Source organism: Cryptomeria japonica, chromosome 9 (genome assembly GCF_030272615.1).
Source record: "Cryptomeria japonica chromosome 9, Sugi_1.0, whole genome shotgun sequence".
Taxonomy (NCBI): domain Eukaryota; kingdom Viridiplantae; phylum Streptophyta; class Pinopsida; order Cupressales; family Cupressaceae; genus Cryptomeria; species Cryptomeria japonica.
In genome coordinates this window covers 305,462,962-305,535,050 of record NC_081413.1, presented here as the reverse complement: position 1 = coordinate 305,535,050, position 72,089 = coordinate 305,462,962, and the positions used below count along the sequence as shown (strand labels likewise).

Below are 72,089 nucleotides of genomic sequence, written 5' to 3'. Positions count from 1 at the left end.
TTTCGCAAGTTCTTAGTAAGGAATATGATCTCATAGAACAACTTAAAGCTACCCCTGCTAAGATATCCCTTTGGGATTTGATTCAAACTTCTTCCGCTCATCATGGAATGTTACAAGATGCCTTGAAAGATTTGAATGTTCCTCCACCGAACACATCTAGTAATATAGCATCTTTGGTTAACTCTGTGATGAATCCTAAAGCTCAAATTGTGTTTACCCAAGATGAGTTGCCTACTAGTGAAATCCAACATCAATATGATCCCTTGATGATTGTGGTTATCATGAAAGACACTGCTATAAGGCGAACACTAGTAGATAATGGCGCTGGTCTTAATGTGTGTAGCATTAATCTTTTGCATAAGATGAATGTGGATACATCCTTAATTGAACCGGACTCTCGTCCTATTCGAGGCTTTGATAATGTGGCTAAAACTTCATTAGGTACTATCACCTTACCCATCACAGTGGGGCCTGTTACTTTGCCTACACCTATCCATGTTATGTCGAGAAATCTAACGTACAACTTGCTACTAGGGAGACCTTGGATTCACAGTATGCAAGTTGTCCCCTCTACATTGCATAGACAAGTTAAATTTATTTATAACAATAAGACATATACCTTGATAGGTGATACTAATTATCAAGCTTGTTTGCAAACATCTACTTCCAAGGGGGGTTCTTCTAAGCCGTCCTCATCTAGTGATGACTCTTTAAATAAGATACCTATCGGTGAATCCTCGCTCTCCGATGATCAAAATTCTTCGGATGAGTCTGGAGCTCTTGAAGAAGATTCTTCTCGACTTGAAACTACACATAAGAAGGATTTTGATCCTGGGAAGATCCTCGAAGAAGACGATTGGGGATCTCTTGATTTTAATCCCACCTTTGTAGGTGAATATAAGGTTCCTTCTAGAGAGCTTAAAGTTGAAAAGAAGGAAGAAGCTAAAAATCAATCAATCTTACCCGAGCCTATGAGTAATAACTTTGTGGCCGCTTCTCAAACTTCTTCTCCTCACACCTCTAATTCTGAAGAGTTTGATTCTTTGTCTTATGAAAAACCGCCTTCTCTTCCTGAAATGGCTGATCGTTATGGTCGTGGTTTTCGCATTTTTGCTAAGCATGGGTATCATGGAAATGGTTGCGGTGTTCATGAACAAGGGATAAAAGTTCCTCTAGAGACTAATTTTCACAGTTATGCCTTTGGACTTGGCTATAATCCCTGTAAGCGCACTAAAGCTTCTAGAAGACCCTGTATTAGTGTTAATACTATTTCTACCTCTCTATCAATGCAACACCCCAAGTACATTGATGGGGATCCTTCGTGTGCTTGTGCTTTTGACGTTTTCCCTACCGATGATGCTTTAGCTGAATTTTTAGGAGCATATGACACTCTTCCTCGTTATCATCACAATAGGGGACTCCCTTACTGTTTGAACACTGAAGCCTACTTTGGAAAAGAGACGGATAACGATGAGATTGTGAAAGAATTCCCTCAGCTAAAGGATACTCCTCAACAAAGTAATCTTCTCATAAGTGACACCACTAATGTTAAGATGGATCCTTGCAATGAAGAGAAAGTTATTAAAATTGGAAAATGTTTGGATGTAGAGGAACAAAAACAATATGAAGATTTATTGCATGAATTCCCCGAGATCTTTGCTTGGACATACTCTGACATGCCTGGTATAGATCCTAAGATTGTTACTCATAACATTGTCTTAGTTCCTGATGCTAAGCCCGTGAAACAAAAGATTCAAAAAATGAATCCTAAGGTAGCTTTGCTTGTTAAGGCTGAGATTGAAAAGTTATTGGAGGTTGGATTTATCCGCCCTATTGATTATTCCCCATGGATTTCAAATATTGTCGTTGTGGCTAAACCAGATAACAAAATAAGAATGTGTACCGACTTTCGGGATCTAAATAAGGCTTCTTTAAAAGATGATTTTCCTCTTCCAAACATTGACATGATAGTTGATTCTACGGCAGGACATACCTTGTTATCCTTCATGGATGGTTTTTCAGGATACAATCAAATTTTTATTAACCCTCAAGATCAATTCAAAACCGCTTTCACTACTCCTTGGGGTACGCTTTGTTGGATAATGATGCCTTTTGGACTTAAAAATGCCGGTGCAACTTATCAACGAGCGATGACCCTTATCTTTCATGATTATATGCATAAGATTTTAGAGGATTATGTTGATGACATTTTAGCCAAATCCTTTCTTCACATGGATCATATTAAAATCCTTCGTCAAATCTTTGAAAGGATTCATAAATATCACATGCGCTTGAATCCCCTAAAATGTGTTTTTGGTGTGGATAGTGGAAAACTATTAGGATTCATAGTTTCGCATCGTGGGATTGAGGTGGACACTAAGAAAATAGATGCTATTGTCAACATGCCACCTCCTAGAAATGTGTCTCAACTTAAAAGCTTACAAGGAAAGATTCAAGCTATTCGTAGGTTTGTATCTCAACTTGCGGATCGTACTTTTCCTTTCACTCAACTTCTCAAAAAGAATATCACTTTTCAATGGAATGAGGTTTGTCAGCAAGCATTTGAGGATTTAAAAATGTATTTAACTAATCCTCCTATCCTTCGACCGGCTGAACCTTCTAAACCTTTCCTTATTTATACGGCTGCATCCTCTCATGCTCTTGCAGCATTATTGGCACAACATGATAAAGATGGTAAAGAATGTCCGGTTTATTACATAAGTCGTACCTTACTCGATTATGAGACCCGATATTCTGCGATAGAAAGACAATGCTTGGCCTTGGTGTTTGCGACTCAGAAATTGAGACATTATCTCTTAAACTCAGAAGTCCACATCATGGTAAAGTTTGATCCGTTGAAGCATCTTTTCTCTAAAACTGATTTATCAGGACGCCTAGCTAAGTGGGTTATGATGTTAACTGAATTTGACCCTAAATTTGTTTCACAAAGAGCAATTAAAGGGCAAGCGTTGACCGATCACCTAGCTGAGGCCCCTTCACCTTTCTCCTTCCCTAACCCTGAGTCTTTTCCTGACGACTTCATTCTTTCTATAGAGAAAGATAAAACTTGGGAGTTATACTTTGATGGCTCTAAGTGTCGTACGGGATCGGGGGCAGGTGTTGTTCTGATTTCTCCTACAAAAAAACCCATTCCCTTATCCTATCGTCTAAATTTCCTGAGTACCAATAACATTGCTGAGTATGAGGCTCTTATAGCGGGAATAAAAGCAGCCTTAGCTCTGAACATAAAACACATACATATCTATGGAGATTCGCAATTGATTATAAGACAAGTAACAGGAATATATCAAGCAAAACAAGACAAATTATCACAATATAAAGACCTTGTCATCTCTTTATTACAAAAATTTGATTCTTATACCATGGAACCTGTTCCTCGAAAAGATAATCGACATGCGGATGCAATGGCATGTGTGGCTTCTCTTGTATCTTTAGAGGACCCTGTGGTTGATCTTAAATTTGTTATTCACAACCTTATTTCTCCAGCTATTGTAGACAATCTTAGTCTGGTAACATGTTGTGACTTTATGGACTCAGATGAATGGTACTCGCATATCGTAAGATATTTGACCGATGGTACCTTTCCTGATTCTGCTAATAGAAACACTAGGGCTAGAATCCGCAAGTTGTCTGCTAGATATATCATTCTTTCTAATGTCCTTTACCGAAGGGGTTATGATGGTCTTCTCCTTCGCTGTCTTAACAAATCAGAAATCCCCGTTGCTCTTGAAGAGGCGCATTCAGGTGCCTGTGGGGGGCATTTTGGAGGCAAATCCTTGGTTCATAGATTGCTTCGTATGGGATACTATTGGCAAACTATGCAGAAGGATTCTTTTTCATTTGTTAAGAAATGTCATCAATGTCAACAACATAATAATCTGATTCATGCTCCTGCCCAAGAACTTCGTTCTCAAGTAGCTTCTTGGCCTTTTTCTGCATGGGGTTTGGATCTTATTGGTAAAATCTCTCCTCCTTCATCTCAAGGACACACCTTCATTATAACCACAACAGATTACTTTACGAAGTGGGTAGAAGCTATTCCCCTTCGCTCTACCACTGCTGAAGTGATTTGTCAATTTCTTCTAGAAAACATCATTTCTCGATTCAGGATACCTTCTACTATAATCTCAGATAATGGGACATCATTTAAGAACAAGGACGTGAAGAAATTCCTCGAGAAGTATCATATCAAACATCGATTTTCTACACCATACTATCCTCAGTCAAATGGTCAAGCCGAATCATCCAATAAGATAATTGAACAAATTCTTCGCAAAACCGTGAATAAGCATGGTAAGGATTGGAGTAACCAGCTAATCTATGCTCTTTGGGCCTACCGAACGAGTGTGCGAATTGCTACAGGAACTTCTCCTTATAATCTTGTTTATGGTGCTGATGCTATTATGCCTTTAGAGCTAGAGATTCCATCACTTAGAGTTTCTCTCAAAGGTATAGTAGATGGTGACTCTTATAGGGAACAACGACTTCAACAGCTTGAGATGCTTGATGAACAGCGTATAAACGCTCTTGAGCATATTCAAGCGTATCACAAAACTCTACAACGAAGCTATAATGATAAGGTTATTCAACGTTCCTTCTCAGTAGGTGACTTAGTCCTTTATGAGAATCAGCGCAATGTGAATGCCTTACCTGCAGAAAAAGGAAAATTTAGTCCTAATTGGCTTGGACCATACATCGTTATTGAAGATTATGGATCAGGTGCTTACAAAATAGCGGATGTAGACGGTACACCTCTTAAAGAACCTATAAATGCTATGCACTTGCGTAGATATTATGCTTAATTCTTCATTCCTTATTTATCTTCTTTTCAGTTCTTCAACATTGGGTAATATGTTAGTATCTCCTAATTAGAGCAAAATAGAATTAAATGTTATGATGTTTAATCTATATTGCTTCGTTCTTGACAAGCGTGTTTCCTTACTTCATGGTTTGTCTTGAATTCATTTATGTAAGTTGTAAAAGATTTACATTTCCATTATGCTAGCATATTATACAGTGTCTTTATGTGTTAAGTAGAATCGTATCATGTTGTGTTTAAGTTCAAAATTAAATCACGTTAGTTATATGATTCTTAGACTTAATACATATTTCTTCCCTATCATCAATGTAGTACTTGATTAAATATTTAATTAAGTCACACATGTATCAATTTAATCATGGTGCATTGAAAAATCAATCATATGGAAATTAAATTCTGAACATACATGTACATTTACCAAATGTATTAGATTTAATCAAAGTAAAATATACATTGTTTTAAGCATTAAAGATAACACATTTGAGACAAAAGAGAAGCATGTATATATACATACATATATATATATATATATATATATATATATATATATATATATATATATATATATATATATATATATATATATATATATATATATATATATATATATATGTGGATTGTATACAAATATAGGTCACTATACATCCAAAATGTGACCTCTCCTACATCATAAAATCATCTCCTATCCTTAGGACTAGTGGCTGGAGAGTGTCGACTGGACGCTCCCTCCTGATCTGGCCGTGAAGGTGGACCCATGGGTGTGTAGCAAGATACAGACCGTGAGTGACTCTGAGAGGAACTCCTACGATCCCTATCCATAAGGATCGCGTGATAGGTGGTAGCCTCGGCCTGAGCTGCTGCTAGATCTCGCCACGCCCGCTGAAGGTCCTCTGATAGGACTCTCTCTCTCTCCCTCCATATGTCTACCTGAACTCGGAATGGGGAAAACAAGTCCTCATGCCGACCCGCATTCCCCTGAGGCCTATAGGCAATCTGTGAGGAACTGGGGATCTGTGCTATCGTGGAAATGTCTGTCACTGCGTGCTGAATTAGGGAACGCCACTCCTGCACATTAGCTGTGGCAGTAGAATAGATTTTTGTATTAGTACCATTCTATATCATCAAAACATTAATAATCAATTTAAACCTACTATACCTGGGTCTCCCTCGCGCCAGTAGGGATCATGATACGGTAGCATCTGTGATTGGGATCTACTAGGCTCCCCTCGCTCGACTAATCTGTGCACGATGGGTGTAGGCTGGACAATACTAGGAATAGGTCTCCGTATCGCCTCATGTTCCCCCTGTGGGTGAATAAGAGGAGGATCCAGAGCTATGGTATCATCCCCTGAATGGTGAGGAGCTGCATCTGACTCCTCCTCATCATCAGTTCTCTCCTCCTCGTCCTCATCTCTATCTGTGTCCTCCTCCTCCTCGGCATTGGGTTGATCGCCTGTAGGTGGATCAGGATCTCCTGCCTCCTCATGACCCTCTCCCTCCTCTGGCTCCTCTCACCTAGATCCCTGATCCTCATCTCGGTCTCCATGTCTCCATGGGCCTGGATGGCCTGTCGGGTGATCCGGTGGAAAGATAGGACCTGGATATGATCTCATAAACCATGAGACATACCTGCGCTGTGCTCCAGGCTCTGCAGAATAATCAGTGACTACATCCTGATCAGATCCCTCTATATCTGTAGTCTCGATGTCATCTATCGTCGGTCTCGCTACCGCTCTAGGTCTGGGAAGGACCCATGAGTGTCGAGTATAGATGGGCACATCGGCTGGAACACACTGCTCTAGCCCGAACTGCCTCCGTACTCGGTCAAAGTAGAAAGGGACTATGATGTGTGATTATCATCCCTGCAGTAGGCGGTTCCTCTGTAAGCATGCTAACTGTCTCTCCATCCCATCCCATCTGTGCATCCGCAGGTAAGGTCTCCACACTGTCACCTCGGCTGTCGGTCTATCAAAAATCACTCTCCAATATAACAGATCTCCAAATCTCCACTCGCTGGTAAGTGGATAAGCAAACACCCTAGGTCGTTCGCTAGCCGTACTCAGCGGAAAGCCAACAGGCCTGGTGCATGTGAAGTGCTCTAAAATCCATACCTGCAGAAGTGCGCATGTCATCAAACTGCAACCCTGTCCAAATACATACTCCTCAAGGTCGTGATAGAGATGTGCAAGCATACTCCGACCCCAAGCATACACTCTCCTGTGTCTCTCCATCGCTCTGATGCACCATGTGAGACCCCCATGCATGTGCGTACCTCGCCCATTAGGGCAAACGGCTAGTGCTATGATGGCGATCTTAAGGCGTCTCAGAAGGGGTACCTCCCCTGTAGGATGTAAGAGCCAGCTGACCATGATGCGACCTCTCGTCTCGCTCGGCATGACTCTCCCTATGCAATATACCTGCTCCCTCTGATGATCCTCCGCTGACCGATCGGTCGCGTATGTAACAGTCGCTCCTCTGATAGGAAGACAAAGTATACGGTACACATCCTCGAGTGTAACCGTCAGCTCCCCTACTGGAAGATGAAATGTGCATGTGTCAGGATCCCATCGCTCCATCAATGCCATCAGCATTGCAGGATGGAACTGAATGGCTGGCATGAGGATCACATACCATAATCCTACTATCGACAATGTGTCTCTCTCTGCCTGAGTAAGCCGCGGAATCTGATCTCGCAAACTGCGAAGAATATGTCCCGTTGTATGCTCTCTCATGTACGGAAGGCCCTGCAACACAAAAACATAACCGTAATCAGTACTCGATCATCAAAATCGTTCATGCAAACTGTCGAACACCGTATGCCAAGCCCTGATTGGGACCATGGCGCCCTGTCAGGGACCATGGTGCCCTGAGGGGACCATGGTGCCCTGTCAGGGACCATGGCGCCCTGGGGGGACCATGGCGCCCTGGGTGGGGCCCGGGTCAACCTTCAAGGCCCGCAAACGATCATAGAAAAGTCAAAATGCGAAAAATCAAAAGTCAAATGTTCAGTCAACTCACCTCGTCCAGTGGCTCGTCGTCAATCACGGCCTGGCGCAGGATCTCAACCCTCGTGGGACGCTCCGGTCGTCGTGAAGGCATGATGATGGCTATGTGGGCTCCGCTGCAATGAATAGTATTCAGAATCAACAAAGTGACAAATACAAATGTTTCTTTCAAGGTATATACGTTCATTCCTTTACCTTTACTTTCAAAACCCTAATTTTCCTCTGTCACTCATTTCATCATAACTTGAGTTTGGGAGATGAGATTTTCGAACCGTTTGTTGCGTAAGAATCATATTTTCATTCCCCTACTCTTGGGATGTTCCAAAAAGTGCTCTGATGAAGCCTTTTCAGTGAACATCCCTCATCAATACTCTCTTACACAATTTGTCGTAAGTAAACATGCTACCCTGTTTCACCTCCCTAATAAGCAAGTCGAAACAGGGGGGGCATACAGCTACTCACAAATTTCATCACTTTCCTTAGTAAGCATTAGGCGATTTGTGTGATCTAACGTGTGTTTTGTAGGGTGCGGTTCCTAACTGTGTACTGCAGATACCGCTGGGGGCTTCGTCCGACAACTTATGGATATATCCTTTTTCAAATGATGTTTACTTTTCTGTACTTTAGCTTGCATATGCACGTAGTACTCATATGACCGCTAAAGTGGGGGCTAAATGTAACGTCATAAATTGTACGCACTTGCTAAATCGGTACAATTTAACACCTAGTTTAGCACCCGCCTTGGTGCAGTTGCATTTTGCATTTCATTTCCCCTTTAGCACTTAATTAATCAAATTAATTAGGTCTAAAGGTTCTATTTCATCATCTTCCACATCACAAAGTCGGGCCCTTTCATTAAAGCGTGCCCCTTTCATTTTATTCCTCCAAGACATCACTTAATCAAAAACCCTAATTAAGCCCTATTTTGAGCTTGGGGGCTTGATTTCGGAGGTCAAAACATCTCGAAATCACCTGTAACTTCGGGATTCTCTCTAAAATCATCATATCTGACGGCCCTGAAAATTTGGTAAAAAGTTGTCGGGACCGTGGCGCCCGGAGTGCACACGGTCCCGGACATTTTTCCCGAAATTTTAGGAGCGCGATCCAATCATAAAATAAAGCTTAACCCCAAGAAATTGGCGGGATATTCGATCTCTAGGTCGGCCAAAAGACGAAATTGCGACCTAGGGTTTCATACATAAGAGCTCTCTTTCTTCATTTGAAAGGATCGGATTTTTGTTTCCAAGAACCTCATAGGTAGCAAAAGAGTAGATCTTTGAAGACTTCAACATCTTACAACATCCCTCTATCAAGCATTTATCAATTCCATTCATCCATTTAGGGCTTGGGAGACATTGAAGAACAATAGGAGATTACCGACTGAAGATTGGCTTGTACCTCTCCCTTGAGGGTTGGGTATGATTTCATGTTGTTTTCATGTCTTTGCATAAAGCTTCAATATCTCATTTATTCATGCTTTAGATCACTTTGCATCTTGATTTAGAGCATTTACATTATCATTTACAAGCAATTAGGGTTTACTTTCTAGGTTGCTCTAGTTTGCTTTCTTGCATTTTAGGACCTTGCACACACACTAGGTCTGCACACACAATACATTTTACAAAACAACTTGGCTATTCGTGGAGGTGGAAATCACCGAAGTGGGGGTTTGACTAAGGCAAAACCCTATATAGCCGCCCATACACCCTTTTTCAGATATAAGTGCAGGTTTCGGGACTCGGACGACGCCGCAGGATACAGATCCGGAGAGAACAGGTCGAGACAGCACTTTGCATCAAATTGCAGAGCAAAAGACTGGGACAGGGGCGCTGGGCGCCCTGGTCCTCCGGACAGACAGCACTTTCGACAGTTTCCGACAGTGTTCCAGAGTGCAAAACAGTAGTTTCCGGTGCAGTTTCAGGTGCAGAATCAGGACAGTGGCGCCCGCGCCCCCGTCCCGAACATTTTCAGTCCGATTTTGACTCCGGGTACGCATTTGCATTCTTGTTTTATCCTTGTGTTTACAGCTTTCCATTGTCTAAGTTCAATTCTGCAATCTTGTTGTTAGTTCATACTTACATTTTAGAGTTAGGAATTGGACTTGCATAATCTTACCTTTCAATTACAACAAAGGAATAGAAACCCTAATAGGTAGCCCGTGGCTCTCTCTTTCACAAAAAGAAGTAGCCAATTGTGCGATACCTCTAGGCTCTTTCGTATTCCGTAGTGTGTGACAAGAGGTAGGATTAGGGCATGATAACCTAGTCTTGCTTTTTCCCCCACACACTAACCTTTATCAAATTGTCAAAATTCACATGACAACCTATTGTGTCATAACCAGTTGTCTTCAATCTTTGCCACCAAACAACTATTCACATTAGTATTCAGATGAAATAGATTACCTCATCTATTTTCCAGTAGCAATCAATTCTCCATTATTTCTAAGAATCTTGCACACTCCACTTTTAAATTCTAGAAGATATCCTTTATCATTTAATTGACCAACACTCAAAAGGTTATGTTTTAATCCATCAACCCAAAAGACATCATCTGCATTAATTTTTCCATTCAATGAAATATTTCCTTTACCTTTAACCATGCAGGGTTAGTTGTTACCAAACCTAACCACACCTCTATCAAATTATTCAAGAGATAAGAACTTGTTTCTATCACTGGTCATGTGGTGTGAGCAACGACTATCTATTATCCATTCATCACTGCTATCTATGTGAGACACCCATGCCTTTGCATCAGTAGGATCTTCCTTCACAGCAACAAACACTATCTCCTCATTGTCATCTTCTTCTGATTCTTCATCAGTTACGCCTTCATCGACTGCAACATAGCAATGTTTATGTCATTTTCTTTTAAATTTCATGAACTTTTTTTTTCTATCACCGTTAAGACAATTTGTAGCATTGTGTCCAATCTTATTGCAGGAAAAACACTTCAAAGGTAATTTACCTTTATACTTAATGGTGCCTCTAGGAAATCTTTTAGCCAATAGTGCCTCAAGTTCCATCGGATGATCTTCATTATCATCCTCACCTCTACTACTGCAATGACTAGACCTGCAGTCATGATTATGACAAATATCATTTCCTTTCCTAACAGATGTATCGGTTACAAAAGCTTTAAAATCATATTCAGACGGATTTGAAACACTATTATCAAAGTTGTTTAACTCAAATGCAGTCAACTTTCCAATAAGAGAATCAACAGTGACTTTATCTTTAGAAATAGATCTCAGTTCTTGAATTGCAGAAACTCTAATAGCATATTGTGGTAGAGAGTTCTAAGCATTTTACTAACAACAATATCATCATCAATCTTACCTTTGGCACTCTTAATACCACCTACAACTTATTTAATACTTTGACCATATTGTGCAATGTTCTCACCATCAACCATTTTCATGTCATCAAATTTACCTCTTTAACTTTCTTTTTTTGCTCTTTGTACATGTTCATCTCCACCATAAATCAATTAGAATTTCTCCCATACCTCAAATGCAATTTCTAATCCATGAACATCTATATGCTCAAAATCAGATAAAGTACTCACAATTGCTTCCAAGGTTTGATTGGTTTCTTGTTGTTCTTTAAGTTCATCCGGTGTCAAGGGGCTGGTAGTAGGAGCAACATACCTGTTTATCACATGATTCCAATGCTGAGCACCCAATCTTTTAATGTATATCTTCATCCAGTCTTTCAATATCCAGTAGTTGTCCCTTGTAAACTTGGGACCCTCCTTCTTCATCATCTTTCTTCAGGATCTTTCCCTCAAGCTGTTAAGCTTTCTACACACAAAAGACCAATTCTCTGATACCAATTGTTAATCTTAGAGGATCCCATTAATACTGAGAGAGGGGGTGAATCAATATTAACAATAATTTCAAACTTAAAACTTGAACTTACAAAACTTCGCCAAATCAATCATAAACCAGTAATAATTTAACATTACTGATAATCACTGATAACCAACTTTTAAACCGGTTTATCAGAACTGCTCATTAAGTGTTCGTCAGCATACATAAACTGAAAGTAAAACATAACAGCACATAAAAACATTCACCATATGAACACCATGTTTTTCACGTGGAAACCCAAATAGGGAAAAACCATGGTGGGAATTGGTACCCACAAAAATTGTGCACTCTTTCGGAATACGCCCTTTTAGGAGCCTAGCCCAGTTAGAAGCTTACAAAGATGCCCTGTTAGGAGCTTTGACCTGTTAGAATCAACCTCGCAAGAGGATCAAACACTCAGATGTTGAGCTACCCGGTTAAGGGATTTACAATGTAAGGCCTGTTAGGACCTACCCGGTTAAGGGATTTTGTTGTTGTAATTGTTAGAGAACAACAGTGAATGATCTGGGTATAGCACTTAACTACTTGCTTGATCAAATCCAATTCTTGCTCCAAATCTGCTACACTCTTGCAGATTTCATACTCCAGTTCGGCTTCACACTCTTCTCAAAACCACCAACACAACAAACATCAACTGTACCAACATAAATAACCTTTACAACTTAGTCGGTTACAAAACCCTAAGACTTACAACATAGATCATCACAGATCTTTACAACTCATTACAGATTATCATTGATCATCATATGGATTATTACAATCAATTACAATGGTTGAATGATCATCGCATTTTGATCTGATACAAGGTCAAACCCTTAGAACACTCTGCTAAGCACTTTGCATATTCCCAAGAAATTCACTCTCCAAATGCGCCAAAATAGCATTCAAACACTTCACGCAGTTTCCGCCACGTCATCACCAATATTTGAACATAATGTGATCCACCACCAAACTCAAAATCATTACCGGTTAAGAGAATTTTTAGCCGGTCCTTAAACCCTAGCAAAAATATAACAGAAATCATAAACATGATTTCCGATAACCACAACATGATGTGGTTCCGGTCATATACATATTACAATGATACAAACTCACATTCCAAACCGCAACACTTCAATCATCACCAATCGTCGGATCTAATCAAAACATTTTCTCGTTTACTGGTTAAGGTCCTAATTCACAGTTAACTGTCCTCAATACCAGTAAGGCATTTCCGGTAGACCAAAAAGACTTAGATGACAAAATACAACATAGTAAACATCAGTTGTCATGAATGGCAACACAAATAACTGATCAAAGTCATCCAATCATACAATCTCAATCTCTTCATCACAAACAGTCCTTTACCAGTTCAGTCATCATTCTTCACCTGCATTCATCTGCATCAGTTTTGCCAATCATGCCAACATCATGTTGGGTCACATAGATTTCAATAACACAAAGCAAATAAATTAAATCAACAGAGGTTCACAACACACACCACAATGGTAGAAAAACAATGGCAGACGACGTGTATGTTAGTGGCAAGGGCAGCAAGAGAAAGTTGCGTCCACAAAAGACATGGCTACGAAGTAGGTTGTTTCATTTTTGTCTCAAACTTTAGGGTTTACTAAGTAGGTTGTTAACATGAGAGTTACTTGTGTGTAGGGACAAGAGATTGTGTTGCATAACATGAGAGTTACTTGCGTGTAGGGACGAGAGATTGTGTTGCATAGGTGGGCAGGAGGCCTGCATATTTTCACATTTATGTGTGTGTGTGTGTGAGAGAGAGAGATATATAAAGAGAGAATGACAGACACACAACTATTCTGGAACGCATAATTGGCTAGGATGTAGCTATTCTAGCTCCAAAATGGTAATTCCGTATCAACAACATGCATGGAAAACATGGGAATACATTCATGGTTGTAGCTATACAGGCTTCAACCAATTATGCAACATAATTGGTTATGCCATATTTAATTAGGTGTGTATAAATGTATGTTATGTGTGTGTGTGAGAGATATATAAAGAGAGAATGAAAGACACACAACTATTCTAGAACGCATAATTGGCTAGGATGTAGCTATTCTAGCTCCAAAACGGTAATTCCGTATCAACAACATGCATGGAAAACATGGGAATACATTCATGGTTGTAGCTATATAGGCTTCAACCAATTATGCAACATAATTGGTTATGCCATATTTAATTAGGTATGTATAAATGTATGTTATGTGTGTGTGTATGTGTGCATGATATATAGAGAAAGAGAATCACACACACACACACACACACATGCATAATTCGCTGACTACAAAAATGGAACACTAAAAAACGTGACACATTGCAACAACTAAATAGTTAAAGAAAGCAAGCAACCTGTTGTATTTTCTAACAAAACACATATTGGGCACTAACACAACCTTTCAACAAATAAAACAACAAAATTGTGTTTCGTTGGCCCAAGAAAACAGTGGACGCTTTCATACCATTTCAATATTTACATACAAAAAATGAAGAAAATTAGCATTTCATCTTTCACAGCTCTGCTCACTATGGAAAACTGACACATATAATATTAGGTAAATATGCATACCTTTATACTCTTCTTCACCCAGCCAGCACATGGACAACGAACCTTGATTTCCTGACACGGCCACTTGAATGTTGCAAATGAATAATAAAATTCACACTCAAAACAGTGAATGTTAGACAACAAAAAAATATCGTGTTATGTGTTAGGGTTTGAACTTACAACTGTCACCAAACCCTCCACACAAATCTTAGTCCTCTTAACACCTCATACCCACCTCTGCGCTACAATCCCTCCTCCCTGCACATAAAAAACACACATGTTAGCAATTGATAGCATGTTAGCAAGTGATAATAGCTCGCATTATGCCTGTCGCTTTGACCTCACCTTCATAGCCACAAACCCAGACGCTAACACTATGTCCAATTTTCACTCCTCCCACACACCGAGAGATACAATGGACACACACAAAACTGCAAACATAGATCACAAAAGTCTTGACGAGATTTTGAAAAAAAATATACATAACAAGATTTAAAAACAAAAAAATACATACATCCATAGTCCTACAATGTATATACCTCGACTGGATGTCCAGCCTCCTGCTCTGTGATTCAATCAAGGACATTCAACCAGAACAATCGAGATTTTCTCAAATTATTTCGCCTCTTGTCGAATTATTTCGGCTCTCCCTCGCCCATGCAACTCCCATACAACAGAATCCAAAAAGTTTTCAAATTGTCGGGTTATTGATTCTTTTTATTTGTTTTGCTCGAAAATTTCAAAAAAAAAATTAGGCTTTTTTAAACACGTGTAGCCATGTACATAACCGTGTCAGCGGCGGGCAAAATGTTAGCCGCATGGAAACTTTTCCGTCAAACGCAAAATGTTAGCCGCGTGCAAGCTTTTTCGTCACTGACATAACGGCCAAGGAACATGCCTCCACGTCAGCGGATGACAAGATGCCTCCATGTCCTCAGTGGGTCCCAGAACGTCAGTCTCATGGCATCCTGTCCTCGCATGCGATATCATGGAGAGGCATACCATTTTGGAGCCAAAATAGCTACAGCCTTAACCCACTTAACCCACATTGATTGTACATTCACATCTTTTGATGATGTGCTATATATACCCATTTGTAGCTCTGTTATGAGCAGTGCAATCTAATCTAGAATCATTGTATACTTGCATCTTTTAATAGAATAAAATTATTCTCTTATTTCGGATCACTTTGTTCTTTCATTGAAGCTCCTTGACCTTTATTGGCTATCTCCGAGACCCAATCTTACACATCGATGTAAGCATATGATTGTTGTAATCAAAACAGAATGAGAAAGCATTTACATTAATGGCCCTGTCTAGTAAAGTAAAATTTAATGGTTGGACATGAAAATGTCCTAATCCAGTCTCCATTTTAAATCGCCACAATATCCAAATAATATTCCGTACCATTCAATATGCACTCAACCGTAATGAATGTACTAACTATTTTACCATAAATACATTGCTTGGGATCACCAATAATGAGAAAGCATTTACATTAATGGCCCTGTCTAGTTAAGTAAAATTTAATGGTTGGACATGAAATCCAGTCTCCATTTTAAATCACCACAATATCCAAATAATATTCCCTACCATTCAATATGCACTCAACCTTAATGAATGTACTAACTATTTTACCATAAATACATTGCTTGGCATCACCAATAATCACCTCAAGAACACATTCCGCTTTTAAGATGGTACAACCAATTATTATTCCTCGTGAAATCCTCCAGCTCTACAATCTTTGAAATAAATTTCATTGCAGTATGGCAATCACCACACAGTGCACACATGCAGATTTTTAACAACTCAAATAGGTGAACCTGGTGAGGTGTCAATAACCCCAAAAGCAACAGCAAGTTTTTCACTATAATGAGACAGAAGGTTTTCTTTTGCTGTTCTTCCACATCATGAGACAAAATCTGTCAGGTACATAGCCTGCACTTTCCATAAACAACGTCAATTCCTCCAAATTTGCATAAATATCTTTTGTATGCGGGTGGTATCTTTCTTTCACAAAGAATGTGTATATCCTGTTTTTAACACTAATCCAACTGCAATCTGGAACCTTAACCGTCCCCCTTTTTCTCATCACGTTCCTTAGCTTTTCAACATCATTCCACCTGCCATTTGCAGCACACATATTGGAAAGGAGTATATATGTTGAAGAATGCTGTGGATCCATCTCAAGAATACAGTTTTTGACTTTTCTCCTTGCTGTATAGTCCCATGGATTCTGCAGGCGCTAAACATAGACTGCCAAACTGAAGTTCGAGGGTGGGAAAGCATATCTGCAATAAATTTGAGAGCTGCATTCAGTTGGCCAGAACAACCAAGGATATCAACCATGCAGTAAGGATGCTCCGTCTGGGGCATGATGCCATAAAATTGGGTCCTGGAATCAAAATAAATGCAGTCTTCATCCACTAGGGCTATATTGCTGCACATAGAGAGAATACAAATAGAGGCAACCTTGTTTGGTTGCATTCCTTCCTCTTGCATTTGCTCAGAGAGTTCCAGAGCCTCCTTGCTGTGGCCATGTTGAGCATATGCTCCAAAGTTCCAAACATTGCAGTCCAAGAGATTTCATTTCATTCGGGCATTCTATCAAAAGACTTAATAAGAATCTGCCACTCCCACATGTGGCGTGCATGTCAACAAGGGAAGTTCCCACAGGGCCACAACTATATGTCTCAAGTCCAGCTTTGATAATACGTACATGAATCCACCCGCCACTTTCCAGAAATGTTAAGGCAGTGCATGCTTTTAGCACAATGGTTAATGTGAAATAGTCCAGCATTTCAAAAAATAGGTTCAAGCCATCTGCCCCATGTCTATTATGGGCATACCCTATAATAATAGCATCTATGTTACTGAATTCTGGGTAAGCAATTTGTCAAAGAGAAGCTATGCACTTGCCATGCTCCTGCAATTTGCATTCATGTCCACAAGAGCACTACCAACAAAGACATGCAACTCAGACTATGTTTTGACGATTTCAGAGTGGATCACCTCCCCATTTTGTAGAGTTCCCATGGCAGAACATGCACTTAAAAGGCTACCATCTGAACTGATCTGGCTTCAAGCCAACCTTTTTAATTTGACAAAAAACCTCAGCACTTCCAAGAGTTCCACCCATCCAATTTGGTTGCATCCTGCAATGATAGCATTCCTTGAAACAGTATTCTGATTGGTCGTGGGAGATGGACAAGAAAAGTAAAACAGATGTTTGTGCATGTGCTTGAATGAGTCCTACTGAAATTCATTCTTGTTGAAGTGGGATAGAAAGGCCACGTTTTAAAGGAAGGCTGTCAATCAATTGTTGAAGGATACAGCATAGAACTTTTGTTGTTTCTTGAGCTAATTGATTGATAAGCATGATTAAAGTCCTTACAAGTGATCATTAAATATCATGTTTACCGAAGAAGGTAGATATGCATTGTTTGCAGTCGTAGAATTCTCCACCGTATTAACTAGCTATAGCCACTCCACTATAAAGCCAAAGCATGTTTGTTGGAGAGATATATTAGCTGTCTGAACCAAAGAAAAGTTGATCTTGTGAAGGATTGTACAGCAAAACAGAATTCCACCTATTGAAAAATATGACTGCAGTAACACTCCCGAGATGCTTTCTTAAAGTTCTACTTATCGTCCCATTGATGTAAGCATATGATTATTCTAATCAAAGCAGAATGAGAAAGCCATAGTGACCCTGTCTAGGGAAGTAAAATTTAATGATTGGACATGAAAGTTTCCTTATCCAGTCCTCATATTTAAAATTGCTAGAATGTCCAAATAAAATCCTCTCTCACGATGCATCTTTTCAAAATCTCTCGACTAGCAGCATAATTCAGACAGCTCAAAATCTTATTAAATGCACTGCTTGGCATCACCAATAATCACCACAAGAACACATTCCACTCTTAAAATGATGGAAGCGATTGTTATCTCTCATGAAAATCTCTCGGTCCATAAGCTTTGAAATAAACTTCATCACAGTATGGCAATCGCCACACACACGAAGATTTTTCACAACTCGAATAGGTGAACCTGGTGTGGTGTTGATAAGCCCAAAAGCAACTGCAAGTTTTTCACTGTGATAGGACAGAAAGGTTTGCTTTTGCTCCTCTTCCACATCATGCAACACAAAATTTGTGTCGGGTACATAACCTGCACTTTTCAGAAACAAAGTCAATTCCTCCAACTTTGCATAAATCTCTTTTGTATGTGGATGAGATGTATCTTTCACAAAGAATGTATATATCCTGTTTTTTACCTCAATCCAACTGCAACCTGGAACCTTCACCACCCCTCTATTTCTCATCATGTTCCTTACCTTTTCAACATCATTCCACCTGCCATTTGCAGCATACATGTTGGAAAGGAGGACATATGTTGAAGAATGTTCTGGATTCATCTCAAGAATACGTTTTGCAATTTGTTCTCCTAGCTGCAAATTCCCATGGATTCTGCAGGCACCAAGCATGGATTGCCAAACTGAAGTACCAGGGGTAAAAGGCATATCTGCAATAAAGTTGAGAGCTGCATCAAGTTGGCCAGAACGACCAAGCATAGCAACCATGCAGGCATAATGCTCCATCTCAGGCATGATGCCATAAAGTTGGGCCATGGAATCAAAATGAATGCGACCTTCATCCACTAGCCCCATGTTGCTGCATGCAGAGAGAATACAAATAAACGTGACCTTGCTTGGTTGTATGCCTTCCTCTTGCATTTGCTCGAAGAGTTCAAGGGCCTCCTTGCTGTGGCCATGTTGAGCATACCCTCCAATCATTGCAGTCCATGAGATTGCATTTCGTTCAGGCATTCTATCAAAGACTTCATAAGAATCTGCCAAACTCCCACATGTGGCGTACATGTCAACAAGGGCAGTTCCCACAACTACACATGCCTCAAGTCCAGCTTTGATGATAAATGCATGAATCTGCTTGCCACCTTCTAGAGTTGTTAGGGTAGTGCATGCTTTGAGCACACTGGTGAACGTGAAATGGTCTTGTTCAACCTTGATTTGTAGCATTTCAGAAAATAGTTTCAAGGCATCTACGCCATGTCCATTATGGGCATGCCCTATAATCATAGCATTCCATGTTACCAAATTCCGCGTAGGCAATTTGTCAAACAGACGCTGTGCGCTTGCCATGCTCTTACATTTTGCATACATGTCTACAAGAGCACTGCCAACAAAGACATGCAACTCAGACCCAGTTTTGACGATTTCACAGTGAATTACCTCCCCAATTTTTAGAGCTCCCATGGCAGCACAAGCACTTAAAAGGCTAGCAAAGCTGAAGTGGTCTAGTTTCACGCCAGCCTTTTTCATTTGACAAAAAAATCTCAGCGCCTCCCACCCCTGTCCAATTTGGTTATATCCTGCAATGATAGCATTCCATGAAACTATATTCCTATTTGACAGAGTACCAAATACTTGGCACGCATCCTCCATGTTCTGCGATTTCGCATATGCATCCACAAGGGCACTGCCCACAAAGACATCAGACAAAAATCCATTCTTGATAACATCAGCATGAAATATTTTACTGTGATTTGGAAGGGCAAGAGTGGCACAACATCTGAGAATGCTAGCAAAGGTAAACCTGTCAGGTTTCAAACCAGCTCGTCGCATAGTAGAAAGCAATTCAAGGGCTTCCTCGCTATGTCCATTCTGATCATACATGGTGATCATTGTATTCCATGTGACTGCATTCCGCTCCATCATTCCCTCAAAGACTATTTTGGCGTCACCAACACTACCGCACTTGGCATACAAATCAATAAGTGCGCTTCCAACAAACACATCCAACTTAGTTCCACTTTGAGCAATATAATTGTGAATCTCTACTCCTTGATCCAGGTTCCCAACAGTAGCGCATGCCTTGAGAACACTTCCCAAAGTATACTGATTGGGTTTCACACCGAGCTCTTGCATATGCCCATAGAAATATAAAGCGTCCTCATAATGCCTATTTTTAACACAAGCAGCAATAATACAATTCCAGGACACTAAATCCCTTTCAGACAAATTTTCAAACACTTGGCAGGCATCATCCAAATCCCCACATTTTGCATACATATTCAGGAGATTGTTCCAAATATAAGTACCCAAATTGGATTCTGATTTAATTAAATGGGCATGAACCTGTTTGAATCACAGGGTACTACGTCACAACACGCAATGTCGTTGAACATTGGGATTGGCATTGGCATAAAACTATACTAAACAAACCAAGAATATGGATTATATAGCGAGCATGTACCTGTTTACCCAATAGCAAATTTCTGCTTTGAGAGCAAGCTTGAAGGAGACGAGCCCACTCTTCATGCGGATTAAGAGTGAGCGTGCGGATGAAATCCTTGTTTTGTATGGTTGAAATCGTTGGAATCGTATACCTGTTGACGCTGATATTGGTAATGGTGGAGACAGAGGAAGAGGAAAGAGAAACAGCCATCGCTAGTACAGCCTCTGCTTCCAAAACTTATCCAACTTTGCTACGCTTCTAAATTGATCTAAACCCAAGATAATTAAGGCGTAGATTGGCTAGGCTGTTCTCCGCCTTTATTGAAGTACCTTTTTCCTCATCGACCTCTTGTTTTGAAATAATAAATAATGCATATCTATATTATTACTAAAATAATATGGTATTGATATTTTAAATATATTGGTTATGTTTCAGTTTTAATGTCTTTATGTGGAAGGCATTCTATATGAATTATCTATTTTGTTTCAATTTTTATGTCATCTACTTTTTGAAATCAATATCAAGGCATTCTCTATATGAAATGAACCGCCTACTTTTTGAAAATAATATTAAAGCAGTATCACCTATTTTTTTAAATCAATGGTTCAAATTTACAACAAAATGTAAGATTATAAAACTAATCTCAAACATAAGTTTAAATTTATATTAGTTTTAAAAAAGAAATATTTTATGATAAAAAATTAAAAACATATATTTTAATATTATAAATTTAGAAAAAGAATATTCATAAAAGAAAAAATCAATCTTTTATTGTTTTCTTTTCATAAGAATGTCTTTCAATATTATGTCTTATATTATCATGTTTTTTAAGTTTCTAGGAAGAAGAAAAAAATTAGCTTTATTCAAATTTTTCTTCTCTTTTATAAATTACAAATAATAATTAAAAATAATTTAATTAATGCAGATAGGCATTCTACGAGTGTAATGCAATGAGGTAATGTTAACTTTTACTTTTTACCTTAAATTTGACAACCATTAACATGTACAAATATTAATATTGATTATACCCATTTTCAAATTAACACCATATAAAATAAAATATACTCATATCAAAATTATAAGTTTTAGATAGATATATAAATAAAAAATAAAAAATAAGATATTTTAAAAAAATTATACCATTTCATAATTACAATATGTAGCAAATATTCTTTTTAAAATTATGAGTAGAGAATAATTAATTAGTTAAAAAAATTATTTTATAAATTTTTATTTTTAATGATTTTTTTGAATAATGATAAAAAGTTGAAAATTTAAAAATTTATATTAGGAAAAAAATAATTGTTTTTATTTGTAGTTGTTGTCACCAAGATTGCACCCTAAAGCTAAGTATGAAACTCAGCAATCTTGTGAAACATTGGAAGATTTCCAGGCCTATGGGTTTTGACTAAGAAAAGGGGAAGAAAACTTGTTGAAAATGAAAATCTACTGCTAATGGGAGGTGATGCACCAAAATAGATTTTACTACTTGTTATCCTAATAGAGTTATCAACTTCAAAAGAGACTTAAGATCTGATTCACAACCTAACTAAGACCATGAAACTCATGAATGTTTCTTGTGAAGGTTTGAAAACTTTCCAATGTTGTTTGAAGAAAAATGTATTTTACAACATTCAACTGATTGAAAATCAAATGACACAGCACAAAACCTAAATTTACTATGGAATTTTCCTTGTTTTTCGAAGCATCAATGAGACAAAAATAAAGGATTTGCAATAAACCACAATATTTTGATCCAAATCATCCATATGACAATGAACAAGACAAGAAAAATGCTGGAAGGAATCAATAATCTTTATTGAAATTTTGAAATAATAATTGTTGCTACAATATTTGAATCTGAAAGTATCATGAGCTACAATGCTTATGCAAAAAAAATAAAAATAAAAATAAAGAAAAAAGAACTAACTCATAAAAAAGAAGAGAAGATCTTATAGAAAAGAAGCCCTAAATTGAAGTTGGCTCCAACTGATGATCCTAACTTAGTCTTGTTTCTTGAAATCTCCACCAACTTTGCATGATCAGCGACTTGGGGTCGGATTTGATCTAAAATCATGCAAAAGAGGTGTCAAAATTGTCCCTAATTGATTGATAACTACTTGAAAAGAAGTCTTGACTGATGCACTACCCATGCGGGGTTTCTAACTGAGGTATAACTACGTCATCTGCTCCAAATTCCTCCTTTTTAGGCCCTCAACTGATAGCTCCACCTTTCTACTTCCTTAAATTGATTGTGAACTAGTGGTTTTGCTTTTAAAACTCCTTCTAATCTCTTGAACTAATCATGGATTACTTGAGCAACCTTATTCACTGTAATTTCTATCTTTGACTAGACAAGTGTTCTTTAAGAACTTATTGTGCTCACTGTCGTGTAGCATCACTGCTCATTCTGGAGGTTGATTTCTACCATAGGCAACTCACATACCTGGAAATCTTCCAATGTTTCACAATATTGTTGAGTTTCATACTTAGCTTCAGGTTGCAATCTTGGTGACAACGGTAGTAAAGATAATTTAAAGTAAAATAAAATAATTTTATGGTAAATACAATAGTTCCAATTGATATCTCTCAACATTTCTTTAGATAGATGTATTGAAGATATCTATACTAGTTTAAAATTATTTGACTTATTAAAATTTTAATTATTGTATAATAATTATATTTTGAATTAAAATATTTCTTTTATTACTATTTTCATTTGATAAGAATAGAAGATATTGTATCTTGTTTTTTAATGTGTTATTCTTCTACTTCTTCTTTTAAGGATTAATTTGTATTATGTTAAAAATTTATTTTAATTATTTATGTTTTTTACAAGATTACAGATAACAATTAAAAGATATTAGAGTCAATTTAATTTATATTTTTTCTCTTATTAAAATTTTATTTATTGTAGAATAATTATATTTTAATTTAGATAAAAAAAAATCAACTTAAAACTTGAATTAAACATTTAGATCAAGAGAGCAAGAGAGAGAACAACTAACTTTTGTTTACTTATTTCATGCCAATAATTTAAGGATAACGTGTGTCCTTAAGGAGTTATACTTAGCATGTCATTTGATTATTATCTCCATCTCTATCTCTCTCCCCTATCTATATCTCCTTACCTCTCCCTATATCTCTCTTTTCCCCCCAATATCTCTTTATTTTCCCCTTTTATCCTTCCCCCTATATCTGTCTCTCCCTCCTGCTCCCTCTTTTTATATCTCTCTACTTCTATATCCTCTCTCTTCCTCTCTTCGCTCTCTATCTATTTATATGTTTTTCTCCCTCTTTATATCTATCTCCATATCTTTCACTCACACACACATTCCCTATTTCTCCCTCCTTATCTCTATATCTCTCTCACTCACATAGACACACTGCCTATTTCTCCCTCCCTATTCCTATCTTTATCACTATCTCTCTATCTCTAGATCTTATACACTCATCTCTCCTACTTTTTGTCTCTATATCCCTCTCTATCTCTCCATTTATAAATTCCTATATCTTTATCTTTCTATCTCTCCATCCCCCCTCTCTCATTGTCACCCTTTTTCTATCTATATTTTTTCCTCTCCCCTATCTTTCTTCTATCTCCCCTTCTCTCATCCCCTTTATATTTTAGAATTTACATCTACTCTCTCTCCTTTATATCCCCATCTATATCTCTTTATATCCCTATATATCCCCCTCTCTCTCTCTCCCCGTTACTCCCTCTTTTTATATTTCTCTACTTCTACTCTCTAATGCATACACACACACTTCTTGTTTCTCTCGCGCTATCTCGATCAGCTTTATCTCTCTTCCTCTCTCTAAATTCTAAACCTTTATCTCTATTACTTGTCTTTGTCACATTCTTTCTCTCTCACTCTTGCCCCCTCTATCTCTATCTCCATATATCTCTCTCCCCCTTTGTATCTATATATAATTATTTCCACCTCTCTCTCTCTCTCTCTCTCTCTCTCTCTCTCTCTCTCTCTCTCTCTCTCTCTCTCTCTCTCTCTCTCTTCATGTATATTTTTATATCTCTCTATTTTTCTTCCAATATATGTATATCTCCCTATTTCTCTCACCCTCTCTCCATCTACATTTGGCTATCTCTAGTTCTCTCTATTTGTCCATCTCTTTATCTCTCTCCCTCTATATCTTCTTATATCTATATCTCTCTAACACTATCTCACTATCTATTTATATATCTCTATGTCTCCCTCTACCTCTCTCTATTTCTCTATCTATTTTTTCCCTCATCCCCTATTGCTCTATCTTCATCTCTACATATATCTTCCTCTCTCCCCCTATATCTCTAGGCATGCCTCCCTCTATCCATCCATCTTTCTCCCCCTCTCTCTCTCTTTCTCTTTTTAGACCTCTATATCTATATGTCTTTTCCTCTCTCTATGTGTATCTCTCTTTCATATCCCCTTGTCTCTATCTAGTTATCTCTATCTCTCTCTATCACTATATCTCTTCCTACCTCTATATCACTTCCTATCTCTACTTGTATCTTTCTATCTCTCCCTCTATTTATTTTTCTTTTACATCTCTATCTATTACTCTCACCTCTCTCTTTATCTCTCCATATCTCTCTCCTCTCCATCTTCCTCTCCCCATTCTCCATCTCTATCTACATCTCTATCTCTTTGCCCATCTCTCTCTCGCTCAAACATAACATGAACCTATTGGTAATGAAACATGATTGTCTTCTCAATTTAGAGGTTTTGTTTTGGTTACGATTAGATCCTTGTAAGTGGATGCACAGTTAATTTGAAGCTATCACTTCTCCATTGAGGCCTTTGTTGCACAAACAACATCATGGCCTACCAATTGACCTCACGTACTACTCAAATTTATGCAAAAAATAGACCAAAGTTTTCCCTAATTGACCTTTCACACCTCTTTGGCACACTCATTGCACATCAAGGTTGAATTGCTAGTTTTATATGATTATGATATGAGATTTTATGATGTTATGTTAAAATGTTTCATAGTGTAATAATACATAATTAAAAAAAGAAAATTAAGAATAGAATTGTACTTCCAAGATTCTATGTTTAATCAAAAGAAAATAATAATGTTCACACCTTTAAGTAACAAGAGTTAGACTAGGGAGAGGAGAAGGGGATCAATATTAAAGGTGTTTTTCTCTAGCCATTTGAATGTTCCTAAGCATTAGGGATGGACTCCTAGCCTATGATGAACTCCTCTCTTTTCTTGTTCTAGATCATCGGGAGTTATATGCATAGATGAAATAACAACTTCCCACTATCATGCCAACCAAGGAGGTCATGATTATGCTAAGAAGCTAAGGACTACCTATGTGTGGAGTACCAGCCATGATATTGACATTAAGGGGATCAATGGGGACCCATAAGTTTTATTTCTTGAATGAGCATTGTGACTACAACCATGATAATGCCCATGTGGAGAAGCATTCATGCTAGTAGGAGGTGACACACTAGCAATAGTGCAAGGGGCATTGCCCTAATGTTCTATGTAAGTGTCTACAAGTGGGAAACCTCTAGAGAGACTTTATTGCTCTTCACCTAGATATGTAACACAACAATAGACCATAGCATGACTTTAGCATACAAAGAGAAATGAGCATCCACTACAAAATATGAAAATAGAATAGTATTTTTGTCTTTCCATATGTTGAGATTTTACACTCTTAAAGCATGCTAAATTTGAGGAAATCTTGTAGGCATCTTAGGTTGCCTTGAAGAATCATATTGTAGGAAAAGAATTCTAATCATAAAGGCGTGACAAAATCATATATTCAATTCCGAGCCACTTAGGCCTAGGGAAAAACTAAAAGGGTGCCTTAGAGTTTCTAAATATCCACAAAAATGACAAAGGAGTTTCTAAATATTGGCAATTTCCAATTGGTTATGTCTATATTAGATTTAGTAGTGGGAGTCATTGGTCGCTCCACCCATTGCTTCTATATTATCTCATCCCATCTGGAGAAAATTGTATCTCTCTTAAATCGGACTTTGGAATTGGTCACCTCAATAATATCTTTTCGGATTTTCTGAATTAGATTGTCAACCTAGCATTCCTTCTCTTTAAAAATCTTTCTGTTGCGTTCTTTCCAAATATTCCATACTAATTGTGCAGGGGCAATGGTCCAAATTAATGACCATAATATTTTTTATGCAAATTCAGCCAGCTCAATAAAAATTCCTTAAACAAGATTGTCTTGGACCAGCCTATGAGAATGTATCGATCAACCAGTCCCTACATAATGATGTGTATTGGCAGTTTAAAAACAAATGGTCTTTCGTTTCTAATTCTTTTTTACATAGTACACATTGAGATGGTCCCATTATACCAATGATGTTCAATTTGTCATATGTCAAGCATGTATTATGAATTGCCACCCATAAAAAGGCTTCGGCTTTAGGCATGACCGAATTATCCCATCGCAATTTATTTGGCCATTCAGGACTATTTTCTATTCTTTCTTGAATTTGGTATCCAATTTTAACAGTGTATTCTCTCGTTTTAGCACCACACCAAATGATTTCATCCTCTTTTTTGCATAATGTTAGCTTTCTTGAGTCCAAATCCGTTTTTAGGATCTCCCATTTGTCCTTCAAAAATCCAAACTTTGTTAAATCAATCCATGAAAATTTGCAGTCCCACTCATTATCTACCTTATGTAGTTGATTACCTTTGATCCAATACTTTGAATCATATTATCAATCGCCTTAGCCGCATCAATCTTGTCCATCAACAACTCATATCCATTCCAAGATCAGTCCGAAATTCTACTTTTTTTCCATTATTGATTTTCCATGAAAGGTGATTAACAATTAACTACCTTGATTCACATAAGAATTTCCATACCACAGATCTTTAGGTGTATCGGCTATTGTTAGAATTCTTTCCAGATTGTCGTTGTCCAAATAATTTTTCTAAAATATTCTACACCATAGTCGTTTAGGTTGTCTGTACATTTTTCACGTGAGCTTAGCACCCAATGCCAAATTTTGTCTTTTGATTCTTCTTAAGCCTGCTCCATCCACCTCTCTATTCCTACATACATTCTCCCAACCAATTAAGGACACTATTTTGTCCTCTTTCAATCCCTCCTATAAGAATCGCTTTAATATACTTTCCAAACTAGTTTCGGCCTTATGAGTAATTGGTAGGCATGGCATAACATACATTGGTATTGTCGAAAGAACTGATCAAATCATAGTGATTCTCCCCGCCAATGTGAGCCATTTATTTTTCCACGAAGTGGCATCAGATCGGCATTTCTCCACCACCTCATTCCAGTGCTTTGATCTGCAAGTTCCATCCAATAGGGGGGCACCAAGGTAGTCTGTGGAGAATGTAGCAATTTCAAAGCCCGGTACTCTTGTGATTTTCCTTTGCATGCCTTGTTTAGTGTTGAAAAAGAAGATCTTGGATTTATCTTTGCTCATTATTTGACCTCAATTGTTTCTCATAACCGCATAGGATATTCTTAATGTTTTTTGCCTCCTTAATACTTGCTTCACCAAATAAAGTTGTATCATCTACGAATTGTGCATGAGTAACAATTTATGCATCTTTTGTAATCTTTATTCCTTTCCATAATTATGTCTCCCCACATGCCCTAATTGACCTTGCCCAACGCCCACCATGATTACAAATAGTGAAGGCGACAGGGGATCACCTTGCCGAATTCCATTCGTGGCATTAAAAAATCAAAAAAGTGCTCCATTGACGTTCACAAAGAATCTGACTAATATGCAATAGTTGACTAAATCTATCCATTGCTAGCAAAAACTGAATTTCTCCATAACAACCAATAGAAATTTACATGTCACCTCATCATATGCTTTGGTTACATCCAATGTTATCATCATGCCTTTTATTTTGTCAATCTTCATGGTATGCACAATTTGATTGGTGAGAATAATACAATCAGTAATGTCACACCCTGGAACAAATCCATATTGTTCTTCTGAGATTATCTTTTCCAGAATCTTTTTAAGTTTGTTTGCTAATACTTTGGAGATGATTTTGTATATTGTGTTGCATAGAGAAATTGGTCTATAGTCATTGAATAAAGTACAAATCTACTTCTTAGGAATTAGGGCAATCACCATGTTATTAAGATCTTTGACAAAACGCTTGTGCTTCTTGAAGTCCTCAACAATTTCCCGAATTTCCTTTCCCAGAAAGTGCCAACATTTCTAGTAAAATTTAGCAGGGAACCCATTAGCCACCGGGGCCTTATCTGGATGCATCTGAAATAGTGCACACTTGACTTCTTCCATTGATATTGGTGCGCATAGCATATTATTGTCCTCCTCCGATAAGAGTTTGGGAATAGCACTTAAGTCGAAGCTAGGATCATTTTGGACAAATGATTGCCCAACATGTTTCTGAAGAAATCTGCAGCCTCATTGCCAATGCTGCTAAGACGTAGTCTCCCCATTATGTTTAACTATCTTTTCAATCTTGTTAATCAATTTTTGTGCATTGGTTGAGGCATGAAACAATTTTGTATTGGCATCACCCGCCTTGAGCCACGTCTCTCTGGATTTATCTTTCCAAAACACTTCTTCACACCTTAGTACTTATGTGAGCTCTTCTTTCAATTGTTTTTCCTTGTCATAATCCTCTTTAAACATGTCATCTCTTATAATCTTCTCATTCAAGATTTCCAACTCTTGTTCTATTCGAGATTTCTTTGCAAAAATATTTTTAAATGTGTTTTTGTTCCAAATCTTGAGGTTAGCTTTTACATGCTGCATCTTTTTTTGGAATGTGTAGCTATGTGATCCCCCAACCCTACATTCCTTCTACCATACTTCAATCTGGTTAACCAACTGCTCATCCTGCCACCACATGCTTTCAAATTTGAAACATGTCTTGAAGCCTTCTGTTTTGCCATTGATATGTAATTCAATTGGGAAATGATCCGACACAAAATTAGGTGTGATTTTTGCATTGATTGAGAAATTGTAATTCATCCAATCTAGTGAAACGAGAAATCTATCCAGTCGTTCTACAATGTTTAGAAAGTCTCTTTTGTGGTTGGTCCATGTGTATATATACCATTTTTAGTATGGCAATCTACCAATCCTGTATGTTCCACATATTCCCTGAAATCAATCGTACTTTGGTTAATGTTGAGATTTCCACCATGCTTTTCTGTTGTCAATAATATTGTGTTGAAGTCCCCCCCAGTATAGTTAACCTTATTTGTGCAATGCTTCTTTATGACATCGGATATCTCCTTCCATATTGTCCTCTTCTCATTCGTTTTTGTTGGTCCATACACAGATTCCAATGAAATTTGAATCCAATGATAAATTATACACACTGACTACCATCCAGTTTGTTTGGGATTCAATATGTTTAACAGAAAGTTCAAGTTGCCTCCATAAGATTCCCAATCCGCCAGATCCCCCATTCGAATCTGCAAAAATTGCATTCCATCCTTTGCAATAACTCAAAAATCGCTCGCTTTCCTCATTATTTAATTTGGTTTCTTGGAGAAAAACCATATCGTCAATGGGTTTATATAGCTAGTGCCTAACCGGTCCTCTCTTATCAGGGCCCCCTAGGTCCCTGACATTCCAGGATGTGATCTTCATTGTTTCCCAAGAGAGGGACAAGAATTTTCTGATGCTAACAAAGTTCTTTTCTATCACTTCTTGTTCTCTGAGTTCTTTTAATGATTTTCTTCCTTTATGTTTCCTTGTTTTGCTCCTTCCTAGGGCATTTGTTGTAGTCTGTGATATGAATCTTTCCTCAATTATGTTTAGTTCATCCTCTGATTGCTCCTTTTTAGAATCATCCAATTCTAGATTAAATTCAGTTATATCCTCTTCCTAGGGCACCTCCATAATCTTTTCTTGTTTTGTCTCCATCGGATATGTGATTGCCAAAGGGGGATCCCTTCTTTTTGTTATTTGTGTATTCTTAACAGGGACCTCAGTGTGAAGAGTTTCAGTATTGACTTTATTCGCCATTTTCTTCACCCGCCAAATCTTCTTGATTTTTGGTTGAGTTGCTCTAGATTGCATCATACAATTATCTTCTCTATGTTTCCTTGATTTGCATTTAAGGCAAAAATGCTTGTCTTCCTCAATCTAAATAGTTTGGAGCCATTTGCTTCCATGGACCATTAGGGTAATTTGTTTGGGGATTTCTTTGACCACCACAGCTTGTATCATCATGTATTTCTCGAAATCACCTTCCAGTATTTCCATGTCAATATTCATTAAAGTACCTAGGGTTCGGTCGATTTTCTCTAGACATCCTCCAGCCCAGTATTCCATTGGCATATTATAAAATCTAAGCCATAAGGGTTTCTCACATATAATCATGCCTGTCGGATCAAAATTTTGGCACCATGGTTGCATATATAAAGGGGTGTCATTCATTTTCCATATGCCTCCATTTAATACCATCCTCTTCTGATCTTCCTCAATGAAGATGACCATAAAGAAATTCTTTGGTAGGAATTTAACCATGACCTTCATTTGCCATTGTGACTTAATCCAATTTTGAACCTTCTCCTGGCTAGGTTTAATCCTAATAAATCTGCAAAAAATCGCCAATTCTCCAATGATGTCAACATCCTCACCTACTTCTTCAAATACATCAATTGTGATTTCGTTGCTTTCTTTAGGCTTCTAGCCTTCTCTGCTTTTTTTCGCATTTTTCTCTGGATAATTTTGCTTCGCTCACCATTATTTTAATAGAAAAATCACTTTGTTTACAATTTATCGATTAAGAATCTTTATTGCACTAAGCCTATATATGGATTTAAATAGTAGCCAAGAGAGCTAGTTCTTATTGGCTCTAGAGAAGAGGTTTAAAATGAAGAAAATGTCACACTTAAAGAACTTGATTGCATGGACCTATGGAACTTTGGAAAGAGGTTGACCCTAGCATGGAGTCATAGGAGACTACCATAGCAATTGATGGTTGAGGGAAATCTCAATTCTAAAATCATTCCCATTCTAGATAAACCATATCGTGATGGCTTCCCAAGTCTTCTAAATAATTTTGAAAACAAAAGTGCCTTGAATTTGTTGTAGTCCCTCCATGATGCGGATGGAGTGAAAACACAAATTATGCTAATCTTGTTGGCATCATTGTCACTGATGTCAAGGAATGACAAGAGGTTGTAGAGAAGCAGGTAGCAGGTGTGCATAACACGAAGTCAAGAGAAGTGCAAAACACGCAGGTTATGCAGTAACGTTGCAGGATACAGAAGAATATGGACTACAAAGTGCAAATCAGTGTTGGAGCTCATCTACATATGCCTCACAGTGTGTTGGACCAATCGCGTTGGATTGTTGAGGACTGTAGATTCAAATTCATTGATGCATGGTAGTTCGACCAGAATGGCAGTTCGACCCGACGACCTCTGTTGCTTATCACAGTATCACATTTTACTGAAAAGGCCAAGTTTGATTTGAGTGGTCCCAATCAGTCTAGGTGTTCACATTTGTACACGTGTCGACGACTCAATGGTTTGCTCAAGTTGAGACTATGTTTTTGTGGGACCCGCGGTATGTGTGTGCTAGCGCCCCACTATCCCGCAGTGTGTTCGAATGAAGGAAAGAGACTGGGTGGGATAACATTTGAACGAAGAGAAGGCCATCCGCACCTACCCTACAACGTTGAAAAGAGAGATGCACTAGTCGTGCGGGATAAGAGTTTCATTGAGGTCGAAGACCCCCCACTATCCCACGACGTGATGAACAAGAGATTTGTGATCGTGCGGGATAACATCGACAAAGGAAAATTGAGTTCCCCCACTATCCCACACTAAAGAAGACCTAAGAGGAATAACTGCGTGGGACAAGAAAAGTCAAGGGGAAGTGTGTCCCCCGCTATCCCGCACCATGCAAAGTGTGTGCATGGTGTTCGTGCGGGTTAACATAAAAGCAATCAAAATGGCCTATTACACTATCCTACAATATTTTAGTGAGTGTCAAGTTGGTCTTGTGGTATAAGAAAGTAGTGGAAGGATAGAGGCTTCCCAATATCCGGCATTGTCACATTGTGAGAAGCGATGATCGTGCGGGGTAACACGAGAAGCAAGAGATGCATCTCGCTATCCCGCAATGCTAAGAAGCATAAGGTGATGGTTGTGTGGGATAAGATAATGAAGCGAGAGAAGGATCTAGCTATCCCGCACCATGCGGAGGGATGGAAAGAGGACCCTATGGGGTAAATAAGAACAAAGGAAATAATGAAAGCGCACGAGTTAGAAGGTTGCTCAAGGTGTCGTGTGGGCTAACAAGAATGAAGGCATGCCACAAAGAGCAAGGAAGTTCTTATCCTACGTGAGTCAAATGGTTTTACTAAGAGTGATGCAGGATAATAAAAGTGAAGGAATTCATTGATGCTTACCCCGCACGGGTAAGCTAGACTCGGAAATAATGATGTGGGATAACAAAAGGAAATTGAGTCGATAGTCCACATGGCAGTTGACCAAGGGTTGAATAGGAGACTTGGATGTCGATTGAGAGGATGGCAGTTGACCAAGTGACTTGGATGTCGATTGAGAAGACTTTGATGACATGTGTGCATGCTGATATACGTGGAAGCTAACCAACCTTGACCGAGTAATCTGACGAAGAAAATGGAGATATATGGATCCCTGGCTTGTCGATAAGAATGTTTGATACGCAGAAGTTGGTGACAATGAATCTAAGTGTGGTAGTTGCAAATCTTTTCAGAGTAGGTCAACAGAGGATGGAGAATGCATTAATGGTGACTGAGTTGCAGATGGTTGATGGGCTCGAGGTGATCGATAGAGACAGAATCAAATTGATTGGACGGATTGAGTTTGCTAAATATAGCAACCCAATACAGAGAACTTTCAAAAAATCATAGAAGAGCCATTTAATGTAGATGGTCGATCCAAGAAAGAAAATCCAATCTGCCACAGATCGAATCCCTGAGAGATAAATGAATTAATTTTAAATTGCAGATTTAGAAGGAAAAACATTCATTGATGAAGATTTGATTGTGCAAGGCTATAAATGTGATTCGACATTGGTAGGTGTGGAAGTTGAAACAGAGATAGAGGTGGAAATAGAAATATCTCGACCAGTCGACTGTGAAAAAGGTGTGTTGAGTAGAGTTGGTGTGTTAAGAGAGAGAGTGTTGTTGCTGAGAGAAAATAGAGACATCCACAAAAATAGAGAGTGTAAGCAAAGAGAAAAGAGAAGAAGAAATCCAGACAGAGGAAGAAGAAGAGACAGAGGAAGAAGAAGAAACAAAGAAAGAAGAAACAGAGAAGAAACGTTAGTAGGCAGAAAAATTCATTCTCAAGATATGATAAATTTGTAAGTGTTACAAAACTCATTTGTAACAAGGTTTCACCACTGCATTGTAAACTTTGATAATTACTGTAAATCTCTGAGTGGGTGCTCAGAGCAAGGGTAGGTTCTCCTTTGAGTAGGTGCTCATAAAAATCAAGGGTTGGTGCTCTTTGAGTTGGTGCCCTAAAGCTTTAGGGGTCGGTGCTCCTTAGGTTGGTGCCATAAACTTTATAATTTGTTATTTACTGTGAGGCTGGATTGGAGCTGTAGTCTCCGACAGCTATTCTCACCGAGGTTTTTTCCACATTGGGTTTTCCTCATATATTATGTGTTGTAGTTTGATTTGTGTGTGTATGTTCTTAATTAATTTGCAAATTTGGTACTTGCACACATAGTTAAAAGTTTTAAAATACACTAATTCACCCCCCTCTCAATGTCCATTTGTGTTCTTCAATTGGTATCAGAGCCCTAGGTTCCCTTACTATATAGCTTCTTCTAGCTTGGGTAGATCATGTCTTGTGAACACAATGGCCATAAATGAATCCTCTTCTAAAGCACCTATGTTTGATGGCACTAACTATGCCTTTTGGAGCAGAAGAATGGAAACTTGTCCTCTTTAGGGTTTGATGTCTGGATGTCAGTGAAGAATGGTTACACTATTCCTCAAGTTCCTCCTACTGACTCTGATGCTAAAAGGGAATATGAGAACATTGTGAAAGCTAAGAATGCAATCTTAAGTGGCATGTTTGATACAGAGTTTGTCAAAGTCATTCACTGCACATCAGCAAAAGCAACATGGGACAAACTACAAACTATATATGAAGAAGATACCAAAGTGAAAGAAGCCAAACTACAAAATCTGAGAGCTCAATTTGAAAATCTGAAAGGGAAGGATGAGGAGAAGATAGCTGACTATCTGCAAAGAGTGGATAAAAATGTGAGTGTTATAAGAGGACTTGGAGAGGATGTCTCAGATGAAGTTATTGTCAAGAATGTTCTCAGGTCATTAACCACGAGGTATGATACAAAAGTCTCTGCTATTGAAGAAGCTAAAGATCTAAAAAACATTCTCCATGGATGAATTATTTGGTTCTCTATCAGCCTATGAGATGAGAACAGTAAGTGTTGAACCTTCAAAGAGAAAGGTTGCTTTCAATACCACACAAAAAAGAAAAGAACAAGCTACAAATGAGGATGAAAATGACTTTGATGTTGCTATAGCAAACTTTGTAAGGAAGTTCAAAAGAGGTTTAGGAAAGTACAAAAGTAAGATGCCTTTCAAATGTCTCTGGCAAGATTGGACACTTTGCATCTAAGTGCCCTTATGGAGAAAAGGATGAAGATGAAAAGAAAACATGAAGGCTTTTGGAAAAGAAAAGATGAAGAATGCTTATAAGCCAAGGAGAAGAAATTTTAGGAGAAAGAGCAATCTTTACACATTTGAAGATGATGCCTCTAATGAAGAAAGTGTCTCTGAAGATTGTTGTAGTGAAGGTGAAGAAGAATTCACTCTCTTTATGGCAAAAAGAGAGTTATTTGATGAATATATTGTTGATGATAAAGAAGAGGAAGTTGAAGTTGTAGTAGACCTTGAAGGTGAACTTGTAAGTGCACTAGAATAACTTAGAAAAGTGACAAAAGAATATAAAAAGTACAAGAATACAGCTATTGAAGAACGAGATCTACTAAACAAACTACTTCAGGAGGCAAAGACAACAATTTCTGATTTGAGAATCCAGTTGGAAGAAGCAAAAAGGAGGTTTGAAGTAACGAAATTAGATTTAGAAAGGAAGGATAAGGAGTGTCAAAAATTGGAAGAAGATCTTGTAAATTTAAGAGGAGAATTAGAAAAGAATAGAGATGAACTCAACATGAGGATTAAGTTTGATGGCAGCACTACAGCATTAGACAAAATGTTAAGCAAGCAGAAGCACACCAAGGACATTAATGGTGTTGGTTTTGAGAAGAGACAATGTTCTAACAGTAAAGATTCATCAGGCAAGGAGATACTCTTTACCTCTTCAAGTGAAAGTGAAGTCAAACAAACATTCATAGTCAGCAAGCCCAATGAGAAGAAGACGTATGATGCTGCCACAAAGAATCGGTCAATGAACTAGCATGCTAATCCCAAAAGAAAAGGCAATGTTGACGATTCAGGTTTCACAAAGGTCAAGGATACAAGAAGGAAGAGCTCAAGAAGATCGAAATATGCTCCTCCAAGGAGACAAATGAGAAACAACTTCAATAATGATTGCTATGTACCTCAATTCCATGGCTACTACTATAAATGTAATATTTATGGTCATAGAATTGTTGATTGTAAGTTTATGCATAGGTCTCCACCAAGTTTTGAAAATAGAAATAAGTTTGCTGCTCTTAGGGATATGAATGTTATTTGTTATCATTGTAATAAGTATGGTCATAGGAGTTATGAATGTAGGAGAAATGTATATCAGTCCTACAATAGATTTTCAAATTCATCATTCAATGTGAATATAAAATACTATCATTGTCAAAACTTGGGACACATTGCAAAACATTGTAAGCTTAGGACAGCTAAGCAAAAAAAGACAGTATCAACATCTGAACCAAATGAAAAACTAGAACAGAATGGGACAACTGAAAAGAAGACAGAGACCAAACAAGTTTGGACAGACAAAGACAAAAACAAAAGTGAGTCAAGTTTGATTGTACAAATTGCTTTACATAGTGAAAGGAAAAACTTGTGGGTAGTAGACAGTGGCTACTCCAGCCACATGACTAGTGATAAGAAGAAATTTATTAAACTAGAAGATTGGAATGGAGACTCAGTTAGGTTTGGAGACAACTCATCAATCAAAATCAAGGGTAAAGGTACACTAAACATAGATGGCAAGCTGAAAGCTCGTGATGTTTATTATGTGGAAGGTCTGAAACACAATTTGCTAAGTGTGAGTCAAATGTGTGACAAAGGATATAAGTTTACATTTGATTCCAAGGGCTGTGAAATAAAAAAAAAAGAGTAATGGTCAGCCGGTTGCAGAAGGTAAAAGAACATATGAAAATGTATACAACCTGAAAGAATGCTATGATTCTCAATGTATGATGGGACAAGTTGATGAGAGTTGGTTATGGCATAGAAGACTAGGTCACATCAACTTTGATAATCTTGTTAAGGTAAGCAAGAATGGGTATGTAAGGGACATACCTCAAATTATTAAGCCAGCAAGCACCTTCTATGATGAATGTCAAAAAGGAAAACAAACAAAGGTCAGCTTTAAGACAATAGAGTATTCAACTACAAGACCTCTTGAGCTTGTGCATACTGATTTGTGAGGGCCTACAAGATCAAGAGCCCTAAATGGAGAAAGATACGTCATGCTACTCATAGATGGTTTTTCAAGGATGACATGGGTCACGTTCTTGCAAGACAAGTCACAAGCATTTGAGAGATTCAAGGTCTTCAAGAAAATGGTTGAGAAGGAAAGTGGATACAAGCTGAAATGTCTGAGATCAGACCGTGGAGGTGAGTTTACATCAAATGAGTTTGAAGATTACTGTGAGAGACATGGAATCAGATGACACTATTCAACCCCTAGAACACCACAACAAAATGGTGTTGTGGAAAGGAAGATCATAACAGTCAAGGAAATGGCAAGAACAATGTTAAATGAAGCAAATTTGTCCGATGTTTATTGGAAAGAGGCGATTCACACTATTGTATGCACATTAAACAGAGTGCAACTAAGGGTGAACAGCAATATGACACCTTATGAACTATGGTATGATAGAAGATCCTCAGTCAAGTATTTCAAGGTGTTTGGCAACAAGTGCTACATCAAAAGAGATGAAGATGGATTAGGTAGCTTTAGTTCAAGAAGTGATGAAGGTATCTTCTTAGGCTACTCTACTCACAACAAGGCATATAAGTGTTTCAACAAAAGACTAAAGAAGGTAATTGAGAGTGTACATGTGAGAATAGATGAGGATATGCACAAAGGAAATGAAAACTCAATAACTCATACTGAAGAACCATATGTTGAAGATGAAGATCAATCTGAGAGTGAACATGAGGAAGAAGCACCAAGCAAAGCCCCAAATAGATATGTGCAAAGGAATCACCCTGAGGATTAGATTATTGGCAACAAGAATGATGGTGCGCAAACTAGAAGGAGAGCAAGGAATAATGAGCAAGTAAATTTCTGCCTCATGACTGAGATGGAACCCAGAACATATGATGAAGCCCGCAAGAGTGAGAAGTGGATGAAGACTATGGAAGAAGAGTTGCAGTAGATTGAAAAGAACAAAACATGGGAATTGGTTCCTAGACCTGCAAACAAAAATGTCATTGGAACTAAATGGGTCTACAGGAACAAAATGAATGAAGAACGCAAGGTAGTCAAAAACAAGGCAAGACTAGTGTGCAAGGGATATGCTCAAGTAGAAGGCATAGATTTTGAGGAGACATTTGCACCTTTTGCAAGGCTTGAAGCAATCAGAATGTTCTTTGCATTCTCGGCCTACAAGGGATACAAAGTATATCAAATGGATGTTAAATCTGCATTTCTCAATGGAAATCTAGAAGAGGTCTACATTGAGCAACCTGAAGGGTTTCAGATGCATGAAAATGAGAATTTTGTCTGTAGATTGAAGAAAGCATTATATGGCCTAAAGCAGACACCTAGAGCATGGTATTCTATGTTGAATAAGTACCTACATCAGCAAGGTTTCAAAAAGGGAAATGTTGACAGCAACTTGTACATTAAGGTGGATGGAGACCACATGATCTTAGTTGCGGTATATGTAGATGACATCATCTTTGGAGGCAATAAAGATATTTTATGCAAAGAATTTGTTGATCAGATGCTGTCAGAATTTGAAATGTCCATGCTTGGAGAGTTATCATATTTTCTTGGTTTGCAAATATCACAACAGAATAAGGGTATATTCATTTCTCAAACCAAGTATGCTAAGGATATGCAGAAGAAGTTTCAAATGGAAGATAACAAGCCAGTTAGCACTCCCTTGGTGACAAGATGCAAGTTAAGCAAAGATTATGAGTCACCCAGTGTAGATCAAACCTTGTATAGATCCATGATTGGAAGCCTATTGTACAGCCTCAAGGCCTAATATAGTTCAATTTGTATGCATGGTGGCAAGATTACAAGCAACTCCTAAGCAATCACATGTCAATGTTGTTAGGAGAATATTCAAGTATTTGTAGGGAACACTCACTTATGGCTTATGGTATCCAAACAAAGGAGAATTCGCTTTGCAAGCTTGTATTGATGCAGATTGGGCAAGATGTGTAGATGACAGGAAGAGCACTAGTGGTGGAGCTTTCTTCCTTGGAGACAGGTTAGTTTCATGGCACAACAAGAAGCAAGAATCCATTTCATTATAATTGTTGAAGAAGAGTATATTGTTGTTGCTACTTGTTGCTCACAAGTGTTATGGATGAAGCAAACACTGAGGGACATTCAAGTAGAGTTTTCAGATCTTATTTCCATCATCTATGACAACTCAAGTGCAATCAATATATCAAAGAACCCTGGCATGCATTCTAGGACAAAGCACATTGCAATCAAGTATCATTTCTTAGGGAAAAGGTTGTAGAGAAAGAGGTGAAAGTTGAATATGTGTGCACCGGGGAACAAATTGCTGATATTTTCACTAAGCCCCTGCCTAAGGACAACTTTGAATATTTGAGATAGAAATTGGGTGTCCTTCCACCCGCCTTCAACACTTAAGTGTTTTTGTGTAATTTGTGGTTCAAGGGGAGCATATTGTTTTACACTTTCCGCCTTGGAACCTCATGTACAGTCTCAAGGGGAGTTCTGAATTTTTATAAGCAGTATTGGCTTTGCTTTTTATATTGTAATAATGGTTCATCTAGCTACAGGCAGTAGAGGTAGACCAACATGAAGATAGTCGGACATCTTTCAAGAAGTTGTAAAGGAAATTTCTAATGTATTGCAGATGTGTCATGATCGAAATTGGAAGTTCCATTCATTGCTATAGAAAATCAAAAGGGGAGAACGTGCGCAGTTGATAGCTGGTGTTGGAGCAATTGGTCGTTTCACCCTTTGCCATTGTTGTCAAAGAGGGAGAAAATGGAGAAATGGTTTGCGAGTGTGTTGGTTTGTGAGATGGAGAAAGTGGTCTACAAGTGTGTTGACATCAATGCCAAAGGGGGAGATTGTTGGCATTATTATCATTGATCTCAAGGAATGACAAGTGGTTGCAGAGAAGCAGGTAGCAGGTGTGCATAATACGAAGTCAGGAGAAGTGCATAGCACGCAGGTTATGCAGTAACGTTGTAGGCTGTAGAAGAATATGGACTACAGAGTGCAAATCAGTGTTGGAGTTGATCTACATATGCCTCAGAATGCGTTGGACCCATTGGGTTGGATTCTTGAGGACTGTAGATTCAAATTCGTTGATGCATGACAATTCGACCAGAAGGCCTTTGTCGCTTATCAGAGTATCGCGTTTTATTGAAAAGGTTGTTTGATTTGAGTAGTCCACATCAGTGCAGGGGTTCGCATTTGTACAAGTGTCAGTGGCTCGATGGTTTGCTCAAGTTGTGACTATGTTTTTGTGGGATCTGCAGTATGTGTGTGTTGGCACCCTGCTATCCCGCGGTATATTCAAATGAAGGAAAGAGACCATGCGGGATAACATTTGAATGAAGAGAAGGTCATCTGCAACTACCCTACAACGTTGAAAAGAGAGATGCACTAATTGTGTGGGATAAGAATTTCATTGAGGTCGAAGATCCCCCAGTATCCGGCTGCGTGACGAACAAGAGATTTATGATCGTGCGAGATAACATAGACAAAGGCAAATTGAGTTCCCCCACTATCGCGCACTGAAGAAGACCTAAGAGGAATAACCGTGCGGGACAAGAAAAGTCAAGGGGAAGTGTGTCCCTCGCTATCCCGCACCATGCAAAGTGTGTGCATGGCGTCTGTGCGCGTTAACATCAAAGCAGTCAAAATGGCCTATTACACTATCCCGCGATATTTTAGTGAGTGTCAAGTTGGTCCTACAGGATAAGAAAGTAGTGGAATGGTAGAGGCTTCCCGCTATCCCACGTTGTCATATTGTGAGAAGCGATGATTGAGCGAGGTAACACAAGAAGAAGCGAGGGATGCATCCCGCTATCCCGCAGTGCTAAGCATAAGGCGATAGTTGTGCGGGATAAGATAGTGAAGCGAAAGAAGGATCTCGCTATGCCACAACATGCAGAGGGATGGAAAGAGGACCTTGCGGGGTAAATAAGAACAAAGGAAACAATGAAATCGCTTATCCCACACGAGTTAGAAGGTTGCTTAAGGTGTCATGCGGGCTAACAAGAATGAAGGCATGCCACGAAGAGCAAGGAAGTTCTTATCCTGTGTGAGTCAAATGGTTACACTAAGAGTGATGCGGGCTAATAAAAGTGAAGGAATTCATTGATGCTTACCCCTCACGAGTAAGTTGGACTCAGAAATAATGATGCGGGATAACAAAAGGAAAGATTGAGGTAGCCCGATTGAGCCGATAGTCCACGTGGTAGTTGACCAAGGGTTGACCAAGTGACTTGGATGTCGATTGAGAAGATGGCAGTTGACCAAGGGTTGACCAGGTGACTCGGATGTCGATTGAGAAGACTTTCGATGACATTTGTGCATGCCGATAGACACAGGGTATTACGTGGAAGCTAACCGACCTTGACCGAGTAATCTGACGAAGAAAATGGAGACATATGGCTCTCTAGCTTGTCAATAAGAATGCCTAATACACAGAAGTCAATGACAATGAATCTAAGTGTGGTAGTTGTCAATCTTTTCAAAGTAGGCTGACAGAGGATGGAGAATGCATTAATGGCGACCAAGTTGCAGATGGTTGATGGGCTCGAGGTGATCGACGGAGACAAAATCAAACAGTTGGACAGATTGAGTTTACTAAATATAGCTACCCAATATAGAGAACTTTCAGAAAATCAAAGAAGATGCATTCAATGCAGATGGTCGATCCAAGAAAGAAAATCCAATCAGCCATAGACCAAATCCCAGAGACTAATGAATTAATTTTAAATTCCAGATTTAGAGGGAAAAACACTCCTTGATGAAGAGTTGATTGTGCAGGGTTGTAAATGTGATTTGACATTGGTAGGTGTCGTTGTTGAAACAGAGATAAAGGTGGAAATAGAAATATCTCAACTAGTCGACTGTGAAAAGGGTGTGCCGAGTAGAGTGGGTGTGTTGAGAGAGAGTGTGTTGTTGCTAAGAGAAAATAGAGACATCCACAAAAATAGAGTGTAAGAAAAGAGAAAAGAGAAGAAGAAATCCAGATAGAGGAAGAAGAAGAAACTGAGGAAGAAGAAGAGACTGAGGAAGAAGAAGAAACTGAGGAAGAAGAATAAACAGAGAAGAAACTTCAGTAGGCAGAAAAATTTATTCTCAAGATATGAGAAATTTGTAAGTGTTACAAAATTCATTTGTAACAAGGTTTCACCACTACATTGTAAACTTTGATAATTACTGTAATTTTCTAAGTGGGTGCTCAGAGCAATGGTAGGTGATCCTTTGAATAGGTGCTCATAAAAATCAAGGGTCGGTGCTCCTTGGGTTGGTGCCCTAAAGCTTTAGGAGTCGGTGCTCCTTAGGTTGGTGCCTTAAACTTTGTAATATGTTATTTAATGTGAGGTTGTATTGGAGCAATAGTCTCCAACAGCTATTCTCACCGAGGTTTTTCCCACATTGGGTTTTCCTCGTATATTATGTGTTGTGGTTTGATTTGTGTGTGTGTATGTTCTTAATTAATTTGCAGATTTGGTACTTGCACACATAGTTAAAAGTTTTAAAATACACTAATTCACCCCCCTCTCAATGTCCATTCGTGTTCTTCAATTGGTATCAGAGCCCTAGGTTCCCTTACTATATAGCTTCCTCTAACTTGGGTAGATCATGTCTTGTGAACACAATGGCCATAAATGAATCCTCTTCTAAAGCACCTATGTTTGATGGCACTAACTATGCCTTCTGGAGCAGAAGAATGCAAACTTACTTGTCCTCTTTAGGGTTTGATGTTTGGATGTCAATGAAGAATGGTTACACCGTTCCTCAAGTTCCTCTTACTGACCCTGATGCTAAAAGGGAATATGAGAACAATGTGAAACCTAAGAATGCAATCTTAAGTGGCATGTCTGATACGGAGTTTGTCAAAGTCATGTACTGCACATCAACAAAAGCAACATGGGACAAACTACAAAGTGTATATGAAGGAGATACCAAGGTGAAAGAAGCCAAACTACAATATCTGAGCTCAATTTGAAATCTGAAAATGACGGATGAGGAGAAGATAGTTGACTATCTACAAAGAGTGGATGAAAATGTAAGTGTTATTAAAGAACTCGGAGAGGATGTCTCTGATGAAGTTATTATTAAGAAGTTTCTGAGATCATGATTCAAAAGTCTCTGCTATTGAAGAAGCTAAAGATCTAAAAGCCTTGTCCATGGATGAATTATTTGGTTCTTTGTCAGCGTATGAGATGAGAACAATAAGTGTTGAACCTTCAAAGAGAGAGGTTGCTTTCAATACCAAACAGAAAGGAAAAGAACAAGCTACAAATGAGGATGAAAATGACTCTGATGCTGCTCTAGCAAACTTTGTAAGGAAGCTCAAAAGAGGTTCACGAAAGTAGAAAGGTAAGTTGTCTGTCAAATGTTTCAATTGTGGCAAGATTGGACACTTTGCATATAAGTGCCCTTATGGAGAAAAGGATGAAGATGAAAAGAAAAACATGAAGGCTTTTGGAAAAGAAAAGATGAAGAATACTTATAAGCCAAGGAGAAGAAATTTTAGGAGAAAGAGCAGTCTTTACACATTTGAAGATGATGCCTCTAATGAAGAAAGTGACTCTGAAGATTGATGTAGTGAAGGTAAAGAAGAAGTCAATCTGTTTATGGCTCAAGGAGAGTTATTTGATGAATCTTTGAATTGGGAAGTTATACCAAGTGTTTGAAAATGTCATGAATAAAAATGAATTTTAGGTGGGACATTGGTAGATGGTGTGGAAGAGTTGAAGCATTTAAAACTGAAAAGCTAGCTCAATGAATGAGGGAGATACTGGAAAGATTAAATGTAATGTCCCCTTTTGGCTTAAGATATAATTAAATAATTAAAAGCATGTTTAATTATTTAATGTCATTAATGATAATTTAATATTATTTCTTTTTAAAAGTACATCATAAGGATAATATTATATAATTACTTAAGTGACTTAATAAAGTGGAAAATCAAATAAAGTCACCTTTAATTCAAAAGTGAAATAAAAGAAAAGAAAATGAGAAGGCAAGTGGAAATGGAAGGCCAAGGGACATTATGAAAAGGCAAGTGGAAATCAAGGGAAATGGAAGTTATAAAAGAGCATTGTGAGGATTGTTTAAGCATGTTGGGTTTATTCATTTCTTGGTTGTAACCTTGTGAGGTTCTGGAGATTTGGACTTGGTCCATATCAACCTTCCAAAGGACGAAATCCCTCTTGAAGAAGACTAGCTATGGTTGTGAAAGATCTATTATGGTTGGTGTTTGCTGAAGATATCAGACATATTTGTTGTTAGTATGTGGATTTCCAATCTTTCTGTACATCCTATATCTATGATTGGGAAGTTTTTAGTACATCCAAACTTGGCTACAATTGCAAAGTTAATTTTGTTATTCTACTAAAGGTTGTAAAGATTTATCTATTTTGATGACAATATATATATTTTATTTCCGATTTCTATTCTAGCCAGTGACTGTATGATTTTACATTATATCCTATTTGCAAAGATATTGGATGAATAGAAATCAGTTCATGCAAACTGTTTGTCTAAATTACTATGGAGCATTTGGTAAAAACTGGAGCAAATATCCATAGGGGGGTTATTTCATTAAAGCTGCAATTTAGAGAATGAACTTCATGTGGAACATTGGTAGATTATGTTGAAGAGTTGAAGCATGCATAATTGCAAAGTTAGCTCAAGTAATGAGAGACATCCTAGAAAGATTAGTTGCAATAGAGACCACCCAGAGAAGGGGAGTTCATCTTGAAGATATAAGTGATGAAGAGGGACATGTGACTCAATAAGCTCAAGGTCATGAAGAAGTAGAAGCAAAGGACGACATTGAGACCAAATTTCTTAGAGCCATGACAACTTGATTTGGAATACACCTAAGTTAGATAAACCCTATTACAATGAGATCATAAATAGGAGGAACTCATAGACTGAAACTCAAAGATGGAAATATATTTTATTATAAATCAACAAAAGAATACAAGAAGGTAAATTTTGGTAGCACCAATTTAAAGGCCATGTAGCCTTATGGTGGGACTATGTACAAGTTGAAAGGAAGATGAAAGAGACAGAAATTACCAAAAGATGGAATAAAATGGTGTCAAAACTAAAGGCCAAATTCTTACCTTTAGATTATCACGTGAACTTATTTGAGAAATTACAAAAATTGAGATAGAAGGAATTAGATGTAAAGGAGTATCCTAAAGATTTTTATAAACTCACAATAAGAGCTAGAAACATAAAAAATGATCTAGAAAAGATGGAAAGTATGTAAATGAAGTACGATTAAATATCCAACATGAAATTATTTTGTTGAACTTTAAAAATGTAGAAGAAGCTTATCAATGCACCTTAATGGCAGAATGTCCAAAACACAATCGGCTAGCTCTAGAGGAAGAGGAACAATATCATGCAGAAGAGGTTGACTTTTTTAGCACAAAAGACAACAAAGTAATGAAATGGATTCAAGTGCTTCGAGGAACCACCTTCAGAGGAAGAGGAGATTTTGGAAGAGGAAGAGGAAGAAGTTTCGCCTATTATGGGTGGGGAGAGGAAGGTCATAGACCTTGTGATTATCTTTCAGAATAATTTGATTATGGAAGTAATCGTGTTGTTGAAGCTAATGAAATAACAAAATCGCAACACACAATAGAACTTCAACATGAAGAATCTCTCATGCTAAAAGGAATACTAATGAAGATATAAGGAAGAACTTGGACCAACACAAAGAAGATATATATTTTGAAATATTTGTGAGTATTAAGGTAAAAGTTGTAAAATCATGATGGACAATGGAAGCACTAGAATAATTTGGTATCCATGGAAGGTTGCAAAGAATTAAACATCCAAGATCATACAATGTATAATGGCTACAAAAAGATCATGAGAACAACTGCAAATATAGATAGATTTATCAATAGAAATTGCAACTCAATATGAATAAATAATATAGGAATTACTAAATCAATCAAGAAGTTGGGAGTATCAAAGATAGAATAATAAGAAACAAATCATAACAAAATATGAAAAATAAAAATTGATTCAATCACAACAAAAGTGGAGAAACAATTGAAAGGATTTGGACCAACAAATTAAGAAACTAGAGAATAGTCGTGTACAATATTTACATCATATTAGTGTTGGATATTGTTGCTGCTAGGATATGTTGTTGTCATTGATGTTAACATATTCTTGTGTTTTGGTGTTCTGGTGATTGCAGAGAGTTGATTTGGTTGGTTTATTTGTTTGATATGCTAAACCAATTAGAGATACTTGATTCAGTGTTGGTTTCATGATGCTATGTGATGATTTGATCGATTTGTGGATTATGTTCAGTGTTCAATGTTGCAGTGTTTTGGTATTTGATCTGTTATGATCGGAAATGATTATATCTTGAGTTGCGGATTTGGGAGAGTGTTTGGGATGTTCATGTGTATCTTCAATTCAGATGGTTCATGATTTGGTGATCCACAAGTTATCTTTCTAATCCCAGTTGTTGTTGTTGAAGTGTTCTTGAGTATCAACATGTTTATCAATGGACATTTGATTAAGAGGTGTTGGTGCAGCTATAGCGGATGGTTCTAACATGCTTGTTGGTGTTTCCTAATCGTTTCCAATTTGTTTTGTTGGTCTGCATTGATCATTGTGCGTGTTATTGAGGATCTTATGGGTCTGGTGATGTTCTTCGTGTTATGCGACATTTTCGGTGGTGTAGCATGTTGTGGATGATCTTGGCGAGATTTCTGGTGGTGTGGCGTGTTCGCGGATTTGATTTGGGTCCATGTTATGTCGTCTTGGCATTGTATTGGTCTGGTGGTTGATTTATGTATCCTGTGATGCAGTTTTGTAATTAGGTCTTAAGGGTTGAGTCGACCTTGTAGTCAAAGTTGATGATTTGTATAAAGAGGTGTCATATTCATGTAATTTGGATATCGATGGTTGATAGGTGTTGTGTCTGCATTATCAGAGAGTGGTATATGTGCGAACAAGCGAATTCATCTTTTGGTGTGAAGTGTAGAGCAGAGAGTGTTGCAGCGCAGACAAATGTGCTTAATTGAAACCGTCATCAAGCATTTGGAGATGTTATTCTTTCAGTTCATGTAAACCGGGTTGTTGTCTGAATGTTCTTGTAAGGTAGTAAACCTTCCCTGAGGGTTGTAGCCTTTCGAGTTATTATATTTTGAGTAGTGAGCTCTAGGTAGTGTGCCTGAATGCATGTGCATTCCCCATTGTAACATTTACACATGCTACTAAAAAGTGGCATCTTATTGTGGGTAGGTTCCCACCATGGTTTTTCCCTTAACCGGGTTTTCGACATCAAAATCTTGGTGTTATGTGTGTTGCTTTTATTGTGCTTATCTTTGTTCTTGTTGTAATTGATCAGATATGAAGTTGTTCTTAAATTGTTTAATCCGGTGAAAACTAATTCACCGCCCCCCCCCTCCCCCCCCCCCTCCTCTCTCAGTTTTCCTTCTTTGTTGTTGCCAACAATTAGTACCACCAAATAGCTACAAAACACCATGGCCTATAACACTCATATAGATTCTACAAAGGCTCAAATTCTAAAAATAACAAGCAACTACAATATCATGGCTAACCTAAGTGGATCACAATGGACAACTACAAAACATCCAATCACAACATAACTAAGGGAACAAAGTTTGAAATACATAATGCAAATGGAGTTGGGGTTAGAAGCAAACACCCACTTAACAATTCTATCCAAGCTTCTCCAAGAAATGCAACAAGTCATTCCAACACTTACATAACCAACTAATAACTCAATGATGAAAAGTGAGTACCAAACCAGTACTGAGAGGGGGGGGGTGAATCAGTACAGGCACAACAAAAAAAACTTCTCTTGAACCGGTTTGATTGCAGACTGTAAACTATTGGCAATCCCTAACACCGGTCCAAACCAGACTACTACCGGTTAAACACAGTGCAACTGTGAAAGACATGAACCAATCAATCTTCTTAGCTTTCCACACAACCTACTTCCTCATTTCCACTCTGTCCTTATGTATAAACAGATAATCTATCATCAGAGACACAATAATTTACTAGCATAACATGATTCACCGCTTGACAGAAAATAACAAATCATCACATGAAAGAGGCATCACACATGACACACACATTTTTCACGTGGAAACCCAACTGGGAAAAACCACGGTGGGAATGAATACCCACAAGTTGTTTTTGAACTCTTTAGAAGTCTACTCTGTTAGGAGCCTAGTCCGGTTAAAGACTGTTACAACAGGTTCTGTTAGGAACCGATCTTGTTAGGGATCACCCGGTTAAGGGATGGCTAGAATACCCGGTTAAGGGTTAAACCCTGTTAGAGGTTACCTTGTCAGAGGATTTTATGAACTCAATGGCTTTGAGTCACCCTGTTAAAGGATTTACAGCAAGTTGGTTAAAGCTGCGCGGTTAAGGGATTTTCCAACTATTGAAGTAGTTAAAGATCAACAGGTATTACAATGATCTGGTAATAGCACTCAATGCCAATGCAGATCCGCTTTAGTTCCTTCCTTCTGCACACACACTAGGCAGGTATCAATCCTCTTATCTGGTCTGGCAAGAATCACGTATCTCTGCACTTAGATACACACACAACATTTGCCAACAACCTCGACCTTATAGAACACAGATAGGTCGGCAGCATAAATCCTAAACCCTAAACACTTAGGTTGAGCAATTGATCGGTTCAATCCTGACCATTGAGCACTTTGCATTTGAATACAACGGTCTTGAACAGATCTCAAGACATTCTCCATCGTTCGTTCTTCACCGCTTCATGGAAGCGATAACCCATCACGCGTTCTCCACCGTTTACAAAGACTTCTAACATTCTTGAGGTAGATAGGATCAATCTCTTTCATACAAGATCCTTCACGTGCACGAGATTGACGTGGCAACATGATCTGATCTCCATTACAATGCTAACTCATCACACAATGTCATCGGGCTTGGAATACTTCAACCAGAAACCCTGAAGCTAAGACTATCAACCAATAGTCCTACCACATTCCATGTACCGGTTCTCGTTCCGACATACCGGTTCCGGTTCACAACATCATACCGGTTCACTTGGACAAGCATACCGCTTCACTTATGGCACATATACCGGTTTACACCACCATACCGGTTCTCTTTGCCAGTTGCTTAACTTCAATATACCGATTTACTTCTCAGCATATTGACATCAATGACAACATACAATATCATCATGTCATCATACTCTTGCACATATGCCAACAATCTCCCCCTTTGGCATTGATGGCAATATACAAAGATATCACTTAGCATCACATCTTCTCCCTATTGTTGCAGATATCTACCCTACTTCACATCTTCTCCCCCTTTGACAACAATGCCAAAGTGGAGGCACAAGCTTCCCTGTTCCACTATGTTGCTCCCCCTAAGGAGTAGCATCCTTCAACACATCAATCCTGAAAAAGATTGGACATTGCAATACCTGACTAATGTGGAGCACATACTTTTAGTTCACCTCTTGAAGGGGCAACACCCCTAATTCACCTCTCAAATATGTAAATGAAGCCTTTGGTAGAGGCTTGGTGAATATGTCTGCTAATTGCTCCTTACTGGAAACATGTTCCAATACAACCTCTTTGTTCTGAACCTTTTCCCTTAAGAAATGATACTTGAGTTCAAAGTGCTTGGTTCTAGCATGTAAAACCAGATTCTTGGATATGTTAATTGCACTTGTATTGTCACAGAATATACTTATCGGTTCAGATACAAGAACTTTGAAGCCATTCAATACATGCTTCATCCAAATAGTCTGGGTACAGTTCATAAAAGCTGCAACATACTCCGCTTTTGTTGTAGACTGAGAGATATAGCTCTGCTTTTTACTCATCCATGAGACCAATCTACCACTGAGAAAGAATGCAACCACCAGTTGTGCTCTTCTGGTCATCTACATTACTAGCCCAATCAACATCTGTGAACACTTTCTAGTTGAACTCATTATTGTATGGATACCATAACCCATAGTCAATAGTTCCCTTCAGATATCTAAGAATCCGCTTGACTGCTACCAAGTGGGATTCTCTTGGGCTTTGTTGAAATCGAGCGGTAATACCCACTGCATGTGCAATGTCTGGTCTGCTATGCACTACATAATGCAACTTACCAATCATTGATCGGTATTCCTTCTCATTTACCAGTGCTGAGTCATCTTCTTTTGATAGTTTGCAACCAGTCACCATTGGTGTACCAACCGGTTTACTGTCTTCCATGCCAAAGGTCTTCAACACCTCTTTGACATACTTGGACTGAGTAATAAAGATTCCATCTTTCATTTGTTGAATCTGCAGTCCAATGAAGAACTTAATCTCCCCTATGAGTGACATCTCAAATTCCTTCTTCATCTCATCGGCAAAATCATGACTCATCTTGTCATCTCCTCCAAAGATGATGTTATCAACAAATACTTCACAAATCAGAATCTGATTTCAAGTAGATATTGCTATCTTCACTTGTTCTTTCAAATCCAATCTTCACAAGATGGGAGTGCAAGCGTTCATACCATGCTCTAGGTGCCTGCTTTAGTCCATACAAGGCTTTATGTAGCCTACACCCCATGTCACTGTCTTTTGATAGGGCAAACCCATCTGGTTGCTCTATATACACCTCCTCTTCAAGTATTCCATTTAGGAATGCAAATTTTATATCCATTTGGTATACCTTGAATCCTTTAAAAGTTGCATATGCAAGAAGCATACGAACTCCTTCCAATCTGGCTATTGGAGCAAAGGTTTCTCCATAGTCTTCTCCTTCTTCTTGAGCATACCCCTTACACACCAGTTTGGCTTTGTTTCTTATCACTGTCCCATCTTCATTCAGCTTATTTCAGAAAACTCATTTGGTACCAATGACATTTTTATGCTCTGGTCTGGGTACCAAGGACCATGTACCATTCTTTTCTATCTGATCAAGTTCCTCTTCCATTGCCTTGACCCAATCTTCATCTTTATGTGCCTCTTTGAATGATTTAGGCTCAAATTCAGAGACCATACATGAGTTTTCTCTGACCTTTCTTCTTGTAAGAATTCCTGCATCTTTGTCTCCTATGATCTGCTTTGGATCATGATTGAGTTTGACATACCTAGGTATATTCTTAACAACTTCTTCTTGCTTTTCTTCATCATCCTCATCTTCATCAACATCTACCGGTGTAGGAGCACAGTTGCTGGTACTAGGCAAATTTGCAACCGGTTCCCAGAAGGTTACTATCGGTTCATCTCCTACATGCTCTCTGCTAGTTTCTCAGATTTCTCAGAGTTTTCATCAACCCTAACATTGATGCTTTCAACAATTCTCTGAGTCCTATTGTTGAAACATTTGAGAGCTTTGCTCTTAGTGGAATGCCCTAGGAATATTCCCTCATCACATTTGGCATCAAACTTGCTCTGATATTCACTCCTCTTGATATAACATTTACTACCAAACACTCTGAAGTAGCTTACCACTGGTGTCTTATCAGTCCAGTACTCATAAGGAGTCTTATCCTTTTCTTTCTTGATGAGTACCTGGTTCATTGTGTAGACTGCAGTGCTCACCGCTTCTCTCCAAAAGGTGTGAGCGACCTTTCCTTGGATCAACATAGTTCTAGCCGCTTCAACCACAATCTGGTTGTTCCTCTCTGCTAAGCCATTCTATTGTGGAGTTCGGGGGGCAGACAGTTGCCTCTTGATGCCATTCTCTTCACAATATTTGTTGAATTCTCCGGAAGTGAATTCCCCTCCTTGATTAGTTCTAAGGCATTTGATTCTTCTACCGCTTTCCTTTTCTACCAGTGCTCTGAAGGCTTTGAACTTTCCAAAAGCTTCAGATTTGTCCTTCAAGAATGTGACCCGCATCATTCTTGAGCAATCATCTGGAAGAATCATAAAATAACTATCTCCCTGCACACTCCTAGTCTTCATAGGACCACACAAATCAGTATGCACAAGATCAAGTAAATTGTCAACAGTGAAAGATTTACCTTTGAAGGTTGAGGAAGACATTTTCCCCAATTAACACTCTCTGCACAAAGGATTTTCCGGTTTGCTCAGCACAAGTAATCCTCTAACTGCCTTGGTCTTACTGGCCTTCACAATGTTATCAAATTTTACATGGCAGAGTCTCCGATGCCATATCTAGCTATCATCAAACTTAGCCATAAGACATGTACTTATATTTGCATTCAACTGAAATAAGTTACCTTTGGTCTGCATACCGGTAGCCATCAATTCACCATTCTTTCCTTTGATTTTGCACACTCCATTTTTGAATTCCAGAGTGAGTCCACCGTCATTCAGCTGGGCAACACTCAATAGATTGTGTCTGAGACCTTCCACCCAATACAAATTGTCAGCACTGCTCTTTCCATTTAGAGAGATGGACCCTCTGCCTTTGACCATACATGGTGCATCATTACCAAAACGAATCACACCACCATCATACTCTTCCAGGGATATAAACTTGCTCCGGTCACCAGTCATATGGTGAGAGCAACCACTGTCAATAATCCACTCATTGAGATTATCAAAGCGGGAGACAAGAGCCTTCTTGTCTGACACATCCTCCTTGACTGCAACAAACACAATATCTTCATTTTCTTCATCTTCTGATTCCTCATCTGTGACATCTTCATCAACTGCTACAAAACAGTTTCTCTGGTTTCCTCCTTTGAATTTCTTGAACCTTTCCGGTTTGTCCTTGCTATCACCATTAGGACAATTTATAGCGATGTGTCCTATCCGGTTACAAGAAAAGCATTTCAAAGGAAGCTTACCTCTATATTTGTCGGTTCCCTTAGGAAGTCTCTTGGCAAGAAGAGCTTCAAATTCCATCAGAATCTCCTCATCATCCATTTCTCTACTCTGTCTTGGTTCACCGCTAGTGCTTGCTTCTTTTCCTTTTCTGGATGGTGTAGCAGATGCTCTAAAAGTTGATTCAGTCTTCTGAACACTGTCATCAAAACTATTTAGCTCATAGGCTGTTAATTTTGCAATGACGGAGTCTAGGGATACCTTAGTCTTGTCTATTGATCTCAACTCTTGAATAGCAGCAACCTTTATTGCATAGACCAGTAATAGAGATCTCAAAACTTTGCTAACAACGGTGGAATCTTCTATTTTACCACCTGCACTCTTGATATCTCCAACAACGGTTTTGATTCGTATTCCATATTGTTGAATGGTCTCACCTTCAACCATCTGCATGTCTTCAAACTTCCCTCTAAGGCTTTCTTCCTTAGCTTGTTTTACATGCTCATCACCGCCATAGATATTCCCAAGAGTATCCCATACTTCTTTGGGATTGTCTTTATCCTGGACATCAATAAACTCAATGTCAGATAAGTTATTGATTAGGGCTTCCATGACTTGCCCATTCTCCTGAATCTCTCTCTTTTGGTCATCGGTGAGAGTACCGATAGGGATAACATAAACGTTCTCAACATAGCTCCAATGTTGAGCACCCATGCTTCTGATGTATATCTTCATTTTGTCCTTCCATATTTTAAAGTTATCTTTGTTGAACTTTGGACCTTCCCTCTTCATCATTACAATAGTATCTTTCCCTCAAGCGGTTAAGCTTACAACACAGAGGACATGGAGGATGCTCTGATACCAATTGATAACTCAATGATGAAAAGTGAGCACCAAACCGGTACTGAGAGGGGGGAGGTGAATCAATACAGGCACAACAAAAAAAACTTCTCTTGAACCGGTTTGATTGCAAACTGTAAACTATTGGCAATCCCTAACACCGGTCCAAACCATACTACTACCAGTTAAACACAGTGCAACTGTGAAAGACATGAACCAGTCAATCTTCTTAGCTTTCCACACAACCTACTTCCTCATTTCCACTTTGTCCTTATGCATAAACAAATAATCTATCATCAAAGACACATTAATTTACTAGCATAACATGATTCACCGCTTGACAGAAAATAACAAAGCATCACATGAAAGAGGCATCACACATGACACACACATTTTTCACGTGGAAACCCAACTAGGAAAAACCACGGTGGGGATGAATACCCAAAAGCTGTTTTTGAACTCTTTAGAAGTCCACTCTGTTAGGAGCCTAGTCTGGTTAAAGACTGTTACAACAGGTTCTATTAAGAACCGATCCTGTTAGGGATCACCCGGTTAAGGGATGGCTAGAATACCCGGTTAAGGGTTAAACCCTGTTAGAGGTTACCTTGTCAGAGGATTTTATGAATTCAATGGCTTTGAGTCACCCTGTTAAAGGATTTACAGCAAGCTAGTTAAAGCTACCCGGTTAAGGGATTTTCCAACTGTTGAAGTAGTTAAAGATCAACAGGTATTACAATGATCTGGTAATAGCACTCAATGCCAATGCAGATCCACTTTAGTTCCTTCCTTCTGCACACACACTAGGCAGGTATCAATCCTCTTATCTGGTCTAGCAAGAATCACGTATCTCTGCACTTAGATACACACACAACATTTGCCAACAACCTCGACCTTATAGAACACAGATAGGTCGGCAACATAATCCCTAAACCCTAAACACTTAGGTTGAGCAATTGATCGGTTCAATCCTGACCATTGAGCACTTTGCATTTGAATACAACGGTCTTGAAGAGATCTCAAGACATTCTCCATCGTTCGTTCTTCACCACTTCATGGAATCGATAACCCATCACACGTTCGCCACTGTTTGCAAAGACTTCGCACATTCCCGAGGTAGATAGGATCAATCTCCTTCATGCAAGATCCTTCACGTGCACAGACTGGCATGGCAACACGATCTGATCTCCATTACAATGCTAACTCATCACACAATGTCATCGAGCTTGGAATACTTCAACCGGAAACCCTGAAGCTAAGACTACCAACCGGGATTCTTACCACATTCCATGTACCGGTTCTCGTTCCGACATACCGGTTCCGATTCACAACATCATACCAGTTCACTTGGACAAGCATACCGCTTCACTTATGGCACATATATCGGTTTACACCACCATACCGGTTCTCTTTGCCAGTTGCTTAACTACAATATACCAGTTTACTTCTCAGCATATTGACATCAATGACAACATACAATATCATCATGTCACCATACTCTTGCACATATGCTAACACCAACCACTCTAATGAATACAAATAGAAAGAATATGGACCTTTAAAAAAAGACATAAAGAATTCAGTAAATGGTGCAAATATGGGATAAGTACATATGAATTGATAAAGATTAACTACAAACACCTATTTCTATAGATAGACAAATAAACAAATTTTGATGGCATCTCCATTTTGATAGTAAAAGATGTCTTGAGAATAAGACAAAGGCTTGAGGCACTAAGAGAAGACTACATAAGCATTTAGCCTCATGGCAACAAGGAGAGAAGGAGATGTAGGAAGGAAGACACACAATATATGTGTAAGAAAATGTGTAATAGATGCTACCAAAGTATATATATGTGCATATCTATGCTTGTGGTAAAGACTCCATATAAGAGCATGTGATATAAGTCCATGAGCATTCTGACCTTGTGGTGTTTAAGAATGTGTCTAGTTGTGTAAATATTGTTATGCATATGCTATATACCATGCTATTCTAATTTTTTATTCCATCAGCCTAGGAATAATTTCTCTAACATAAATAATCCAAACCTTAGGTCTATATCTTACTGTCAACACCAATTATCTAGAGCATTTGCATCTATGTTGCCTTTAAATATAAGTATGTCTAGCTTGACTTGTACCTTGTACATTATGGAATTGCCAAAGGATTTCATGCAAATAAAGCCCTCAAGAGGATGTTGTGCATGCTCAAGAAGTTAAGCAAAGTGATTGAATCACATGTGTAGTATTGTTCTAAATCTTCATGTTGTTATCATAATGCATTTTATACCATTCTCTAAGAACATTTCTTTAGTCAATATCTTTGATACTATATCTATCATCTTATGTCATTGGATAGGAAAGTATGTGAAAGGACCAAAATTCTCAAGCCCCAACTTTCCATAATCCAACCTTACATGGATGGGTTTACAGATTGGGACATGATACAAATGTTGACTTAAATACAACTAATTGTGATATGAAGTATGTTGGTATTAATACCAATTATTCAAGGCTCGGAATGGTGTCTAGAGGATAGACAAAGTTAGCGAACTAAATATCCTATGAAAAAATTGTGTTTTGAGTGACAAAGGGGGGGATGTATATCAAAGAGAAACAAAAAGGGAAAAGACAAATTAAATAACAACTAGACACTACCATGAGAATGGTAATATGCAAAGTTGCATTATATTTTTATGCAAAGTTGTATTATATTTTATACTTTTCTACAAGATCCAAGAGGTTGAATGCATGAATGTGTAAAACATCCACATATTCTACCACTAAGCTAGTGAACTACTAGGTTTTTGTATGCTTACTATGAAGAATGTTAAAACACATTATTATACATAAAGGAGGGTGATAAGTAGTTCATAGTTATAATATTGTCTACACTACCAAGTCCTAGCAAGATTATCAAAGAATGGCACTACAATTATTTTGTGGAATAGGTCTATCAAAATAGATTCATCAAATGTGTGTGGCAAGTCTGGAGAGGATTAAGGTTGTCACATTATAGGCTCCATATGTTAAGCTAGTCATGACTAAGTTGTTAACAAAGCCAAATAACCCACATGTAACCATTGATTAAGTTATGAGCTCATGAGTGTACCATTTCCTATTAGGTCATTGTATGGATTATATGCTCTTCTCACTAATATCATTCTACTAGATTAAGTTATGAGCTCATTAGTGTACCATTTCCTACTAGTTTATTATATGAATTGTATTCTCTTCTCACTAATATCATTCTACCAGCCTTATTATGCAAGTTTTTGAAGCATCACACATATAAATGCAATATAATAAAAGTGTGACTTTACTTTTGCATACACAAATTATAAAATTTAGCTCAAACTAAAAGCAAACATAACTGATATCATAGTAAATAAAAGGAACATTGTCCAAGAGAGCAAGTGAATACGAAACAGCATTACAAATCTCTTTAAAAAAAAAATTCTAAATGACTAGATACAATCTTTTTACATAATATAGTACATGTAACTTAATGCAAATGGAACACCTGGCTTTCAAAAAGATACAATTTCTCCAGCCAAAGAAACCATACAAACTAATAATAAAGGTCTTGAAAAACTACTAAGATGTGCTTTACCCGTCCTCTCCAAGCATTGGATCGATCGTAAGCCTTCTCTTCTCACATTTCCTGTTGGCTGGCAGCTTTCTATTTCCTTGAAACATTCCTCTCCTTCAGCTTTTCCATTTTCCATCTTCTGTTTCGGCTTTTCAATCCAAAGATGTAGAGACTTCCTAAAAACAGTTCAATGTCATGACATCTCCATTGTATTATAAAAAACATAAATCCTGTCACTCTATAAAGGCACTGATTGTACAATAGATTTGATCTTACGAAGGCAACAACATAGTCTAAATTATCCAAACTTTCAAAAACTACACTTCTTAGAAACTGAAAATAAAACCTGATTCTTTCTTATTGCTGCACATCTGTCACAATGCATCATGTCCTAGTGCAAGCCTGCATCCACAGCTTGCCTCACTTAGCATCACCAGTAATTTTCAAAAGAACATGGTCCTTGTTTTGAATGATGGAATTGGTCATCTCTCCTACGACACAGATTCTTATTGGTGGTGAATTTGTGCTCTTGAAAAAGAGGTCTCAAGTTCAGATCTCACAGGGGCTAAGGTATGTATGTCTTGTTTGTAGGATAGTTTGATTCCTCCCGCAAGAAGTACAGGGAATCCCATTTTACTATAAACCAACTGTAAACCCATAGACAGACTGCCCTGTATCATAGACTATAAAAAAATCTTTCTTTCTTTCTTTAACAATTCCAATTCCATCACCAATTTCTCAGCATATTACCATATGATTAATTCCTTTTCCTTCTTCCTCCACATCATGTGCATGGCATGAATCTAGAAAATACCCTGTTTTAATCATCTCCCAGGACAGTTTCTCCATTTCTGCAAAGATCTCCTGTATTCGAAGCTGTGTATTTGTCTCTTACACAAAAAGCATGTACCGTTTTATGAACTTCAATCCAACTGCACCCAGGTATCTTTTTAATCTCTCTATCTTTCATCAAACTCCGTATCTTCTGAACATCACCCCATCTGCCCACTTTTGTATAGATGTCTGACAGGAGAACATAAGGCACAGCGTTTTTAGGATCCAGCTCCAAAAGGAGAGCTGTTGCAAATACTCCTAATCTTAAATTTTTATGTGATTTACAAGAGCCAAGCAAGCACATCCACACAACCACTGCAGGTTTAATTGGCATTTTGATGATAAAGTTTAGTGCTTCCTCAAGATAACCAGCACGGCCAAGAAGATCAACCGTGCATACATAATGATCAATGTCAGGTATAATGGAATAAGACTCATTTATAGTATTTAAGTAATTACAGCCCTCGTTCACTAGACCTGCATGGCTGCATGCAAATAAAACACCAATGAAGGTTACGTGGTCAGGGTGTGTTCCTGAATACTTCATTAGGTCAAAGAGTTTGAGAGCATCCTTGCCATATCCATGCATTGCATATCCTGCAATCATTGCATTCCATGACACCACTTCTCGTTCAGACATTTTATCAAACAGTTCGCGTGCTTTCTGTATGCTTCCACATTTTGCATACATGTCTATCAGGGCATCAACAACTGAGACATTAGACATAAATCCACTTTCAATTATTCTTTGATGGAACTCCATACCCTGTTCCAGAGCTCCTATTTTGGCACAGGCTGGGAGGACGCTGGCAAAAGCTGTGGGGTCTGGCTTTACACCTGCCAATTGCATTTCCTTGAAAGTTTTCAAGGCTTTTTCAACAAGCCCATTTTGTGCATATCCTGTGAACATCGTAGTCCAGGAGACCACATTTCTTTGAGCCATCTTATCAAACAGTTCCTGTGCCTTATCCATGCTTCCACATTTAGCATACATGTCTATAAGGGTACTTGTAACTACAACATCTGACAGAAGTCCACTCGCGGTTATACTTTGATGGATCTCAATACCTTGTTCCAAAGCTCCCATTTTGGCACAGGCCGTGAGGATGCTAGCGAAGGTTGTGGAGTTTGGCTTTACAATTGCCAATTGCATTTGCTTAAAAGTCTCCAAGGCTTTTTCAGCAAGCCCATTTTGTGCATATCCTGCAATCATCGCAGACCATGAGACGACATCTCGTTGAGGCATTTCTACAAAAAGCCTTGAAGCCTCATCAAGAACACCATTTTGTGCATATCCTGCAATCATCGCATTCCATGAGATCACATCTTTTTTATGCATTTTGTCAAATAGAATCCGGGCCTTCTGTATGATTCCACATTTTGCATACATGTCTATCAGGGCATTTGCAACTAAGACAACCGATAAAAATCCGCTTTCAATAATTCCTCGATGAAACTCCATGCCCTGTTCCAATGCTCCCACTTTGGCACAGGCCGAGACGACACTGGCAAAGATTGTAGTATTTGGTTTTACACCTGCCAATTGCATTTGATTAAAAGTTTCCAAAGCCTTCTTAACCAGGCCTTTTTGTGCACATCCTGCAATCATTGCAGACCATGAAACCACATCTCGTTGAGGCATTTCTTTAAAAAGTTTTGACGCCTCATCAAGAGCACCATTTTGTGCATATCCTACAAACATCGCAGTCCACAAGACAACATTTCTTTGAGGAATCTTGTCAAACAGTTCGCGTGCCTTGTGTATGCTTCCACATTTTGCATACATGTCTATGAGGGCATTAATTACCACAGTATCTGACGAAAACTCGGTTTCCATTATACTTTGATGGATTATCATACCCTTTTCCAAAGCTCCTAGTTTGGCGCACGCTTGGAGGATAGTAGCAAAGGTGAAGTGATCAGGTTGGACACCAGTTCGTTGCATTTCATTAAACAATGCCAATGCCTCTTGAGGGCATCCATGTCTTCGGTAAGCAGTAATGATCGTATTCCATGAGAAGATGTCTCGTTTTGACATCTCCTCAAAAACTTTACGAGCATCTACCAAACTACTGCATTTCACATACATGTTTATAACATTATTTTGGAAAAAAGTGTGCGAAGCAAATGAAAATCCCCTGTCATTGGTAAGAGAATGGATTTGCTTACCCTCCGAAAGAACAATCTTGGGAGTGCAGGCCTGAAACAGTTGAAGATATGTACATGGGTATAGAATGGGAAGTGCCTCCATCAAGCTACAATGGAACACTGTAACCATCTTCGTCCTTAAGCCCGGCGTCATTGCCATTTATTTCTTTCTCCCAATCATACTTCCCACTTTCCCAACAGATAACAACTGTTTTTTCAAACTACTCATTTTCAGAGTTAAAGTTACAGATCCCTCAAAGCAAGCCACAGGCTCTACACTGCAATAGGAGACACTCAGTTGCGTTTTGAGAGAAATTTCCTTCAACATTTCTGTGGGGTACCATCAACAATGGTGTTCAAGCAATTGTCACTTTTTTAAATTTAAGGCACCCGAGGTTATATTTACAGTCTATTAGAATTAAGGAAGAGTTATGGAAAAATGGTGGTTTTTCCGTTTCCACCAAACTTCTTGATGAGATGTGATCTGTAATGTAATTAAATCATATTAGCAATTGCAAGGTTTTAAAAGTGTATACTTCATGAATCTATTTTATTAGTTTTATATTTATTTTTGGTGATGGTAAATGTATTGTTGTGTTTATGGTGATGGTAAAAGTATTGTTGTGTTTAATTTGTCTTGTTTATCATATAAATTAATTTTGATCATTAGTCTATAAATCTAAATAATTATATTTATATCATATGTAAGATAAGTTTGAATTCTTTTGGATTGGATTTCTACCCTCTTCGATTAGGTTGATCAAGTATACTTACACAAGTTTATTAACACACTTACATTATACAACCTCTATGTGCATATTGCTCCCACATAATGCTCATGTACAACTGCACAACATTGCTTGCACAATTTTATACACTCACACAACTCTATGCATAGTGAACTTTGCATAATGTTCACATTGCAACCATGCAAAATTACTTGCTCGCATGTAAACATATACTTGCAACATTGTGCAACATCACACATGTTTATGTCAGGAAAGATGTCTCAAGCTTCCATTCCGAGCATTACATATTTATTATTTGTTGTATTTGTGTACTATCTTTGTCCTCACATGAGAAGCGGGGCATATCACTTTCAAGTGGCACTCTTTGCCACATTTTAGTGATCTTGGCTTGGAATGTGTGTAAGGAGTTGTAAGAACATCTAGTGACATTATGATGTGTAAGAGCATCTAATGGCATTACAAGATGTGGAAGTTATAACAAATTCTATGGCATTTAAGAGCATGATTATGGGGTTACTCTAAAATCTTGACCAATATTATAACAATCTTATGACATATATCATCAAGCATCTTTGAATGTAGGAACATAAGAAATTGGGGCATCTAAGTTGGAATGTTGACTATGATAGGTGATGACAAGCTATGACAATTGTAAGGAATATTCTAAATATAGCCTATAATTCAAACTTGTAATGGGGCATTGGAATTTGGTTCATAAGGTTTAGGTACAACACCTCTTACATGTTGGCTCATAGTTTTCCAAAACCATTAAATTGTTTCTTGTTTGTGTCTCTTTTATTTGTTACGATGTTTGGATGTAGTTTTCAAAGTGTATTGTAGGGATGTCATTATATTGTTGGAATCACTCTTATATTTAATGTCGATGATAGTTTTGTAAGGATATATACCTAAAGTTGTGTGTAACACTATTGTCATTGTAATATAACTGGGCTTGTACTTTGTAGTGTGGGTTTTTCTCTCAAAAGGATATTCCCAACTATAGCTCTATGTAATGGTTTTGTAGGTTGCATGTTAATACATGTGTGATTTTGTCATTACAAATTATTAGTTCTAAGCATGTGTGCACATTTTATCCCCATTGATTAGTGTAGGAAATATTTATGCACCTTAAAGCTTCCTTACATTTGGTATTAGAACTCAATCAACTCAAGTCCTAAGTGGTAGAAAGGAGGTTTATTGGACTTATCTTGTTTTGAGTGGGAGCATGCACAAAAAAGGGAAAGCACAAATATACTAGATATAGAAAGATTTAATAGCAACAACTTTGTGAAATGCAGGCTAAAGATGGAGGAACTACTAATAGATTAAGATATATGGGAAATTGAAATCTACTTTGAAGAAAGATGAAGAATGAGTTGTGTTGAATCAAAAATCAAGAAGCTATATTAGTCTTTTCTTGGAAAACTCAATGTCTAAATGTTTGTGAAGAATCCACCTTAAAAGCCCTCTAGGAGATGTTGTAGAAACTATACTAAGCTAAATCCCTAGTTAATAAGTTTTTTCTATGGTATATCACTTGAATGCATTCAACACGATCATGAGCCAAATACAAACTAATGATGTGAAAGTGGAAGAGAAAGGTTGATGCATGACCCTTCTACATTTCTTGCTACTTTTGTGTGATATCTTACTAATAGATATCAAGAACATTGTTTCAAAGCTTGTGATTGATGAGGTAGTGGGTTATTCAATCTCAAAAAATATAAGGTGAAAATATTTTGAACCTACCAAGGAAGCTTTGACTACTTATGGATGGTTGAAGGAAAAAGGAAAGAAGGAAGAAACTAGATCTAATTCTCCTTGTAAAAATTTCAAAGATAAGTGTTGAAATTGTAGCAAACCAAGTCATTTAAAAAGGGATTGCAAAAAAGATAAAAAGAAGAATTAGGGTGGATCTAATGATAAATGTTCTTAGGAGGATACATGAGATGTCTTTGGCATGGCCTTAGCAACCATGCATGTGAGGATGAACTAATGATTAACTACAAACGCTCATTCCACATGACTCCCCAAAAAAATTAGTTATTAGATTACAAGTATGATAGTGGAAAGGTATATCTCAACAATAACTCTTACCTTAGTTTTATTAGTTATGGAAGAGTCAAAGGATCAAATATAGCTTAGTGTTATGTGTATCCTTGGTTTGGCACAAAACCAATTCTCCATCAATAAAATAATTCATATAGGAGTGTAGGTTTATCTTTGTCACTTTTATGAGTGGAGGGTGTAAAATGGTTTAAGGATCTATGGTACTCACATAGGGCGTTTGAGTTGGTACTTTCTTTTACCTTGATGCATGCACATATATTCAATGTTATAATTATTGTTTACATCTAGTAAGAGCTATTGTAAAAACGTAATTTATTCTACTTTCAATTATGAAATAAAATACTCTTTATTCTTAAATAGACTCATAATTCTTCTAGTAATTCTATTTCAAATACTTTTCCATCCTAAGCTCTTGTAGATGATTCCAATGATATCATAATAAACATGAGATTTCTATAAATAGATAAAGAATTTTCATAAAATAGGAAAATTGTAGAAGTATCTTAATCTTATCTTCATACAATACTTAGGCCTTTCTAATGCCTTAAGTTTAAATAACAAACATAAAAGAAAGAAAGAGATGTGTCCTTTGATTTGCACTCCAAGCTATCTTCAATATATTCTTTGTAATGAATACGAGAACAAGATTCAGGTGCTTTTTCCGTCCAACCTTGAATTTTACACTTCCTCGGAATTCTTGGTCAATCAAGAATACCCGACCCTGCACCAATTGCTTAGCAAAAAGAATTCGAAAGACAAGATGGAATCTGGTGCGTGCCTAAAATGATACATGCATTTTCAATTTTCTAATTCAATAAAGAAACAAGCAAGTTCAATCAAGGATATGGTAGATTGGATAAATAAATAAATGCAGCTATTTCAATAGTTATTCGATTACTCAGCCGAGTATAATGCCATGCATAGCAATGAAATTTAGTTTGGAAAAAGAAAACTCTCTCTCTATAGCCCACATTCGGCACTCGCCCTGGAAGGTAACTTTCCTCAACACAAGCCTATCTAGCTTTTTTCATATAAATCTAAAATAAATATCTATATAGAAGACAAAGTTTCATTGAATAGAAATAGAAAACATCAATTTTTCGTTACAATCAATTATATCTGACAGGAAAACAATCTTTCATGGATAAACGAATATATATCTGAAAAGTGACAATCTTTCACTTCTATTTTGAAAAGTAAATAAGAAACAAGTATTAAAATAAGAAGGTGTAACTCATGTATCTTTACATATAATCAAATAGAATGAGTACACATTCTTTTAAATAACATATTTTATTCGATTCTAACTTGTGTTTTCTACGATTTTCATACTTAACTTGCTAAATTCAATAATTTCCTTCAAAGAGTAATAAATAAGATGATAATACATGATACATATACCTATATGGCTTTTTCAAATGATCTTTTCAAAACAAAAACATTATGACTTCTAATGCATGTTTATAAATCTAGGTTTAGCTATTTCTTTCATTATCGATCTAAAGCAAGCAAATCTTAGGAGAATTTCTTATCTATTATCTAAATATATAACAAACTATTTTTCAATTAAGAGCCTACCTCTGTAATTTGATGCCAATCTGTGATGATCAACACCAATTCTTCTTCCAAATATGACCGTGACACTTACCTTTACTTTCTTCCTAAGCTTTCCAATATCCTTCTTTCTCTACGTTTCCAACTCTATTGTTGTGTTCTTATATCACTGTTTTCTATTTTATCATCCCTATTCTTTGTATATTTCCCCAACTATTTTTCTATGTCCTCTATACTGTGTTCTTATGCTCCTATTTATCCTAAACTCATGCTTTTCTCCTACGTTTTAGGCTTGCATCTTTGTTAAATTTGTTTTCTCATGCCACCACGTAGTTCATTTACCAGTTCACTTGGCCACGAAGGCTTGTTCCAACGATAAACTCCACATCGTGTTGAGTACCTTGCGAATCCCATGTTCATTACAAACTCTCAGTTTTTGTTTATTATCAGTCGCCATTAATAGAGTCTCCACTATCAACTTCCTTTTTCTACAAATAAGGCTACGTGGGTTTGGTCCAACAATACACCACATATGCAGTCCATGTTCAAATTGATCACTGAGTTTTTAGTTGCTGCATGAGTCGATACTCTTATCGACTTCCCCATAGCTTAATGTTTTCTATGAGTTGCATTTACTACCACTCTCTTTGTTGTGACTACACTACACTATATTTCCTCCTAGTTTTGGGATTTATGCCCCTCTTAACTCATTGTTAACAAAGTCTCGTCATTAATTCTGATTACTTGCAACCGTCTATGTTTTCCTGCTAGTGGTTTCCTAAGTCTCTTTGCCAATTCGATTAGTATCGACTACCACACACACACACATATATATAATGATTACATAAATGAAAGTATGAACATAGAGATTATGAAAATCTAAATACATACATCATGATTATGTATATGTATACATATACATGATTTCAATAAGAAAGTAATCACATTATGAGTAACCAATATAATTATATATATATATATATATATATATATATATATATCATAATTACCTACGTATATATATACATGTATATGATCGATTCACAGTTATTAGAACTCATATATATATATATATATATATATATATATATATATATATATATATATATATATATATATATATATATATATATATATATATATATATATATATATATATATATATATATATATATATATATATATATATATATATATATATATATATATATATATATATATATATATATATATATAACTTGAAAACCAAACATTAAATATAGTTTCACCAAATCCATACACCTGCACAAAGAACGTGTAATCATAGGGTCACTATCTATTTTCAAATGATTAACAAATTGCACTCTCATAGACAAATAAACCATAATATTTTGCCATCACTCACAAAATTTCAATCGTAACTCAAAATCATGCATCCAATGCACACATATACTACAGTGGTGTGTGATATTCCTCTATTCTAGCGAAGTCCATGAGCTAAGACAACTCTACCTGAACCATGTTCTCACCTTCATTTGCCTTCACCTATCCCTGCATACACTTGCACTCAATAGCTCATTAGCGATGACGATCCCAATTTATAGTAAAAATAACACTAGTCATTCAATTGCATTTACATAAGTAAAGTAATGTAAATCATTTCATTGCATTTGAATTATGATTGCATTATCATCATAGAAATTTTTTATTTCCATTACAATTTTATTGCATAAACAAAAAGTATACATTATTTTCCTAATAACAATATTATTGATAAATATGGTTCGTGACACCTATAGACTAGTTATTGGTTGGTTACAAGTTTTCAAAAGGACTCGTAGAGTGGTTAAAAGTCAATTTTAAGTCTAGAAATGACATGTAAAGTAGTTATGAGTTGGTTGCAAGTCTTCAACCTTGGCTCTAGGACATGTAGAGAAGATAGAAGTTCAACCTATAGATAGGTTACAAGTATTCAACTTATAGCTCTAATGGTCAGCATTTTGGTTACCTAAGAATGCTTTTACCTCAAAGAGAAATCTATTTACTAAGAAGACAAGTATATGACATTAGTGTATGGGGTATATCAGTGAGATAGGTCTATGAGCTTTGGATAATAAAAAACTTATAGAGGAGCTTATAATTTTTTACTTCAATTCAAATTTTGTGAACATTTGATTAATTGAAAGCAAAATTATGTTCACTTTTAATCTAGTTCTCAAAAACCACATGAGTTGTTGGAATAGATTCCTTGTCATGTGTTTAGTTTTTAAATTGTTCCTTAAATAATTGTATCATGTGTCATATATTAATGATTATTATGGAAGGACAATGGTGTATTTTCTTAGGAGAAAGTGTCAAGCCTTTGGTTTAAGGAGTTCAAGGTTCTCTTGAAAATTTAGATTAGGGGAAAGATAAAGGTGTTGAGGAATGATAATGATGGTGAGTATTGTTCTATACATTTTGATGGATTTTGTAAAGAGAATGGTATTAAAAAACATAAGTAAACTTCATATACCCCTCAATAGAATAGAGTTGTAAAACACATGAACAAGATTGTAGACACCTAAAAATGTCTCGACGCCTAGTACGCAACACTTTATTAATTTTCCTCTTAATTAATTAAATAATTTGAATTATTTAATTAATCTAACTTTATTCTTCTATCCTAAATTCAAAAATCATTTTTTTCCTCTCAACCCATAATTAAATAATTTAAAATTATTTATTTATCTAATTTTCTTCTAACAATAATTAAATAACTCTTATTATTTAATTAAATTCCTTTTTACTCTTTCATAATTAAATAACTATGTTAATTATTTAATTAGCAAACCGAGTCTTCTATAATTAAAAAGTTCTTTAATTTATTTAATTATTCATTTTTCTTCTCTCTCTTATAAATCAATAAAATCTTTATTTTATTTATTTTAATTCTTTCTCATACACAATTAAATAAATTCTTTAATTTATTTTTATCTCTAACTTTTTGAAAACCAATTTCCCTAAAAAATAAAATAAAAATTATTTTATTTATTTATCCTAATGCACATGTTTAAATGATTTGTATTGTTTAAAATAGCTAATTTATTCCTCTTCTTAACAGCCACTCACTTGCACTTCAACTCACAATCAACTTTTCTAACAAAATCATCAATTCACTTAACTACTTAATTAGTTCTCTTAATAGACCAGTTATCTCAGTTATCTAATGAATCATCACCAATCATGAAGTCAATTAACTCCTCATCAATTCCTCTCAAGCAATCTCATTCGTTGATCATTCTGATGATCTTTTAATCTGAATTGTCGATTGAAATCATGAAATCTATAAAAGCAAACGTAATTCTTACTCATCAACAACCACAATCTTCGAGATTTTGTATGATCATGTTGCAAAACAAAGTGCTACAATTATGAGAGCCAAATCCATACAACACGAAACTGAGACCGATGGAGGCTTCATACAAGGATGCTATTTTTGTTCGAATTTCTTAATTTGTTTATTGCATTCATTTGTACTCCTTTATAGATGCAATTAGAATCCTTTTGGAATTTATTTTGAGTTTGTGGTTTCTCTTATAAATCTATTACATGATTGCTAATTTTTTTAACGTACATTCTAATGAATGTAATGTGAATCATACCCTAATTTGTCCAATTTTATGAGTTTTTGGATATGACGGGTTACAGGTTATGCAGCAACGTTGTTGTAGAATCCAACACAATTGTTAATAAAACTGCCACAATTAATTTTATTCATGTCGCATTTGTCTAATCTATTATGCATTTGTTTAATCTTTTACATATTTCTTCTATCAATTTGGAGGTTCATAGATTATCTACAACACAATTGAATAATCTTTAACATATTTAACCTTATATGTACCGCAATCATTCCTATTGTAGACACCTAAATTTGGCTAATTAATTTAATCAAATTTAAATCCTATTCTTCCAATTAAGTAATTTCCCTATCCCTTTCTTCTAATTAATTAATCTCCCAATCCTATTCGTCTAATCAATTAATCCAATTAATTAATTCCCCAACCCATTTCCTCCTAATTAATTAATTATCCTTGTTGTCCATCCCTTTTGATTAATTACTTTAATTAATTAAATATCCCCTTTCCAAGCTCATGGATTAATTAATTAATTTGGTTCAAATTCCTATTTGAACACATGGCTCCTAACTTTTCTCCCTAACCTCCTTCCAATCCTACCCTAACCAACCCTATCCTTCCAACCCTTTTCCCTAGCCTAGTCATCCCTCCAACTAACCTTATCCTATCCCCTCTAACCTCCCACACATGTGTGCACATCCTAACCAATTCCTAATTTTGGGGAAAATATCATATTTTGGATGGCCTTTTCCAAAATGGACAAGTGTCGAGACACATGTCACTCTTCCTATTTTTGGGTGGCTTTGCCCAAAATAAACATGTGTCCTCATGGATGCATGTCATTCCTTTACCATTTAGTTGAGGCACTTGTCCTTTTTTAGAGGACAAGTGTCTCCTCTTCACCTCCCCTTCCCATCCTCATCTTTCCTATTTAATCCCTCCATTTTTAGACCAAATCCTCTTGGATCCACTTTTCATACATCATACCGTTACTCTGCTGGAATTATCACTCAACCCATCCTTTATCATTTTCATCCATCAATCCATTATCATTAGCATCTATCATCATGGAGCAATATCGATCATCTGAAGCTACGTCATGAGTGTTGGTATTTTGGTATGGTTTTTTCATTGATGTCAACACCTACTAAAACACTAGCACTTTGGAGATACAACAACATTCACCGGCAAGCAAGTAACTATTGCACAGTTACTGGTATATAGTTCATCGGTAGGATATAATGATCACCGACACTTGGAATGATATGGAAGACACTTGGTAATGTCGAAGACATCGTGTGGACACTTTGTTTTGAAGAATTAATCATTGGTATATTCATATTTGCATATTTGCTTTTACCGGTAAATAGGTCCAGGGTTACCTAGGGTTACACCAACAGGCTTATCTTTTCCAAATCAGCATGGCACGCTATGGAGATGATTTATTATTGTTCTAAAATGCATTAAGTCGACATGTTTAATCGGTTATTGCATCGGATATTATATTGTTTATAAAAGTCCTCATTGTAATATCTTGTAGAGCCGACCTACTAAAATTGGTCTTAGGTTATGGTATAAATGTAAGATCTTATTTGTAAGATCAAATGTGGAATGCGAAAAAGAATTGTGAGAAGGTATATGAGAGATTAAGAAGAGGTATACACGAAGACATCATTTGAAGGTGAAGCTAGGTTTTTGTAGAAGCATATCAGCATTACACCGGTACTGAATCCAGCATATGAAGATGCTATTTTGTGCAGTACATTCTTATTGGATTTAACTATCCAACTGTAGTCAGTGTGACTCCCATTTTGTGATTGAGCAGTGAGCTCTAGGCTGTTGGCCTTTCTGCATGTGCAGACCCCATCTATGTACACTTACTATCTGCAGTAGTATCATTTGATTATGGGTAAGGTTTCCCACCGTGGTTTTTCCCCTTACAGGGTTTCCACGTACAAATATTGGTGTTATGTGTTGTGGATAACTTTATGTTTATGTTTCATACATTAATCTTTACCGGTATAGCAATTAACTGTTAACACTGTCTACTGACATACTTAATTGGTTTATTGGTATTAAGCATTAAGCTGGTTAAGTTGTTTTGTTTGAATTTATTAGACAACTAATTCACACCCCCCCCCTCTCAGTTGTCTCCGGGACCTAACAATGAGAACACATCCAATCGCGAAATAATCAAATTAAAGCAAGAGTTATGGTTTGCATTTGTTTATCATTGTGTTCTTTGTTTTAGTTTTACCATTATATTCTTGATGTGTATGATGTATTGTGTTATTATCTTTCTTTTTAGTCCTTAGTATTCTCACACACATTTGTCATCGCACATTTTTTGGCACACTCAGTGGGACCCACTTCACGGGTCATTCTAAAGTTTTTTTTTGTTTAAGTGTGTTTTTTTAACAGATTTTGAGCACTTGCAGGCAAAAAAGTGGAACTACACGTGGATTTCCATCACAATGGAAGTCTATTTTATCAATCCCGAGATTTCACAAAACAACGGGAACACATCCTGAAGCAACGAGAACGCGTCTTGAAGCAACAAGAACACAAACTGAAATAGCAGGAATGCTACCTCAACCAGCGAGAACGCGTTATCATTCATGTATGGAAGGTATAAATCTCCATTTTAAGTTTCAGGAATTTGTAAATGCTTTTTGGCATTTTTTTGCACAGCAGTGGGAACGTGCCTTGAAGCAGCGGGAACGCACCTTGAAATAGCGGAAACATGAAACAGTGGGTTTGCACTATGAAATAACGGGTTCGCTCATTATCATTTACATGATTTTCCAAAACTCTATTTTTCTACTAATCAACTAACTTTTATGTTCTTGGATGATTTAAACTTTGCAAGTTCGCACCTTGAAACAACAAGAATGTGCCTTGAAATAATGGGAATGCACCCTGAAACAACGAGAATGCAAAACAACGGGAACACACCCTGAAACAACGGGAATGCAACCTGAAACAATGGGTTTGCACTGTGTGGTAGCAGGTTCTCTCATTATCATTTACATGATTTTCCAGAATACTATTTTCGGACTAATCTACTAACTTATTTGTTTTTTGATGATATTTTTCTAACGTTTGTGCAACAAATCAAGCGATAAGAAGACCTCATGCTTTTAAAACATTTACAATTGGTTGCAGGACCACTAAAGAGGGGTTTCGTGAAAACATATTTCCTTTACCACATTTCAATCTTCACATCTTGTGTCTTATGGGTAATTAAGCACACTTCAATTCAACTAAGGAAATGGACATGTTGTGTCTTTTGAGTAATTAGGAACACTTCAATTTGATTAAAGGAAATGAACCCCATGTCTTTCATGATTGGCACACATCTGCGCATGTAGAGTGGTCCTACTACTAACACACACCATCCTCTCCCTTGGCTCTCATGGTCCTAGGTGCAAGAGAAAAGTGTTAGCGACACTCATTTTTCATTTTAGTAGTGAATCACATATTGGGGGCCTCATCACCTCAAGGGAGTGTTTCAAAATAGGGGCACATTGGGGATAACATATCTCCTAGGGTGACCTTGAGCGGTGTTTTTCAATCCACTATATAAAAAACCTGGTCAAATGGATGAAGTGTTGAGTGAATTCGTCGTATTTGGAGGCCTACTCTGCATCAATAAGCTCAATTAAAGTCTTAAGTGGCTTGCTTCGAGAATCCATTGTTGGACTGGACCCATCAGAAAATTACTACGAACCATTTTTATAGTGGCCCGAATCCTTCTACTTGTTAACTCAGGCATTGTGATACGTGCA

The 72,089-nt window shown here is 37.3% G+C and overlaps 1 protein-coding gene across 1 annotated transcript; it reads right to left on the bottom strand.

The window, feature by feature from the left end:
- Positions 1-15,765: 15,765 nt before the first annotated feature.
- LOC131079595 (pentatricopeptide repeat-containing protein At5g16860) lies at positions 15,766-60,715 on the bottom strand. The gene is made up of 3 exons (XM_058017590.2): positions 58,170-60,715; positions 20,549-20,766; positions 15,766-20,430 (listed from the first exon to the last, which is right to left on the bottom strand). Exons 1-3 carry the CDS (start codon positions 60,487-60,489, stop codon positions 18,163-18,165), a joined length of 4,806 nt encoding a protein of 1,601 aa, XP_057873573.2. The 5' UTR covers positions 60,490-60,715; the 3' UTR covers positions 15,766-18,162.
- Between the last annotated feature and the right edge of the window lie 11,374 nt (positions 60,716-72,089).

Bases quoted from the DNA above. Each gene is read 5' to 3' on its own strand.
- LOC131079595 (XM_058017590.2), bottom strand. From the start codon at position 60,489: ATGGCAATGACGCCGGGCTTAAGGACGAAGATGGTTACAGTGTTCCAT. The intron at 20,767-58,169 runs AAAACAGGGTAT...AAGTTGGATAAG, and splicing joins AACTGTCCTGGGAGATGATT to TTTTGGAAGCAGAGGCTGTA. The intron at 20,431-20,548 runs GTACATGCTCGC...TGATTCAAACAG, and splicing joins ATTTGCTATTGGGTAAACAG to GTTCATGCCCATTTAATTAA.